The following is a 72089-nucleotide window of genomic DNA, read 5'->3' as shown; positions in this document are numbered from 1 at the left end:
GAGGAATCTGAGGATGATACAATGAATAGATTTTTTGGTGGTTTGAACCATGATATTCAGGCAAGATTTCGGTATATTCCTCGTTGCATTACTGGTATATATGTCCGTGCTTGTACCTTTGAGAGACAGATACAGGAGGATGCATTGGGTGACTACAACAACTACTATTCCAGTTCATGCTCACCATCGCCGGTTGGTTACTCCACTATTGCACCTACTAGAGCAGCCCCACCTCGGATTGTGAGCGCAATATCATCTCAAGAGTATGGTACATTGTCAACGTCCGTACCTACATCAGCTACATCTTTGCGAGGTAACAGTAAAGGTATTGATGATATAACTTCACATGAGAATGAAGCATGCCTAGTTAACTTGAATGCATCATGTGTTGAGTTACCTGTTGATTTGAGCACACCACCTATTTTAGAGACTCTTGTTACTGTCATGAATGCGTCATGTGATCAAACAACTGAAATATCAACAATTTTGAGTGCACCCATTGAATTAACTGTTGATGCAAAAGAACCAATGTTTAATCATTTTGATATGACCTCTAATCTTGATGATGAATCTGTGTCCAATGACTTATTGCATGTTTGCTTATTTAAGCATGTTGTAGCATGTAAATTTGATGCAAGTAAGGTTTATTCATCGAAGTTAGGATGGTTTAATGATGAACATTGCCAATCTTTTGAAGAGAATAAGAGCTTCACTTATATGTGCAAACTGAGTTCCAATATTTTCATGCCTTCTACTTCCTGTGATAATTTTTTGGCTTTAGATTTTATGAATAATGAAAGTTACTCATGTATACATGTGACATATGTGCAAAAATCAAGGGAAGTTAAAATGGATAACATATACATATACAACATGTACACCTTGTCTCTTTTGTTAGCCACATTTCAGATTAAGCAATGCCGAGGACGGCTTTATTTTCAAAAAGGGGAGGATGATGAGGACATGACTACCTTGGATACGACCAAAAATATTGCATACATGCATATTTGTAAGGTGATTTCTAATGCAAACTATTCAATAATCTATTTATGTTATCCAGAACAAAAATACTTCACACACTTTTGTGTTTTGTCCAATTGCAGGTGTATGGGACATTTGTACAATCCACATATGAAGATAAGGGAAAAGGAGAAGTTTAGGTTGTGTTCAAAAAGTCCTCTCACGTCACTTTTGGGCCAAGAGAAGATAGAGTCCAAGTCTCTCACGTTTTGGATTCAGATTCGGACTGCACAGACATACCTGACTCAAAACGCCAACAACTTTTTCATACGGACTCCGAATTGGGTGATTCTTTTTTTGTTGGAAACTAGATTTCGTGCTCTTTCCAACCCAATTGGATTCACCTTCAAATTCATCCGGAGCGTTGAGTTACGGACGAAACAATCTGACGTTGCAGCAGAATCCGAGTCAAACTACAAGCCCAAAGGTGTTGCATCACCTCCACTTGGGCCCATGAGCCTTGTACGACCTAGGGTTAGTTTTAGGCTGCCTTGGGACGTCCTCCCACCTCCTTGGCCGCCACCCCTTGCTCCTATATAAATAGATCCATCTAGTAGCTTTTTCCTTGGGATTTGTTTAGTTAAAAGTTAGCCATTGCAACTTCGTGTACTTCGTTTGTGTCCAACGACCAGACCAAGACCGCTTACGGATCCCCACCATTATCAATACCTCATATATATTTGCAATATTCAGATTGCTTTATCATATTCTTGCTCGTTCTTCGATTGCTTGCAGGAATAGACCTTCGTGGTCAGGCTGACCGTGCTTCCGGCATCGTCAGTAACCTCAAGAGATTGGTTTAGCGATTGCTAAGGCGCAACGTTGTGCACGTTTGTAGTCGGATCGTCAAAGTCGTCTCCACCAAATCGATAGTTATCATCTCATCGAAACATCGGGACACCCTCGTCTCTATCAGAGCGATTGCCAGGGAGAGTCAAACGCACGACGTAGAGGTATGTGGAGCTGGGAAGGCTTATAGTATGGTAGCAAAAAGGGTCAGCAATAATCAATTCAGAGATGCAAAGTTGAATAAACGCTCAACGACGGTACTGTGCTGGTCCTAGGCTAGACCGTGCTAGAGACGCGAGCCTAGAACACTAACAAAATCACGGCGCTGCACGTAAATAAGGGAAAAGCACACTCTGGAACTTTTTTTTTCGCTTTTTTTTGCGCTCCTCTTTTTTTTTGCGAAAAATTACTATAGTGGCGAGTGTCTCAAAACTCTTCCCTCGTCAAACTGATAGGATGGGCACGAAAATTTTTTTTTCCACTTTTTTTTCGGAAATCAGGGCAGCAACGACGAAAAAGTGCAACAAAAAATCACTATGATGGCACGTGGCTCAAAAGACTCAGAAAAGCCTAAAAATAGGATAGGGAAAAAATATTTTTTCCCGTGAAAATTTTGGCCTAAAAACTGCCCGGGGGTCTCCAGACTCTTTTTTTTTCCGAGACCTACGCAGGCAAGGAAAAACGAATCGGAATTTAGATTGATCTCAAGAACAAACCTAATATGAGAAGAACTCGGATTGGTGGTGGATATATGGTTGTGGTATATGGCAGCGGTGGTGGTATATGGTAGCGGTGGTGGTATATGGATACAGATTGGTGGTGGTATATGGATACGGATTGGTGGTGGTATATGGATATGGATTAAGAGCGGTGGCGAATAAGCAAAAGTGGTAGATGAGCGATGATGATGGTGCGGCGGCGGCGTGACAACTTGTGACCAGAACTCGAAACTCTAAAAGACTAGACTCTAAGACCAGCAACTTGACACGGCGATGCAACCGCAAATTCAACAAAGCAAAAACCCTAAAAAGATTATGCAAAGGCTCAGATTGGTTCGGATATGATGAACTAACCCTAATTTTTTTTTGTGTGGCTTTTTCGTGGACTGTAGGTATGAAGAACAGACTCGATCTAATCTACGAAAAATTGTAAAATCTCACCGAGCAACCTGGAAATCTGATACCACTTGATAGAGGCAAAGGTGTCCCGATGTTTCGATGAGATGGTGGCTATCGTTTTCTGTGGGAGTCGACCTTGACGATCCGACTACGAACGTGCGAGACGTCGCGCCTTAGCAATCGCTAAACCAACTTCCGAGGGGTTATTGACCACGCCGGAGCACGATCAACCTGACCACGAGGGCCTGTTTCCTGCGAGCAAACGAAGAACAAGCAAGAAACTGAGATTGCAATCTGGATATTGCGAATATAAGATGAAAGCTTTATTGATCAAGGTGGGGTTCTGTGACGTCTTAGTCTGGTCATTGGACACAAACGAAGTATGCGAAGTTGCAGCTATGGCGAACTTTTAATCTAAACAAAACCCAAAGTCTAAACGACGCCCTAAGGGCTGTATATATGGAGGAAGAGAGGGGAATTTCGTGGCCCTTGAGGGTGGGGTCCGAAACCAACCCTAACTCTTGTTTCCCCACACATACGGACTCTAAAAATAGCCTATACTTAAGTATTTCGAAATTACATGGGCCTGGCCCATTAATAAGGTGACACAGCACCTAGAATAGCCTATGGACGAATATTATGAAGTGGCATCTTGTATATTTCGTCCATGGCTTCATGCACTCCTTATGGCGGCTTCAAAGTCCTGAAATCATCACTTGTAACTCCGTTCTTGATCCCCTTGCGCATGCCATCAACTTCATGCGTGTTCTTGCTCCAATGTTCATCCTTCTCCAAGCTAGGCCCTTCATTTGAAAGCAAAACAAATGTATCCAATTTAGGCAGCATCATAATCTCATGAACATTAGAATCATTACCAAGAAACGAAAGTACCTGGTAATTTAATTGGCGTGCGCGAGCTCTAGTAATTGGTCCAGTATATGTAACAGTAGGGGCTGTGGGTGTAACAATGGTATTGATGTCCTCATCAAAGATGATATCCTTCGTCAGTTCACCTTGGTTGCGTTGGATACTGTGACGCCCGGGTAATTAAGCTACAGTAATCCCACGCTAATGGAGCCATGTTACCTACGTTACTATTGCTAATCGATCGTTAGATCAAAACCGGTCCCAAATTCAAATTCAAAGTTTGGTAAATAATAAAAGTTTTCAAACATTGAAATAAAAATGTTCGGTTTGTACTAAATATTACATGGATAATTGTGGTGTAGAAGACACAGTTTTATAAAATGCATAAATATTTTAAATTGAATTAAAACAGAAGAGAAAATAAATAAAAGAAAGAAAATACAAAAAAGAAAAAACAATAACAAAAAAAGAGAAACCCCCCTGCCCCATGGGCTTCGGCCTGGCAGGCCGCAAGCCCCCCCCCCCTCCTTGGGCCTCAGCCCACCTGGCCCAGCCGGCCTCCCCCACTCCTCCTTATCCACTCCCCCGCACTTCGCAGAAACCCTAACCCCCTCCCCCACTTCACACGACGCCCCCACTCATCCCCCTCGCTCCTCCCACTCCCCCTCGATCTGGATCGGGGATCCGCCCCCGATGTGATGAGGACATCAATACCTTTTGGGCCTGCAAAGAGCTCTTCTTCATCCATGGCATCAACAGGGCAGACACATGATATTATTTGTCGACGTTGCAAGGGTGGAGGTCATTATGCGAGAGAATGCCCATCTAAGCGTGTGATGATTGTTACTGAGGATGGTGGGTATGAGTCCGCTAGTGACTATGATGAGGAGACTTTGGCTCTTATTACACGTGACGAACACGGTGGAGACGATTCTGATCATGAGACGCAATACATGGCTCCTGAAGATGCTGACAGGTATGAATGTTTAGTTGCTCAACGTGTTTTGAGTGTGCAGGTTACACAAGCTGAGCAAAATCAGAGGCATAATTTGTTCCATACAAAGGGAGTTGTGAAGGAACGTTTTGTTCGCGTGATCATAGATGGAGGGAGTTGCAACAACTTGGCTAGCATCGAGATGGTGGAGAAGCTATCTCTCACCACAAGACCACATCCACATCCTTACTACATCCAATGGTTCAACAACAGCGGCAAGGTTAAGGTAACACGTACTGTTCGTGTGCATTTTAGTATCTCTACATATGCTGATTATGTTGATTGTGATGTGGTACCTATGCAAGCATGTTCCTTATTACTTGGTAGACCATGGCAATTTGATAAAAATTCTATTCACCATGGTAGAAACAATCAGTATACTCTTGTTCATAAGGATAAAAATATTACTTTGCTGCCTATGACTCCTGATTCCATTTTGAAAGATGATATTAATAGAGCTAATAAAGCAAAACAGGAGAAAACTAAGAGTGAAAATCAGATTGTGGCAAAAGAATTTGAGCAACAAATGCAGCCTCATAATAATAAACAATCTAGTGTTGCTTCTGAAATTAAATTGAAAAGTGCATGTTTACTTGCCACCAAATCTGATATTGATGATCTAGATTTTAGCAAATCTGTTTGCTATGCTTTTGTGTGCAAAGAGGCATTATTTTCATTCGAGGACGCGCCTTCCTCTTTGCCTCCTGCTGTCACTAACATTTTGCAGGAGTTCGCCGACGTCTTTCCACAAGACGTGCCACCGGGATTACCACCTATTCGCGGGATTGAGCATCAAATTGACTTAATTCCCGGTGCATCATTACCCAACCGTGCACCATACCGTACCAATCCAGAGGAGACGAAGGAGATTATGCGTCAAGTACAAGAACTGCTCGACAAAGGTTATATACGCGAATCCCTTAGTCCTTGTGCTGTTCCTATCATTTTAGTGCCGAAAAAGGATGGTACGTCGCGTATGTGCGTTGATTGTAGAGGCATTAATAATATTACTATTCGTTATCGTCATCCTATTCCTAGGCTAGATGATATGCTTGATGAATTGAGTGGCTCTACAATATTCTCCAAAGTTGATTTGCGTAGTGGTTACCATCAAATTCGTATGAAATTGGGAGATGAATGGAAAACAGCATTTAAAACTAAGTTTGGATTATATGAGTGGTTAGTCATGCCTTTTGGGTTAACTAATGCACCTAGTACTTTCATGAGGTTAATGAACGAAGTTTTACGTGCCTTCATTGGACGATTTGTGGTAGTTTACTTTGATGACATATTGATTTATAGCAAATCTTTGGAGGACCATTTGGAACATTTACGTGCTGTTTTTATTGCTCTATGTGATGCACGTTTGTTTGGTAACCTTGGAAAGTGCACCTTTTGCACCGACCGAGTATCTTTTCTTGGCTATGTTGTTACTCCACAGGGAATTGAAGTTGATAAAGCCAAGATTGAAGCTATTGAGAGTTGGCCGCAGCCCAAAACGGTCACACAAGTGAGGAGTTTCCTTGGCCTCGCTGGTTTCTATAGGCGTTTTGTGAGAGATTTCAGCACCATTGCTGCACCTCTCAACGAGCTTACAAAGAAGGATGTACCTTTTGTTTGGGGTACCGCACAGGAAGAAGCCTTCACGGTATTGAAAGATAAGTTAACACATGCTCCTTTACTCCAACTTCCTAATTTCAATAAGACTTTTGAGCTTGAATGTGATGCTAGTGGAATTGGATTAGGAGGTGTGTTATTACAAGATGGAAAACCTGTTGCATACTTTTCTGAAAAATTGAGTGGGCCTAGTCTGAACTATTCTACTTATGATAAAGAATTATATGCTCTTGTTCGGACCTTAGAAACATGGCAACATTATTTATGGCCCAAGGAATTTGTTATACATTCTGATCATGAATCTTTGAAACACATTAAAAGTCAAGCAAAACTGAACCGTAGACATGCTAAATGGGTTGAATTCATTGAGACTTTCCCTTATGTCATTAAACACAAGAAGGGTAAAGAAAATGTTATTGCTGATGCCTTGTCTCGTCGTTATACTATGCTTTCACAACTTGACTTTAAAATATTTGGTTTGGAGACCATCAAGGATCAATATGTTAATGATGCTGAATTTAAAGATGTATTGCAGAATTGTAAGGAAGGGAGAACTTGGAACAAGTTCGTTCTTAACGATGGATTTGTGTTTCGTGCTAACAAGCTATGCATTCCAGCTAGCTCCGTTCGTCTTTTGTTATTGCAGGAGGCGCATGGAGGAGGATTAATGGGACACTTTGGCGTCAAGAAGACGGAGGATATACTTGCTACACATTTCTTTTGGCCAAAGATGAGACGGGATGTTGAGCGTTTTGTTGCTCGCTGCACTACATGTCAAAGAGCTAAGTCACGACTCAATCCTCATGGTTTATATATGCCTTTGCCTGTACCTAGTGTTCCTTGGGAGGATATATCTATGGACTTTGTTTTAGGTTTACCTCGAACAAAGAAGGGGAGGGATAGCATATTTGTTGTCGTGGATAGGTTCTCGAAAATGGCACACTTTATACCATGTCATAAAAGCGATGATGCTGTTAATGTTGCTGATTTGTTCTTTCGTGAAATTATTCGCTTACATGGTGTGCCAAATACTATTGTTTCAGATCGTGATACTAAATTTCTTAGCCACTTTTGGAGATGTTTATGGGCTAAGTTGGGGACTAAGCTGCTTTTTAGTACTACTTGTCACCCCCAAACTGATGGACAAACTGAAGTAGTCAATAGAACATTGTCTACTATGCTTAGGGCTGTTTTGAAGAATAACAAGAAAATGTGGGAAGAATGCTTGCCTCATATTGAATTTGCTTATAATCGTTCATTGCATTCTACTACTAAGATGTGCCCTTTTGAAATTGTGTATGGTTTCCTACCTCGTGCACCTATTGATTTGTTGCCTCTTCCATCTTCGGAGAAGGTTAATTTTGATGCTAAAGAACGTTCTGAATTGATTTTAAAAATGCATGAGTTAACTAAGGAAAACATTGAGCGTATGAATGCTAAATATAAACTTGCTGGAGATAAGGGTAGAAAACATGTTGTGTTTGCACCTGGAGATCTTGTTTGGTTACATTTGCGTAAAGATAGATTTCCTAATCTGCGCAAATCAAAGCTAATGCCACGTGCTGATGGTCCTTTTAAGGTTTTAGAGAAAATAAATGATAATGCATATAAACTTGAGCTACCTGCAGATTTTGGGGTTAGTCCCACTTTTAACATTGCAGATTTGAAGCCTTATTTGGGTGAGGAAGATGAGCTTCCGTCGAGGACGACTTCATTTCAAGAAGGGGAGGATGATGAGGACATCAATACCATTGTTACACCCACAGCCCCTACTGTTACATATACTGGACCAATTACTAGAGCTCGCGCACGCCAATTAAATTACCAGGTACTTTCGTTTCTTGGTAATGATTCTAATGTTCATGAGATTATGATGCTGCCTAAATTGGATACATTTGTTTTGCTTACAAATGAAGGTCCTAGCTTGGAGAAGGATGAACATTGGAGCAAGAACACGAATGGAGTTGATGGCATGCGCAAGGGGATCAGGAACGGAGTTACAAGTGATGATTTCAGGACTTTGAAGCCGCCATAAGGAGTGCATGAAGCCTTGGACGAAATATACAAGATGCCACTTCATAATATTCGTCCATAGGCTATTCTAGGTGCTGCGTCACCTTATTAATGGGCCAGGCCCATGTAATTTCGAAATACTTAAGTATAGGCTATTTTTAGAGTCCGTATGTGTGGGGAAACAAGAGTTAGGGTTGGTTTCGGACCCCACCCTCAAGGGCCACGAAATTCCCCTCTCTTCCTCCATATATACAGCCCTTAGGGCGTCGTTTAGACTTGGGTTTTGTTTAGATTAAAAGTTCGCCATAGCTGCAACTTCGCGTACTTCGTTTGTGTCCAACGACCAGACCAAGACGTCACAGAACCCCACCTTGATCAATAAAGCTTTCATCTTATATTCGCAATATCCAGATTGCAATCTCAGTTTCTTGCTTGTTCTTCGTTTGCTCGCAGGAAACAGGCCCTCGTGGTCAGGTTGATCGTGCTCTGGCGTGGTCAATAACCCCTCGGAAGTTGGTTTAGCGATTGCTAAGGCGCGACGTCTCGCACGTTCGTAGTCGGATCGTCAAGGTCGACTCCCACAGAAAACGATAGCCACCATCTCATCGAAACATCGGGACACCTTTGCCTCTATCACGATGACTGCGCCTGGCGCCCCGACATCGGCGCCCGTCCCCGATGCCGCCTCGCTCCGTCACCGGCCTCCTTCTCGCCGTGATGCCAATGCCGCGTTGCCGCCGACCCAGGCGACCCCGACGCCCGCCTCGCCGACCCATCGCCGAACGCCATCGCCGCCGTCCGCTTCGTCGCCGGTGCCGCGTCGTCGAGCCCTCCCCGAGCCCACTTAGCACCTCTACAGGCTCGTGGTGAGCCCCTCTGCCGATTCCCCGCCTCTCCCCTTCGAGTTCCTCGCCGTAGGAGCCCCGCCCGAGTTAGGCCGCCATGGCTGGAGCTTCGCTTCGTGCGTGCCTTGGCCGCGCTCCCGCGCGCCTCTAGCCCCTCCCCGCGCCCGCTCACCGCACTCCCGCACCGACACCTAGCGACGCCCCGGTTCCCCTTGTACACACGCACGCCCGCACCCGTCGCGAGCCACTGCTCGCTCGCGCTAGTCGCGCCGTCCCGCTGCTTCCTCGTCCAGCCTGCGTCGCACCCCCTGCTTCAGCTGCTCTGCTTCACCTGCGCCACGCTCGCTCCCCCTGTCCCCGTGCTGCCGCGCCCGCCTCTTCCTGCCTCCCCGCGACGCCCCCGCTCCCTCCCGGTCGCGCGCCGGCCACCCCAGCTCCGTCCCCTGCGCCACCGACGCCGCAGCGCTGTTGGCCACCGCGGCCGCCCTGGCCTCTGGCCTCTGGCCTCGCCCCGCCGCTCCCTGCGGGCGAGCGCTCGCACAGGCGCCCGATAGCGCCCAGTGCCCGATCCAGTGGCATATGGGCCAATGACAAAGGGCCCCGCCCCAGAACAGTTTTTTTAAAAAATGAGACAAAATAATAATTAAATTAATTAATTAATTAACTAATGAATTAATTAAGTTAATTTAATCCTATTTAATTAATCTAATTAACTAGATAGTTTAATTAAACACTAGTTAGATTAGTTAAACCCTAGTTAGACTAAAAAGTCAATGACGACTCGGACCCGCGTGTCTGGTTGACAGGTCAATGGTCAACTTTGACCACTGACATCAGGATGACATCATGGTGGCGTAATAAATGAATTTTTGAATTAAATTAAATCTGCTAAGTCTAAAATGTTTTAAAAACTTTAAAAATCATTATAAAATAATCCGTAACTCGGATGAAAATACTTTGTGCATGAAAGTTGCTCAGAACGACGAGACAAATCCGGATACGCAGCCTGTTCGTCCGCCACACATCCCTAACCTATCGAACTCGCAACTTTTCCCCTCCGGATCCTTTGCCCGAAAACGCGAAACACCGGGGATACTTTCCCGGATGTTTCCCCCCTTCCCCGGTATCACCTCATACCGCGTTAGAACACGTCTAGCTTTGCCTGTTGTCCCGTTAAGCACTTGCTTGCTATGTATTTACTGTTTCTCCCCCCTCTTCTCTCCGGTAGACCCCGTGACGATGCTGATGCCCCTGTGGTCGACTACGTCACCGACGACCCCTCCTTGTCTGAGCAACCAGGCAAGCCCCCCCTTTGATCACCAGATATCGCCTACTCTTCTCTATACTGCTTGCATTAGAGTAGTGTAGCATGTTACTGCTTTCCGTTATTCCTATCCTGATGCATAGCCTGTCCTTGCTACTATTGTTGTTACCATTACCTACTATCCTACTGCTTAGTATAGGATGCTAGTGTTCCATCAGTGGCCCTACACTCTTGTCCGTCTGCCATGCTATACTACTGGGCCGTGATCACTTCGGGAGGTGATCACGGGCATATACTATATACTTTACACAGTTACATTATTTATGATACTGTTCGGAGATGGGGGCTGAAGGGGCAGGTGGCTCCATCCCGGTAGAGGTGGGCCTGGGTTCCCGACGGCCCCCGACTGTTACTTTGTGGCTGAGCGACAGGGCAGGTTGAGACCACCTAGGAGAGAGGTGGGCCTGGCCCTGGTCGGCGTTCGCAGATACTTAACATGTTTAACGAGATCTTGGTATTTGATCTGAGTCTGGCTACTGGCCTATACGCACTAACCATCTACGCGGGGACAGTTATGGGCACTCGACATCGTGGTATCAGCCGTAGCCTTCGTGACGTCAGCGACTGAGCGGCGCGTGCCGGATTGGACTGGAACGCTTGCTAGGCTAGTCTGCTTCCGGCCGCCCTCGCAACATGCAGGTGTGCAATGGGCGATGGGCCCAGACCCCTGCGCCATAAGATTTAGACCGACGTGCTGACCTCTCTGTTGTGCCTAGGTAGGGCTGCGACGTGTTGATCTTCCGAGGCCGGGCATGACCCAGGAAAGTGTGTCCGGCCAAATGGGATCGAGTGTGTTGGGTTATGTGGTGCACCCCTGCAGGGAAGTTAATCTATTCGAATAGCCGTGATCTTCGGTAACAGGACGACTTGGAGTTGTACCTTGACCTTATGACTACTAGAACCGGATACTTAATAAAACACACCCTTCCAAGTGCCAGATACAACCGGTGATCGCTCTCCCACAGGGCAACGAGGGGAGGATCATCGGTTAGGATTATGCTATACGATGCTACTTGGAGGTCTTCAGTCTACTCTCTTCTACATGCTGCAAGACGGAGGCTGCCAGTAGCGTAGTCTTCAAAAGGATTAGCTATCCCCCTCTTATTCTGGCTTTCCGCAGTTCAGTCCACCGATATAGTCCTTTACACATTTACCCATGCATATGTAGTGTAGCTCCTTGCTTGCGAGTACTTTGGATGAGTACTCACGGTTGCTTTCTCCCTCTTTTCCCCTATCCCTTCTACCTGGTTGTCGCAACCAGATGTTGGAGCCCAGGATCCAGACGCCACCGTCGACGACGACTCCTACTACATCGGAGGTGCCTACTACTACGTGCTGCCCGCTGACGACGACCAGGAGTAGTTAGGAGGATCCCAGGCAGGAGGCCTGCGCCTCTTTCGATCTGTATCCCAGTTTGTGCTAGCCTTCTTAAGGCAAACTTGTTTAACTTATGTCTGTACTCAGATATTGTTGCTTTCGCTGACTCGTCTATGATCGAGCTCTTGTATTCGAGCCCTCGAGGCCCCTGGCTTGTAATATGATGCGTGTATGACTTATTTTATTTGTAGAGTTGTGTTGTGATATCTACTCGTGAGTCCTTGATCTTGATCGTACACATTTGCGTGCATGGTTAGTATATGGTCAAATCGGGGGTGTCACAAGTTGGTATCAGAGCCGACTGCCTGTAGGAATCCCCTTTCCAACTCCTTGGCCGAAGTTGAGTCTAGTCATTGCAAAACCTTTACTAACATGGCTGTGTGGCCTATGGGCCCACGTCGCCATTGGGTGGTATTAGGATCTTTTACTCCTCGTCTATGCTCTGGGACTCTGAACTCTCTCCTATTCGGGTTTAATGAATTTACTAAAAATCTAACTTAGGTTCTCAAAAATACTTTCTCCCGGAGAGCCCCTTCAGTCCAGATGATCGCCGGCTGCACTAGAAGATTTCGAAGATACTCTCCGATATTCTGTCGAGACCTTGTGCGTGTTGCTTTTGCAATTCCCTTCTATCGATAAACCTCTATGGATAACCACGTACACGTGCCATTCATATAATCATTCCTCATTGATCTTGTTATTACAAGATGCCCCAAAATTCTCTCTATTATTTTGAGAATACTTTGTGCCTACTGCCTTGCATTTCTTTGCCACATGAATACCACTATGGGTAATTTCTAGAACTCACTGGATATTTGCTCATCCCCAGTTGGTTCATGTATTTCACAAAAGTCTTCAAAATACTATTTGAACTTCCGAAAATCCTGAGTAGCCTATTACTCTTGAAGTTCTTACTTGCTTGCATTATGGTTAATCCCATAAGTCTATAATTTTATTGGCATCCCTTGTCATTATCATTTTGAGTCTGTTGATTCAAAATGTTGTGAATGCTCGCCATCCTTAATCGGATCCAATGATTCATCCTTCCGGCTCACACGTCATTTTAAACATGAGCTGGTTATCGACCAATCAAATTGTCGTCGATTGTACCCCTAAGTCTATTCGACTGATCCATTCTTAATGAGAGCGTTGGCTTTTGATCCCTTGATTTGGAAATGCTAATATGATGCCCTTTCATTCCATCTTCCTCAGATAGAGTACCGATACTCGCATCAGCTCCATTGTAGACCATAGGACCCCTTGATGGATTATTATCCGGCAGTGTCCTTCCTATTCAATAACCTTGTGAGCCTTTCCATGGGTATGTGATACCTTTGGTAAATTGTATCCTCTGTTTTGCTAACCATGCTCTACTTTCGAGCTTGTGATATTTACTCTTGAAACTTGTGGTATATGTTTCTAAGAAACCCCGATGGGTTGAACCTATACAACCTTCTCTAAAACCGTGTGAACTCGAAAGTTTTCATGGGTCATACACTTCTGGTATTTTGCCAGATGAAATTTCAACACTACAACTTCTTCGAAAGTGAGAAGTGAATGAAAGGTTATGCATTGGAGAAGTGGGAGTCGACCTTGAACTTTGTGTTCATGCCCATGGACACGATGTAGATCTTATCGTTAAAGCTTCTCTTAAATTAAATTATTCCTTTGGTATAAGTTCATCTTATATCTGGGATCTGACCTTTTGCAATCGTGGTTCCGACCATGTTCTCCTTTAAATACTGTTTCGCGTGCAAGTTTAAGTGCTTGTCTTCTGTAGAGAAATACCCCAGTCCAACCTCTACTTTGATCTGTCATCAAGTATTACCCCCTTTGGTATCTCGAGATTATCACGGAACTGCATAACTTCTTATGAGTTCTTCTTCAAGTATTATTTGACTTCCGCTGCATCATCATTTGACTTGATGTCATCGCCAACCGATTACATCTTCATGAAATCTCTCGACAAATGTGTCGTGGCCATCATCAACATCCTGAGCTCTTCCAAGATATATATATATCGAATTCTTGATGAGAAATACCATCCTCGCCCCTCAATGGTTTGTGTTATCACCGACCACTTTATTGCCTTCCGTTCAACACAAACTTATTCGTGTTTTGTGTTATACCTTGAGATCCTTGCTATCCAGCATTTGTTCTTCTTTACCTTGGAATATTACCACCTTTTATGTCAAGAATGTCGTGGTAATTTTACCACCTCTTGAGAATTCTTGATATAGTAATATCTCTCGCCTTTTGCGTTCATTTCTTGGTCCCCGTGTTGGTTCTAACCGGGATACCAACAGGTGAACGGTGCTGTTTGGATTCTGTCCTTCTAGCAACCCTATTGCTTTGAAGTTAATGGTCGAACGTTCATTCTTAGACTATTGATCACTGAATCACCATTCTAACATTTGATCATGCTACCTAAGGCCATACTTTGGGCACACTTTTCAACTAATGTTTAATTGTGTATGTTTTTCCTTGAGCATACACCATTATATCATTTGATCCGACAAATGTTATCTCCTTGTTCACATAACTGTGGAAATCCATCTTTTGGATACCCCGTTGAATTATCGCTGAGTCCATCAGCCACCCCCTCATCCTCTCCTTGGCTTAATGATGAATCCCTTCGTATATCCAGAGTCTGACCTTTGCTTGAAGACCATGTCAATGCTATCTCGAAGCATGTCTGTGGTACTCTGATCATCGATAAGAACATTTGAAGCGCCATGCTAAATTTCCTTTATCAATTATTCAAACACCGTTGTTTGGATAATGTCATGAACTTCCTTTCCCCTTACCTAAATGGTTTTCTACTTTCTATCCTGTCATGGATATCATGCTCTGCTTGTCCTTGGGAAGGATATATCCCTAAAATATGTGTTTAAACACATTTCCCTTACCATTGTTCTGTTTAACCTGATGATCACATTTTTCTTTTCATTGGGTTGTTTGACCTTTCTTGTGATCTATATAATCTAAGCAGTAAAGATTCACTGCTTATGTAAACACCTCGGTGTACAATTCCGTCAGCAAGACCCTGTTACTATTGTTGATGACATTCCGGTAGCCGCCGATGGACGAGAACTTTGCCTATTGGTCCGCCTCGTTCAACGAGCAAGAAAATGGTTCTCTTCGTCCCTCGCCCTTGGTATCGATGTTGTTGCCAACATAACTGACGGACTATCCTCTGACATGCCCCGCTTACATGATCGTGTAAGACGTCATCACCTTCCTACTTTTAACCCACATGGTGGGCCCATAACCCACAGTTCCACAGGATCAAGACCTGACTCTCTGGTAGACCCCCTGTTTCCAAAGTTATTCCTCGCGCGTGGCCTCGTATGTAGTTTACGGGCCACCTTCCTAGTGATCTACTCTAGTATCAGACGCAATACTTATTCTCGTGCCCTGAAACCCTTTCACCTTCTAATTGGGCATCGAACAATTGCCTATCCGCTTGATACTTCTTACTATACCCTCTTGCTTGGCTCTCGATGTGTTTCATTTGACCAACTCGAGAGATACCCTTGTGTTCATTCATGGGTAACCCCCAATGGTTAACCCTTATAGCATTCTATCATTGTCGAACTGCCCCTTACCTATTCGTAAGTACGAGACCGACCCCGAAGAAAGGATGCGACTTCGTCAAGATGACCTGAAGTAGAGAAATGGAGACATCAACGTAAAGGATCAACTACTTCGGGGAGTACAACAAAGACCGAGAAGACCCATTAGAATTTCGCAACCTAGTCTTTCCCCCTTACTCCCCTCCTAAATCTCGGGACGAGATTTCTTGTAGTGGAGGAGAATTGTGACGCCCGGGTAATTAAGCTACAGTAATCCCACGCTAATGGAGCCATGTTACCTACATTACTATTGCTAATCGATCGTTAGATCAAAACCGGTCCCAAATTCAAATTCAAAGTTTGGTAAATAATAAAAGTTTTCAAACATTGAAATAAAAATGTTCAGTTTGTACTAAATATTACATAGATAATTTGGTGTAGAAGACACACTTTTATAAAATGCATAAATATTTTAAATTGAATTAAAACAGAAGAGAAAATAAATAAAAGAAAGAAAATACAAAAAAGACAAAACAATAACAAAAAAAGAGAAACCCCCCTGCCCCATGGGCTTCGGCCCGGCAGGCCGCAAGCCACCCCCCCCCCTCCTTGGGCCTCAGCCCACCTGGCCCAGACGGCCTCCCCCACTCCTCCTTATCCACTCCCCCGCACTTCGCAGAAACCCTAACCACCTCCCCCACTTCACACGACGCCCCCACTCATCCCCCTCGCTCCACCCACTCCCCCTCGATCTGGATCGGGGATCCGCCCCCGACGACTGCGCCTCCCGCCCCGACATCGGCGCCCGTCCCCGATGCCGCCTCGCTCCGTCACCAGCCTCCTTCTCGCCGTGATGCCAACGCCGCGTTGTCGCCGACCCAGGCGACCCCGACGCCCGCCTCGTCGACCCATCGCCGAACGCCATCGCCGCCGTCCTCTTCGTCACCGGTGTCGCGTCGTCGAGCCCTCCCCGAGCCCACTTAGCACCTCTACAGGCTCGTGGTGAGCCCCTCTGCCGATTCCCCGCCTCTCCCCTTCGAGTTCCTCGCCATATGAGCCCCGCCCGAGTTAGGCCGCCATGGCCGGAGCTTCGCTTCGTGCGTGCCTTGGCCGCGCTCCCGTGCGCCTCTGGCCCCTCCCCGCGCCCGCTCACCGCACTCCCGCACCGCCGCCTAGCGACGCCCCGGTTCCCCTCGTACCCACGCATGCCCGCACCCGTCACGAGCCACTGCTCGCTCGCGCTTGTCGCGCCGTCCCGCTGCTTCCTCGTCCAGCCTGCGTCGCACCCCCTGCTTCAGCTGCTCTGCTTCGCCTGCGCCACGCTCGCTCCCCCTGTCCTTGTGCTGCCGCGCCCGCCTCTTCCTGCCTCCCCGCGACGCCCCCACTCCCTACCGGTCGCGCGCCGGCCACCCCAGCTCCGTCCCCTGCGCCACCGACGCCGCAGCGCCGTCGGCCACCGCGGCCGCCCTGGCCTCTGGCCTCTGGCCTCGCCCCGCCGCTCCCTGCGGGCGAGCGCTTGCACAGGCGCCCGATAGCGCCCAGTGCCCGATCCAGTGGCATATGGGCCACTGACAAAGGGCCCCGCCCCAAAACAGTTTTTTAAAAAAATGAGACAAAATAATAATAATAATTAATAATTAAATTAATTAATTAATTAATTAACTAATGAATTAATTAAGTTAAATTAATCCTATTTAATTAATCTAATTAACTAGATAGTTTAATTAAACACTAATTAGATTAGTTAAACCCTAGTTAGACTAAACAGTCAATGACGACTGGGACCCGCGTGTCTGGTTGACTGGTCAATGGTCAACTTTGACCAGTGACATCACGATGACATCATGGTGGCGTAATAAATTAATTTCTGAATTAAATTAAATCTGCTAAGTCTAAATGTTTTAAAAACTTTAAAAATCATTATAAAATAATCCGTAACTCGGATGAAAATACTTTGTACATGAAAGTTGCTTAGAACGATGAGACGAATCCGGATACGCAGCCCGTTCGTCCGCCACACATCCCTAACCTATCGAACTCGCAACTTTCCCCCTCCGGCTCCTTTGCCCGAAAACGCGAAACACCGGGGATACTTTCCCGGATGTTTCCCCCCTTCCCCGGTATCACCTCATACCGCGTTAGAACACGTCTAGCTTTGCCTGTTGTCCTGTTAAGCACTTGCTTGCTATGTATTTACTGTTTCTCCCCCCTCTTCTCTCCGGTAGACCCCGTGACGATGCTGATGCCCCTGTGGTCGACTACGTCACCGACGACCCCTCCTTGTCTGAGCAACCAGGCAAGCCCCCCCCTTTGATCACCAGATATCGCCTACTCTTCTCTATACTGCTTGCATTAGAGTAGTGTAGCATGTTACTGCTTTCCGTTATTCCTATCCTGATGCATAGCCTGTCCTTGCTACTATTGTTGTTACCATTACCTACTATCCTACTGCTTAGTATAGGATGCTAGTGTTCCATCAGTGGCCCTACACTCTTGTCCGTCTGCCATGCTATACTACTGGGCCGTGATCACTTCGGGAGGTGATCACGGGCATATACTATATACTTTACACAGTTACATTATTTATGATACTGTTCGGAGATGGGGGCTGAAGGGGCAGGTGGCTCCATCCCGGTAGTGGTGGGCCTGGGTTCTCGACGGCCCCCGACTGTTACTTTGTGGCGGAGCGACAGGGCAGGTTGAGACCACCTAGGAGAGAGGTGGGCCTGGCCCTGGTCGGCATTCGCAGATACTTAACACGTTTAACGAGATCTTGGTATTTGATCTGAGTCTGGCTACTGGCCTATATGCACTAACCATCTACGCGGGGACAGTTATGGGCACTCGACATCGTGGTATCAGCCGAAGCTTTCGTGACATCAGCGACTGAGCGGCGCGCGCCGGATTGGACTAGAACGCCTGCTAGGCTAGGTCTGCTTCCGGCCGCCCTCGCAACGTGCAGGTGTGCAATGGGCGATGGGCCCAGACCCCTGCGCCATAGGATTTAGACCGGCGTGCTGACCTCTCTGTTGTGCCTAGGTAGGGCTGCGACGTGTTGATCTTCCGAGGCTGGGCATGACCCAGGAAAGTGTGTCCGGCCAAATGGGATCGAGCGTGTTGGGTTATGTGGTGCACCCCTGCAGGGAAGTTAATCTATTCGAATAGCCGTGATCTTCGATAACAGGACGACTTGAGTTGTACCTTGACCTTATGACAACTAGAACCGGATACTTAATAAAACACACCCTTCCAAGTGCCAGATACAACCGGTGATCGCTCTCTCACAGGGCGACGAGGGGAGGATCATCGGTTAGGATTATGCTGTACGATGCTACTTGGAGGTCTTCAGTCTACTCTCTTCTACATGCTGCAAGACGGAGGCTGCTAGAAGCGTAGTCTTCGAAAGGATTAGCTATCCCCCTCTTATTCTGGCTCCAGGTGCAGGTCCAGGTGTTTTCGCTCCAGGTGACGAGTACGAGCTGAAGTGGGAGTTCGACGAGGACTCTCAGCGTTACTACGTGTCTTTTCCGCATGATCAGTAGTGGTGCCTAGTTGGGGATCGATTCAGGGCCTTGTCGCATGTTGGGTTCTTTTCCATTTTGGCGCCGTAGTCGGGCCATGAGTGTCTGTTTGATGGATGTTATTTATGTACTTTGATGTGATGTGGTGAGTGTAAGCCAACTATGTATCTCCCCTTTATTATTTATTACATGGGATGTTTGTGATGATTTCCTAACTTGCGACATTGCTTTCAATGCGGTTATGTCTCTAAGTCGTGCCTCGACACGTGGGAGCTATAGCCGCATCGAGGGCGTTGCAGTATTGGATACCGACGATCGAATCTCGGGCAAGTAACATACCGATGACAAAGAGAACAACGTATGTTGTTATGCGGTCTGACCGATAAAGATCTTCGTAGAATATGTAGGAGCCAATATGGGCATCCAGGTCCCGCTATTGGTTATTGACCAGAGATTTGTCTCAGTCATGTCTACATTGTTCTCGAACCGTAGGGTCCGCACGCTTAATGTTACGATGATAGTTATTATGAGTTTATACATTTTGATGTACCGAAGTTAGTTCGGAGTCCCGGATGTGATCATGGACATGACGAGGAGTCTCGAAATGGTCGAGACATAAAGATTGATATATTGGAAGCCTATGTTTGGATATCGAAAGTGTTCCGGGTGAAATCGGGAATTTTATCGGAGTACCGGGAGGTTACCGGAACCCCCCGGGAGCTATATGGGCCTTAGTGGGCTTTAGTGGAAACGAGAAAGGGGAAGCCCAAGGTGGCCGCGCGCCTCCCCCTCCCCTAGTCCTATTAGGACTAGGAGAGGTGGCCGCCCCCCCCCTCTCTCTCTTTCCCCCCTCAAGGAGTCCTATTCCAACTAGGATTGGGGGGGGGGGGGAATCCTACTCCCAGAGGGAGTAGGACTCTCCTGGCGCGCCCTCCTTGGCCGGCCAGCCCCCTCCCCTTGGCTCCTTTATATACGGAGGCAGAGGGCACCCTAGAACACATAAGTTGATCCTTGAGATCGTTCCTTAGCCGTGTGCGGTGCCCCTTGCCACCATATTCCACCTCGATCATATCGTTGTAGTGCTTAGGCGAAGCCCTGCGTCAGTAGTACATCAAGATCGTCACCACGCCGTCGTGCTGACGGAACTCTTCCCCGGCGCTTTGCTGGATCGGAGCCCGGGGATCGTCATCGAGCTGAACGTGTGCTAAGAACTCGGAGGTGCTGGAGTAACGGTGCTTGGATCGGTCGGATCGGGAAGACGTACGACTACTTCCTCTACGTTGCGTCAACGCTTCCGCAGTCGGTCTGCGTGGGTACGTAGACAACACTCTCCCCTCTCGTTGCTATGCATCACCATGATCTTGCGTGTGCGTAGGAAAATTTTGAAATTACTACGTTCCCCAACAGTGGCATCCGAGCCTAGATTTTATGGTTTGATGTTATATGCACGAGTAGAACACAAGTGAGTTGTGGGCGATATAAGTCATACTGCCTACCAGCATGTCATACTTTGGTTCGGCGGCATTGTTGGACGAGACGACCCGGACCGACATTACGCGTACGCTTACGCGAGACCGGTTCTCCCGACGTGCTTTGCACATAGGTGGCTTGCGGGCGACTGTCTCTCCAACTTTAGTTGAACCGAGTGTGGCTACGCCCGGTCCTTGCGAAGGTTAAAATGGAGTCAAATTGACAAACTATCGTTGTGGTTTTGATGCGTAGGTGAGATTGGTTCTTGCTTAAGCCCGTAGCAGCCACGTAAAACATGCAACATCAAAGTAGAAGACGTCTAACTTGTTTTTGCAGGGCATGTTGTGATGTGATATGGTCAAGACATGATGCTGAATTTTATTGTATGAGATGATCATGTTTTGTAACCGAGTTATCGGCAACTGGCAGGAGCCATATGGTTGTCGCTTTATTGTATGCAATGCAATCGCAATGTAATGCTTTACTTTATCACTAAGCGGTAGCGATAGTCGTGGAAGCATAAGATTGGCGAGACGACAACGACGCTACGATGGAGATCAAGGTGTCGCGCCGGTGACGATGGTGATCACGACGGTGCTTCGGAGATGGAGATCACAAGCACAAGATGATGATGGCCATATCATATCACTTATATTGATTGCATGTGATGTTTATCTTTTATGCATCTTATCTTGCTTTGATTGACGGTAGCATTATAAGATGATCTCTCACTAAATTATCAAGAAGTGTTCTCCCTGAGTATGCACCGTTGCGAAAGTTCTTCGTGCTGAGACACCACGTGATGATCGGGTGTGATAGGCTCTACGTTCAAATACAGCGGGTGCAAAACAGTTGCACACGCGGAATACTCAGGTTATACTTGACGAGCCAAGCATATACAGATATGACCTCGGAACACGGAGACCGAAAGGTCGAGCGTGAATCATATAGAAGATATGATCAACATAGTGATGTTCACCAATGAAACTACTCCATCTCACGTGATGATCGGACATGGTTTAGTTGATTTGGATCACGTAATCACTTAGAGGATTAGAGGGATGTCTATCTAAGTGGGAGTTCTTAAGTAATTTGATTAATTGAACGTAAACTTATCATGAACTTAGTACCTGATAGTATCTTGCTTGTTTATGTTTGATTGTAGATAGATGGCTCGTGCTGTTGTTCCGTTGAATTTGAATGCGTTCCTTGAGAAAGCAAAGTTGAAAGATGATGGTAGCAATTACACGGACTGGGTCCGTAACTTGAGGATTATCCTCATTGCTGCACAGAAGAATTACGTCCTGGAAGCACCGCTGGGTGCCAGGCCTGCTGCTGGAGCAACACCAGATGTTATGAACGTCTGGCAGAGCAAAGCTGATGACTACTCTATAGTTCAGTGTGCCATGCTTTAAGGCTTAGAATCGGGACTTCAACGACGTTTTGAACGTCATGGAGCATATGAGATGTTCCAGGAGTTGAAGTTAATATTTCAAGCAAATGCCTGGATTGAGAGATATGAAGTCTCCAATAAGTTCTATAGCTGCAAGATGGAGGAGAACAGTTCTTTCAGTGAGCATATACTCAAAATGTCTGGGTATAATAATCACTTGATTCAGATGGGAGTTAATCTTCCAGATGATTGCGTCATTGACAGAATTCTCCAATCACTGCCACCAAGCTACAAGAGCTTCGTGATGAACTATAATATGCAAGGGATGAACAAGACTATTCCCGAGCTCTTCGCAATGCTGAAAGCTGCGGAGGTAGAAATCAAAAAGGAGCATCAAGTGTTGATGGTCAACAAGACCACTAGTTTCAAGAAAAAGGGCAAAGGGAAGAAGAAGGGGAACTTCAAGAAGAACGGCAAGCAAGTTGCTACTCAAGAGAAGAAACCCAAGTCTGGACCTAAGCCTGAAACTGAGCGCTTCTACTGCAAGCAGACTGGTCACTGGAAGCGGAACTGCCCCAAGTATTTGGCGGATAAGAAAGATGGCAAGGTGAACAAAGGTATATGTGATATACATGTTATTGATGTGTACCTTACTAATGCTCGCAGTAGCACCTGGGTATTTGATACTAGTTTTGTTGCTAATATTTGCAACTCGAAACAGGGACTACGGATCAAGCGAAGATTGGCTAAGGACGAGGTGACGATGTGCGTGGGAAACGGTTCCAAAGTCGATGTGATCGCGGTCGGCATGCTACCTCTACATCTACCTTCGGGATTAGTATTAGACCTAAATAATTGTTATTTGGTGCCAGCGTTGAGCATGAACATTATATCTGGATCTTGTTTAATGCGAGACGGTTATTCATTTGAATCAGAGAATAATGGTTGTTCTATTTATATGAGTAATATCTTTTATGGTCATGCACCCTTGAAGAGTGGTCTATTCTTATTGAATCTCGATAGTAGTGATACACATATTCATAATGTAGAAGCCAAAAGATGCAGAGTTGATAATGATAGTGCAACTTATTTGTGGCACTGCCGTTTAGGTCATATCGGTGTAAAGCGCATGAAGAAACTCCATACTGATGGACTTTTGGAACCACTTGATTATGAATCACTTGGTACTTGCGAACCGTGCCTCTTGGGCAAGATGACTAAAACACCGTTCTCCGGTACCATGGAGAGAGTAACAGATTTGCTGGAAATCATACATACAGATGTATGTGGTCCGATGAATGTTGAGGCTCGTGGCGGATATCGTTATTTTCTCACCCTCACAGATGACTTAAGCAGATATGGGTATATCTACTTAATGAAACATAAGTCTGAAACATTTGAAAAGTTCAAAGAATTTCAGAGTGAAGTTGAAAATCATTGTAACAAGAAAATAAAGTTTCTACGATCTGCTCGTGGAGGAGAGTATTTGAGTTACGAGTTTGGTGTATATTTGAAAAATTGTGGAATAGTTTCGCAACTCACGCCACCCGGAACACCACAGCGTAATGGTGTGTCCGAACGTCGTAATCGTACTTTACTAGATATGGTGCGATCTATGATGTCTCTTACTGATTTACCGCTATCGTTTTGGGGATACGCTCTAGAGACGGCCGCATTCACGTTAAATAGGGCACCATCAAAAAACGTTGAGACGACGCCTTATGAACTGTGGTTTGGCAAGAAACCAAAGTTGTCGTTTCTGAAAGTTTGGGGCTGCGATGCTTATGTGAAAAAGCTTCAACCTGATAAGCTCAAACCCAAATCGGAGAAATGTGTCTTCATAGGATATCCAAAGGAAACTATTGGATACACCTTCTATCACAGATCCGAAAGCAAGACTTTTGTTGCTAAATTCGGAAACTTTCTAGAGAAGGAGTTTCTCTCGAAAGAAGTGAGTGGGAGGAAAGTAGAACTTGACGAGGTAACTGTACCTGCTCCCTTATTGGAAAGTAGTACATCACAGAAAACTGTTTCTGCGACACCTACACCAACAAGTGAGGAAGTTGATGATAATGATCATGAAACTTCAGTAGAAGATACTGCTGAACCTCGTAGATCAACCAGAGTGAGATCCGCACCAGAGTGGTACAGTAATCCAGTTCTGGAAGTCATGCTACTAGATCATGATGAACCTACGAACTATGAAGAAGCGATGGTGAGCCCAGATTCCGCAAAGTGGCTTGAAGCCATGAAATCTGAGATGGGATCCATGTATGAGAACAAAGTATGGACTTTGGTTGACTTGCCCGATGATCGGCAAGCGATTGAGAATAAATGGATCTTCAAGAAGAAGACTGACGCTGACGGTAATATTACTGTCTACAAAGCTCGACTTGTCACAAAAGGTTTTCGACAAGTTCAAGGGGTTGACTATGATGAGACCTTCTCACCTGTAGCGATGCTTAAGTCTGTCCGAATCATGTTAGCAATTGCCGCATTTTATGATTATGAAATTTGGCAGATGGATGTCAAAACTGCATTCCTGAATGGATTTCTGGAAGAAGAGTTGTATATGATGCAACCGGAAGGTTTTGTCGATCCAAAGGGAGCTAACAAAGTATGCAAGCTCCAGCGATCCATTTATGGACTGGTGCAAGCCTCTCGGAGTTGGAATAAACGCTTTGATAGTGTAATCAAAGCATTTGGTTTTATACAGACTTTCGGAGAAGCCTGTATTTACAAGAAAGTCAGTGGGAGCTCTGTAGCATTTCTGATATTATATGTGGATGACACATTACTGATTGGAAATGACATAGAATTTCTGGATAGCATAAAGGGATACTTGAATAAGAGTTTTTCAATGAAAGACCTCGGTGAAGCTGCTTACATATTAGGCATAAAGATCTATAAAGATAGATCAAGACGCTTAATTGGACTTTCACAAAGCACATACCTTGACAAGATTTTGAAAAAGTTCAAAATGGATCAAGCAAAGAAAGGGTTCTTGCCTGTGTTACAAGGTGTGAAGTTGAGTCAGACTCAATGCCCGACCACTGCAGAAGATAGAGAGAAAATGAAAGATGTTCCCTATGCTTCGGCCATAGGCTCTATCATGTATGCAATGCTGTGTACCAGACCTGATGTGTGCCTTGCTATAAGCTTAGCAGGGAGGTACCAAAGTAATCTAGGAGTGGATCACTGGACAGCGGTCAAGAACATCCTGAAATACCTGAAAAGGACTAAGGATATGTTTCTCGTATATGGAGGTGACAAAGAGCTCACCGTAAGAGGTTACGTTGATGCAAGCTTTGACACTGATCCGAACGATTCTAAATCGCAAACCGGATATGTGTTTACATTAAATGGTGGAGCTGTAAGTTGGTGCAGTTCTAAACAAAGCGTCGTAGCGGGATCTACATGTGAAGCGGAGTACATAGCTGCTTCGGAAGCAGCGAACGAAGGAGTCTGGATGAAGGAGTTCATATCCGATCTAGGTGTCATACCTAGTGCATCGGGTCCAATGAAAATCTTTTGTGACAATACTGGTGCAATTGCCTTGGCAAAGGAATCCAGATTTCACAAGAGGACCAAGCACATCAAGAGACGCTTCAATTCCATCCGGGATCTAGTCCAGGTGGGAGACATAGAGATTTGCAAGATACATACGGATCTGAATGTTGCAGACCCGTTGACTAAGCCTCTTCCACGAGCAAAACATGATCGGCACCAAGGCTCCATGGGTGTTAGAATCATTACTGTGTAATCTAGATTATTGACTCTAGTGCAAGTGGGATACTGAAGGAAATATGCCCTAGAGGCAATAATAAAGTTATTATTTATTTCCTTATATCATGATAAATGTTTATTATTCATGCTAGAATTGTATTAACCAGAAACATAATACATGTGTGAATACATAGACAAACTTAGTGTCACTAGTATGCCTCTACTTGACTAGCTCATTGATCAAAGATGGTTATGTTTCCTAACCATAAACAAAGTGTTGTTATTTGATTAACGAGGTCACATCATTAGTTGAATGATATGATTGACATGACCCATTCCATTAGCTTAGCACCCGATCGTTTAGTATGTTGCTATTGCTTTCTTCATGACTTATACATGTTCCTATGACTATGAGATTATGCAACTCCCGTTTACCGGAGGAACACTTTGTGTGCTACCAAACGTCACAACGTAACTGGGTGATTATAAAGGAGCTCTACAGGTGTCTCCAATGGTAGATGTTGGGTTGGCGTATTTCGAGAATAGGATTTGTCACTCCGAGTGTCGGAGAGGTATCTCTGGGCCCTCTCGGTAATGCACATCACATAAGCATTGCAAGCATTACAACTAATGAGTTAGTTGCAAGATGATGTATTACGGAACGAGTAAAGAGACTTGCCGGTAACGAGATTGAACTAGGTATTGGATACCGACGATCGAACCTCGGGCAAGTAACATATCGATGACAAAGAGAACAACGTATGTTGTTATGCGGTCTGACCGATAAAGATCTTCGTAGAATATGTAGGAGCCAATATGGGCATCCAGGTCCCGCTATTGGTTATTGACCGGAGATTTGTCTCAGTCATGTCTACATTGTTCTCGAACCGTAGGGTCCGCACGCTTAACGTTACGATGATAGTTATTATGAGTTTATACATTTTGATGTACCGAAGTTAGTTCGGAGTCCCGGATGTGATCATGGACATGATGAGGTGATAGGGGCAAAGGTGTCCCGATGTTTCGATGAGATGGTGGCTATCGTTTTCTGTGGGAGTCGACCTTGACGATCCGACTACGAACGTGCGAGACGTCGCGCCTTAGCAATCGCTAAACCAACTTCCGAGGGGTTATTGACCACGCCGGAGCACGATCAACCTGACCACGAGGGCCTGTTTCCTGCGAGCAAACGAAGAACAAGCAAGAAACTGAGATTGCAATCTGGATATTGCGAATATAAGATGAAAGCTTTATTGATCAAGGTGGGGTTCTGTGACGTCTTGGTCTGGTCGTTGGACACAAACGAAGTACGCGAAGTTGCAGCTATGGCGAACTTTTAATCTAAACAAAACCCAAGTCTAAACGACGCCCTAAGGGCTGTATATATGGAGGAAGAGAGGGGAATTTCGTGGCCCTTGAGGGTGGGGTCCGAAACCAACCCTAACTCTTGTTTCCCCACACATACGGACTCTAAAAATAGCCTATACTTAAGTATTTCGAAATTACATGGGCCTGGCCCATTAATAAGGTGACGCAGCACCTAGAATAGCCTATGGACGAATATTATGAAGTGGCATCTTGTATATTTCGTCCAAGGCTTCATGCACTCCTTATGGCGGCTTCAAAGTCCTGAAATCATCACTTGTAACTCCGTTCTTGATCCCCTTGCGCATGCCATCAACTCCATTCGTGTTCTTGCTCCAATGTTCATCCTTCTCCAAGCTAGGACCTTCATTTGTAAGCAAAACAAATGTATCCAATTTAGGCAGCATCATAATCTCATGAACATTAGAATCATTACCAAGAAACGAAAGTACCTGGTAATTTAATTGGCGTGCGCGAGCTCTAGTAATTGGTCCAGTATATGTAACAGTAGGGGCTGTGGGTGTAACAATGGTATTGATGTCCTCATCATGAGGAGTCTCGAAATGGTCGAGACATAAAGATTGATATATTGGAAGCCTATGTTTGGATATCGGAAGTGTTCCGGGTGAAATCGGGAATTTTACCGGAGTACCGGGAGGTTACCGGAACCCCTCGGGAGCTATATGGGCCTTAGTGGGCTTTAGTGGAAAGGAGAAAGGGGAAGCCCAAGGTGGCCGCGCGCTGCCCCCCTCCCCTAGTCCTATTAGGACTAGGAGAGGTGGCCGGCCCCCCTCTCTCTCTCTTTCCCCCCTCAAGGAGTCCTATTCCAACTAGGATTGGGGGGGGGGGGAATCCTACTCCCAGAGGGAGTAGGACTCTCCTGGCGCGCCCTCCTTGGCCGGCCAGCCCCCTCCCCTTGGCTCCTTTATATACGGAGGCAGAGGGCACCCTAGAACACATAAGTTGATCCTTGAGATCGTTCCTTAGCCGTGTGCGGTGCCCCTTGCCACCATATTCCACCTCGATCATATCGTTGTAGTGCTTAGGTGAAGCCCTGCATCGGTAGTACATCAAGATCGTCACCACGCCGTCGTGCTGACGGAACTCTTCCCCGACGCTTTGCTGGATCGGAGCCCGGGGATCGTCATCGAGCTGAACGTGTGCTAAGAACTCGGAGGTGCCGGAGTAACGGTGCTTGGATCGGTCGGATCGGGAAGACGTACGACTACTTCCTCTACATTGCGTCAACGCTTCCGCAGTCGGTCTGCGTGGGTACGTAGACAACACTCTCCCCTCTCGTTGCTATGCATCACCATGATCTTGCGTGTGCGTAGGAAAATTTTGAAATTACTACGTTCCCCAACAATCCACCCATCGGCGGAGTTCCTCGTCGGACCCACGCCCGCCGACCTCCACCGAAGTTCTACACCGCCGCTCCTCTGCTTTCTGTCGGGCAGAGGAACGTGCCCTGCTTTTCCCTGCCTCGCTCGAGCTCCTGGAGGAGACGACGTGTGCTTTGACCGCGCCAATATCCATGACCGCACGCACATGGGCCGCATCCTGCGTGAGGCCCAGAGCTCCAGCCGGCTTGCTGCATTCCACCAACCGGGCCAAGGCCCATTATGTGAGGCAACCCCCAGCACCCATGTCATGTTTCGGCCTATAGCTCCAATTCGGCCCGATGCCTATTTTTTTCCTGGGCGATTTAGCTAATTATTCCAGAGAGTGAAGTTTTACAGAAAAGACCCTAGTCATCATGCATTTAATAACTCACCAACCGTGCATCACATGTAAAAACTTCATATATGTAAAATGCTTAGAATTTCATCTAGTTTCATATTTTACAACTTTCACCCATGTTGAAAATGTTTAAATTGCTATTTGTTTAGATTTTCTCAAATGCCATGTTAAAATGATTTATTTCAAAACTAATTAACCGTAGCTCCGAATTTAATAAACTTTATATGTAAATGGGGTAGAAAAATGCATAGATTAACATGGTGGCAGTACTTTGCATGTTTAACAACTCTAAAATTGTATATAGGGCAGATTAGTACCAACTTTAAAATAGGCACATGAGGATTTTTCTGGACTTGTTGCTTGTTGTTCCGGCCTCATTTAAACTTGCCTAGATAGGTAGTTTTCATATGCTTCACCCCTTGCCATGTTTAACAACATTTAATATTGTTGGGTACATAAAGCAGAGAGAACTAAATAATTGATGTGGTGTTTTGTCAATACACAACTCGTTGCATATTGAGCTCCACTTAATTTGTCGTTTTGTTTGTGCAATTTGCCATGCCATGTTTCATTAAACCGGACATGCATCATACTTGGTTGTGCATCATACCATGTTTATGTGATGGTTGTTCACTATGTTGCTTGCTTCTTTCCGGGTTGCTTAGCTTCGGTTTCGTTTCGGAGTTGTGAGGATTCGTTCGACTCCGTCCATTTGTCTTCTTCATGGACTCATTCTTCTTCCTTGCGGGATCTCAGGCAAGATGAACATACCCTCGAAATCACTTATATCTTTGCTTGCTAGTTGTTCGCTCTATCGCTATGTCGCACTACCTACCACTTGTTATATCATGCCTCCCATATTGCCATGTCAAGCCTCTAACACACCTTCCTAGCAAACCGTTGTTTGGCTATGTTACCGCATTTCCTCAACCCCTCTTATAGCGTTGCTAGTTGCAGGTGAAGTTGAAGTTTGTTCCAAGTTGGGACATGGATATTTTGGGATATCACAATATCTCTTATTTAATTAATGCATCTATATACTTGGTAAAGGGTGGAAGGCTCGGCCTTATGCCTGGTGTTTTGTTCCAGTCTTGCCGCCCTAGTTTCCATCATACCGATGTTATGTTCCTTGATTTTGCGTTCCTTACACGTTTGTGGAGTTATGGGCCCCTCTTGACAGTTCGCTCTGAATAAAACTCCTCCAGCAAGGCCTAACCTTGGTTTTACATTTGCCTAACAACCTATACCTTTCCCTTGGGAGTAATTAACCGGAGGGTCATCTTTATTTTAACCCCCCCGGGCCAGTGCTTCTCTAAGTGTTGGTCCGAATAGGGCGATGTCCGGCGCCCCCTGGGCAACCAGGGTCTATGCCAACCCGACGTCTTTCCCATCCGGTGTGCCCTAAGCACGAGATATGTGCAGCTCCTATCGGGATTTATCGGCACATTCGGGCGGCTTTGTTGGGCTTGCTTTACCATTGTCGAAATTTCTTGTAACCGGGATTCCGAGACTGATCGGGTCTTTCTGGGAGAAGGAATATCCTTCGTTGACCGTGAGAGCTTGTGATGGGCTAAGTTGGGACACCCCTGCAGGGTATAAACTTTTGAGAGCCGTGCCCGTGGTTATGATAGAGGCAAAGGTGTCCCGATGTTTTGATGAGATGGTGGCTATCGTTTTCTGTGGGAGTCGACCTTGACGATCCGACTACGAACGTGCGAGACGTCGCGCCTTAGCAATCGCTAAACCAACTTCCGAGGGGTTATTGACCACGCCGGAGCACGATCAACCTGACCACGAGGGCCTGTTTCCTGCGAGCAAACGAAGAACAAGCAAGAAGCTGAGATTGCAATCTGGATATTGCGAATATAAGATGAAAGCTTTATTGATCAAGGTGGGGTTCTGTGACGTCTTGGTCTGGTCGTTGGACACAAACGAAGTACGCGAAGTTGCAGCTATGGCGAACTTTTAATCTAAACAAAACCCAAGTCTAAACGACGCCCTAAGGGCTGTATATATGGAGGAAGAGAGGGGAATTTCGTGGCCCTTGAGGGTGGGGTCCGAAACCAACCCTAACTCTTGTTTCCCCACACATACGGACTCTAAAAATAGCCTATACTTAAGTATTTCGAAATTACATGGGCCTGGCCCATTAATAAGGTGACGCAGCACCTAGAATAGCCTATGGACGAATATTATGAAGTGGCATCTTGTATATTTCGTCCAAGGCTTCATGCACTCCTTATGGCGGCTTCAAAGTCCTGAAATCATCACTTGTAACTCCGTTCTTGATCCCCTTGCGCATGCCATCAACTCCATTCGTGTTCTTGCTCCAATGTTCATCCTTCTCCAAGCTAGGACCTTCATTTGTAAGCAAAACAAATGTATCCAATTTAGGCAGCATCATAATCTCATGAACATTAGAATCATTACCAAGAAACGAAAGTACCTGGTAATTTAATTGGCGTGCGCGAGCTCTAGTAATTGGTCCAGTATATGTAACAGTAGGGGCTGTGGGTGTAACAATGGTATTGATGTCCTCATCAGGTTATGTGGCAGATCGGAATTTGTTAATGTCCGGTTGTAGAGAACTTGACACTTGACTTAATTAAAATGCATCAACCGCATGTGTAACCGTGATGGTCTCTTTTCGGCGGAGTCCAGGAAGTGAACACGGTTCTTGTGTTATGGTTGTGCGTAAGTAGTTTCAGGATCACTTCTTGATCACTTCTAGCTTCACGGCCGTTGTGTTACTTCTCTTCTCGCTCTTATTTTCGTATGTTAGCCACCATATTTGCTTAGTGGTTGATGCAGCTCCACCTCACTACCTTATCCTACCCATAAGCTTAAATAGTCTTGATCTCGCGGGTGTGAGATTGTTGAGTCCTCATGGCTCACAGATACTTCCAAACAGTTGCAGGTGTCGATGATACCAGTGCAGGTGACGCAACCGAGCTCAAGTGGTAGCTCGCTGAAGATCTAGGTCGTTGCTATGTTTCGTTTCCTGATGATTAGTAGTGGTGCCCAGTTGGGCGATCGGGGATCTAGCATTTGGGGTTGTCTTCTTTTATTCTGGTTTCGTAGTCGGACCTTGATTGTACTCTGGATGATGTATGTTTAACTTGTAATTGTGTGAAGTGGCGATTGTAAGCCAACTCTTTATCCCTTTCTTATTCAATACATGGGATTATGTGAAGATTACCCCACTTGCGACTAAACCACCATGCGGTTATGCCTCTAAGTCGTGCCTCGACACGTGGGAGATATAGCTGCATCGTGGGTGTTACATCCTCGACGGAAGTTCATCTTCCTCACCCAAGTAAGGCTTGAAATCTACAATGTTAAAAGTGGAATAACCCCGAAATCTGCAGGTAGCTCAAGTTTACATGTATTATCATTTATCTTCTCTAACACCTCAAAAGGACCATCAGCACGTGGCATTATCTTTGACTTACGCATATCAACAATGCGGACTCCCGCGGTGATCTCGCCCTCTATGGCTGGAGTCCAGGTAGGCTTGTGCTCTCTATGGCCATCGCGGCCTCGGTACCTATCTCTCATATAGCATTTGGACCCAACCCCATGTCAGGCGCAAACCTTGAGTGTAGATCTGACCGCCGACCTATCGGAACTTGGCTCTGAGTCGAACCCTACTCCGAATTCGGCCTGAAGCTGGGATCCGATCACTTCGCTTGCGGACAAGGGATCAGCCTCGGCTGACCAGTGCTCCGAGGTTGTGTCTAGCAATCCATTAAGCACACTGAAGGTTAACCCTTCCTATGGTCAAGCCATGGACCCGGCATAATGCTCGCACTTAAATGAGCTGCTAGGCTGAATCCATAAAATTGTGGTCTCAAACATGACCTATGACCAGATCAGATGTAAAGCTGACGATAGGGAAATTTATGTCCCTCCAACCACCCACCTAATCGCTATATTCGAAGATTTAACCAATGTATTGAACTATGGTTCTGATGAGGCATCCGACATGGATGAAGATGTCGATGGCACATCAGGAGTGGTGTCACTATGACACCCCTTTTGAATGTAGTGGATGACCACTATATTCATTAGGAGGACACATACACTAGCCCAGGATATCCACCTGACGCATGCTTTTAGAATCCTTGAGTAACAGTGTGTGAGCCATTAGATAAAAGGGGTGCTTTATTGCTATATACACTATTAATTACAATGCTAGCGTTCCAAGCTTCAACATTCTGTTGAGGTCAAAATTGTATTGGTACTCGGGGTGGCTATCTCAAAGAAGACTGCAGCGGAAACTTCTACAATCGTAGCGACATGGTCCTAGCGCGGCTCCATTCGACAGGGACCTGACCAGGTTCTCTCTCACCTAGTGTCGTATCAACTGGGTCTCCTTAATTAAAGGCTTCCTACCTGGCCATGTTAAAAGCCATGAGTACATTGATTGTAGTCGCAAGCCAAAAGTATCTCGCAGTCGCACCAAAGAAACACAACGAGTTACTCAGGTATGAGATTGCTCTCATACCAACAACTATAATAACATCTAGCAAGCACATTTATCATTTCATATCTACTTATAACTACAAATGGGGTTAGGCTTGATTAGGTGGCTTGCAAGTAAAATAGTAACATGACTGCCAAGTTTAACTAGCAATAAGACTGGTACTACTAAGAGGATCACTACTAGACTAAAGTGCGTCCACTGATGTGATCCTTCTAGCACTAAGCAACAACATAAGATGATCACTGCTAGACTAAAGTCTTTCCCACAGAGTGATCATTTAGTCTAAAGTTATTCCTCCGAAAACAAGTGATACTACTCTTAGCAAAAGCTTGAAAAAATAATGGTATAACAACAGTAAGTACAACATAAATAGTAAAAAATTGTAGTCAATATCTCGCGGTCTTACAACTGTATTTCTCATTGGTCAAGTCATGGCATCCACGATGCTGGCCGCTTGCACCGATTCCTTACCTTACCAGCTCTAATTATTAGAGTTCATACCTCCAACTAGATGCTCCCAATGTGACTTTGCCAAACAACGTCCATTGTCGAGGACGCGGCTAGTTAACTAGTTTCTAAACACACTCTATACAGAGGTTGTACACTTTACCCACACCATTGACTCTAAGCCAAACAAATTCTACTTATAGCATGGCACTCTAACCATGTTTCTGACCTCCCACGGGCTAGCCCTATGAGAGAGGATCTGGGTCCCTGCCACCTCGTGTCATAACTTAACTTATTCCCATTGAGAATCTTTTGTGATCACTCAACCTGACCCAGGCTCTCTTGACTAGATGGCAACATCCCGGCCCGAGTAAGTCTACATATCTCAGTTTCCATCTTTGGAACCACATGAAGGACACACAACTACAAATAAAACAAGGCCTTCCCATGCAGGCAAATGTGGTCGTACGGGTTAGTTCGGTCATGTGGCACCATTGTGTCATCTGTCTGGAGGAGGTTGTTAACCAATTTATTACTATACCGGAGTTTGCCCGCAACATTAAACTTGTAAGAGGTAAATAAGCCACAGTAATAAATAAGAACCTATCTCCAACACGGTTTCAACTGGCATGTAGGAACTAGAAGGAAATTGTTTTGAATCTAAAAGTGATTGATCGATGGTTACAGAGAGTATATATATCCCCTGGAGAGATGCGACGATCCCGAAGAGATGCATCGGTTCCAGGAGGACGGGAGAGAGGTGACGGTTGCGATGGACACATGCATCCGTGCGGGCGCAACCGCTCGTTCAATGGGCAAGGGGAGATTTCCCTTAATTACATATTATAGTTTAATCTTAACACCCCCCCTAATCTACACTTGACCATGTAGAATCATCTTCACGATTGTCCGGGAAGCTCTATCATCTCAAAAGATTCTCCTTCAAAAAGTTCTTCATAAAATCTTTGATGAGATCCTAAAACATATACTCACAAAGAAAGACAGCATAATGTGATGTCATTAAAATAAGGATATCTCAAGAAGAGACTCCCCCTGACACCTGTAAGTCCCTAAGTCTTCGCATACCAATTGTAACGCCCTCCATGCGGCTATATCTCCCACGTGTCGAAGCACGACTTAGAGGCATAACCACATTGAAAGCAATGTCGCAAGTGAGGTAATCTTCACACAACCCATGTAATACATAAGGGAAAGAGATACATAGTTGGCTTACAATCGCCACTTCACACAATTACATAAATAAAGCATTACATCATCCAAATACAGTCAAGGTCCGACTACGGAACCAAAATAAAAGAAGAACCCCAAATGCGACGAAGGTCCCCGATCGACCCCAACTGGGCACCACTACTGATCGACTAGAACGAAACAACACAAAGGACAAGATCTTCATCGAGCTCCTCCTGAGCTTGGTTGCGTCATCTGTACGGACTCATCGGCACCTGCAAACTGGTTTTGGAAGTATCTGTGAGCCACTGGGACTCAGCAATCTCGCACCCTCGCGATCAAGACTATTTAAGTTTATGGGTAAGGTAAAAAGGTATGAGGTGGAGCTGCAGCAAGCGACTAGCATATATGGTGGCTAACATACGCAAATGAGAGCGAGAAGAGAAGGCAAAGCACGGTCGAGAAAGTATGATCAAGAAGTGATCCTAAAACAACCTACGTCAAGCATAACTCCAACACCGTGTTCACTTCCCGGACTCCGCCGGAAAGAGACCATCACAGTTACACACGCGGTTGATTCATTTTAATTAAGGTCAAGTTCAGGTTTTCTACAACCGGGCGTTAACAAATTCCCATCTGCCCATAACCGCGGGCACAGCTTTCGAAAGTTCAAATCCCTGCAGGGGTGTCCCAACTTAGCCCATCACAAGCTCTCACGGTCAACGAAGGAATAGACCTCCTCCCGAGACATTTCGATCAGACTCGGTATCCCGGTACAACAAGACATTTCGACAGGGTAAAACTAAACCAGCAACACCGCCCGAATGTGCCGACAAATCCCGATAGGAGCTGCACATATCTCTTTCTCAGGGCACACCGGATTGTCTAAACTTCCGGTAGGCCAGCCCAGAGTTGCCCCTGGTGGCCACCGGCGGCTGACAAGTTGGACCAACACTCAGAGGAGCACTGGCCTTGGGGGGGGGGGGTAAAATAATGATGACCCTTGGGCGCGCGACCCCCAAGGGAAAAGAAAAGGCTAGGTGGCAAATGGTAAAACCAATGTTGGGCATTGCTGGAAAAGCTTTACTTAAGGCGAACTGTCAAGGGGTTCCCATAATAGCCCAACCGCGTGAGGAACGCAAAATCCGGGAACATAACACCGATATGACGGAAACTAGGGCGGCAAGAGTGGAGCAAAACACCAGGCATAAGGCCGAGCCTTCCACCCTTTACCAAGTATATAGATGCATTAATTAAATAAGATATATTGTGATATCCCAACAAGTAAACATGTTCCAGCAAGGAACAACATCACCATGTTCCAACAAGGAACAAACTTCAATCTTCACCTGCAACTAACAACGCTATAAGAGGGGCTGAGCAAAGCGGTAACATAGCCAAACAACGGTTTGCTAGGACAAGGTGGGTTAGAGGCTTGGTTCAACGATATGGGAGGCATGATAAGCAAGTGGTAGGTATCGTAGCATAGGCATAGCAAAAGAGCGAGCAACTACAGCAAGCAAAGATAGAAGTGATTTCGAGGGTATGATCATCTTGCCTGATATCCTGCAAGGAAGAAGAACGAGTCCATGAAGAAGACAAATGGACGTAGTCGAACGGATCCTCACAAACGCGACGTTATCGGAACCAACCCGAAGAAGAAACATCGGAAAAGAGCAAACAACCTAGTAAACAACCACCACATAGACATGGCATGATGCACAATCGAGTATGATGCATGTCCAGTTTAATGATAGATGGCATATCCAAGTGCACAAGTAATCCTACAAATTAAGTGGAGCTCAATATGCATCGGGATGCATATTGACAAAACACCACATCAATATTTAGTTCTCTCCCGTTTAAGTACTCAACAATATTAAATGTTGGTTAAGATGGCAAGAGGTGAAACATAACAAAACTATACCATTTAAACAATTTAAATGGGGCCGGATATAACAAACAACAAATCTGGTAAATCCCCATATGCCTTAGTAATTTAATGCAATAACAATTTAAATATTTTAATAGTTGTTATCATGATGCAGATGACATGAACAAGCTTGTGCAATTTTTATTAAAACTTGACAAGAGCATTATTATGAAGCATTTGACATCGTGGTGGAAAGGAAAAGGGTGCCACGACGACGAATCCGAAAATGAGGCCAGACAACATATCGGTTCTCCGGTAGCCCACGGGGATACCGGTGCAAAAGGAAGTGACAGGAGCGTGTCATGCAAGGATGGTGGGGTGCTCCCAATTACCGGGTTCCCACATGTCGGTGGCAAGGAGAAAGAGGGGCAACGTGCACCAAACAACTCCGACACGGAGCAAACACGAGCATTTCATACAACATATGCATTCGGTCCACGGGTCATCGTCTCGGCGGTTATACCTTCGAAGGGGTGCATACTCGGAGCGGTTCGAGTTCGTCGAAGGAAGTAGTGGTACACGGGTCGTAGTGGAAGTAGAGGCTCACGACGTCTTGTCAAAAATCACGGCGGCGGTAGTCGTACACATGTCGTAGAGGAACTTGGTCTTGCGAAGAGGTACTTGACGGTAGTGGTACTTGACGCGTTCGAGGATCGTCATGTCATTGTACTTGGCAAAATCCTCGGAGAAGGTGCTTGACGGTTCGGGTACGTACGGTTCTTCGGAGACGGTAGTTTGTTCACGTTGTAGTCGGACTTGACGCAAAGCGCACTAGATGTAGAGGTACACGACTCGCAGCCATCCAGGGTTGTGGTACTGGTACTTGACGTCCACGGAAAATTAGCAGCGAAGGCAACGGGTGTCAGGTCCTAGGTCGTGAACTCGAGGAGGTCAGCGGGAGCTGGGCCGGAGGAGCTGGCGAAGCTGGGCCTGGGCGAGGCCGGCATCGGACCGCTTGGTCCCTGGGTAAGCAGCAAGGGCGAGAACGCAGCCCAGGCGCGGTCGAGGCGGGCGTCCTCGTGGCGCTCCTGATCCTGCTCGATGGAGAGGGCTGCGGGGGCGGCGCCTAGAGGTGTAGGGAAGCGACGGCGAGGACGAGGAAGCAGGGCAGCGCTGTGACTTGATGCGGCTCCGGTTAAGGAAGAACACAGTAGGAGGCGGCGGTGGCTTGAGGCGCGATGCAAGGGCGACGACCACGGGACTTGCAGCGGCATCGGCGGGAACTTGGCGCGGCGGCATGGGCACGATGCAGAAGGGGCCCGAGCGAAGCTGCTCCATGGCGAGGCGACGGCGTAGGAGGAGGTCGGGCAGGGCTTGGCGCGCAGAGCTTGGAGGCGACCATGGCGCCATGGGGATCAGGCTGTGAGGCCATGGCGAAGGAGAGGCGAGCTCCTGGCGCTGGCTGCGGGGTGCTATGCGGGTGTGTGTGTGTGTGCGCGGCGGTGGTAGGAAACAGAGGAGGAGAGGGATCGAGGGAGGAGCGAGACGAGGGAGAGATCGATGTGCGGGGCTTCTCCCTGTCGGCGGTGGACGAACGAGGGAGTGAGGGGAGATGCGAGGGGATCGGGCTAGGTTAGAGGGTTAGGTGGGCCGGGGGAGTGGGCCTTGGAGCCGGCTAGGTTAGATGCAGCTGGGCCCAAATGGCCTGCTGGGCTCCCTTCTCTCCCTCTCTTGATTCTACTCTTAACAAAAACAGAGACAAAAAATAGGAGAAAGGAAAAGAGAGAAGAGAAGCACGGGGATAATTTTCACAGACTCAGAAAAATGTGCACGGTCCGGGAAAATAGAAAAAGGTCAAGTTGAAAGATTAAATTCAAATTCCTTTGAATTTAATTCAAAAGGTTTGAACTAGGATAGGTTTTTCGAAGTGCCCAAAAATGTTGAGAAATTAGGTGGAGCTCCGGAAAATGATGAAAGGACAAGTGGCAAAGTTAGAGGCCAAGAGTTGAAATAATAAAAGGCATTGGGATTTTTGCAAGTGTGTTAAGGTAATTCCACATAATTGGAATAATTACTATAGCTCTCTAAATATCGAGAGGATAAGTTGTAAAGAGAATCACCATGTGAAATCCCTCGATTTAAATGGACCGAAGATCCATGCAATTTATTTAGTTGAGTTTTAAAATGGGTTGCAAGATGACATGATGCAATGCACAAGATGCAAGGATGAAATGCAACGAACCAAAACAAATCACACGACGAAACCCGGTAACCCTGAAAGGCATCTGAAGCTCCGGTCTTGGGGCGTTACACCAATTCCATGAACACATTTCTGGAACGTGGAATTTGGTAGAGACTTGGTAAATAAATCAGCAAGGTTGTTGCATGATTTGACTTGCAGAATGCTTATTTCCGCGCTTTTCTGAAGATTATGGGGGGAAAACCATTTAGGAGAAATATGCTTGGTGATATTACTCTTGATGTATCCTGTTTGCATCTGCGCAACACAGGCCACATTATCTTCATAGATAATGGTAGGTGATTTTATCGAACCCATTCCACATGACTGTTGTATGTGGTTTATCATTCTGCGAAGCCATACACATTCGCATGTTGCTTCAAATATTGAAATTATTTCAGAATGATTGGTGGATGTTGCCACCAGAGTCTGTTTCGAAGACTTCCATGATATAGCAGTGCCACCATGTAGGAACACAAAGCCGGTCTGAGATCTGGCATTATGGGGATCAGACAAATAGCCGGCATCTGCATATCCAATCACATCAGAGTCCTGATTTTTCTGGAACTGGAAAAATAGGCCAAGATCCTTTGTGCCTTGGAGATATCGAAAGATATTCTTCACTCCAGACCAATGACGTTTGGTGGGAGCTGCGCTATGTCTAGCAAGTAGATTCACTGCAAATGCAATATCAGGTCTTGTGCAATTTGCAAGATACATAAGCGCTCCAACAGCACTAAGGTATGGAACTTCAGGTCCCAACACCTCTTCTCCATCATCCCTTGGTCTGAACGGATCTTTCTCTACGTCTAGAGATCGAACCACCATGGGAGTTTTAGATGGATAGGATTTGTCCATATTGAATTTCTCCAATATTTTCTGGATATAGGCAGATTGATGTACCATGATTCCTAAGGGAAGATGCTCAAGTTGAATACCTAAGCAAAATTTGGTTTTACCCAAATACTTCATCTCAAATTCCATCTTTAGGTGATTGCGTGCTTCATCATTGTCTGGTGTGCTGCCGATGATGTTGAGATCATCAACATACACAGAAATGATGCAAAATCATGTAGAGGACTTCTTGATGAAAACACATGGGCAATCAGCACTATTGGAGTAATGATGAGGACATCAATACCATTGTTACACCCACAGCCCCTACTGTTACATATACTGGACCAATTACTAGAGCTCGCGCACGCCAATTAAATTACCAGGTACTTTCGTTTCTTGGTAATGATTCTAATGTTCATGAGATTATGATGCTGCCTAAATTGGATACATTTGTTTTGCTTTCAAATGAAGGGCCTAGCTTGGAGAAGGATGAACATTGGAGCAAGAACACGCATGAAGTTGATGGCATGCGCAAGGGGATCAAGAACGGAGTTACAACTGATGATTTCAGGACTTTGAAGCCGCCATAAGGAGTGCATGAAGCCATGGACGAAATATACAAGATGCTACTTCATAATATTCGTCCATAGGCTATTCTAGGTGCTGCGTCACCTTATTAATGGGCCAGGCCCATGTAATTTCGAAATACTTAAGTATAGGCTATTTTTAGAGTCCGTATGTGTGGGGAAACAAGAGTTAGGGTTGGATTCGGACCCCACCCTCAAGGGCCACGAAATTCCCCTCTCTTCCTCCATATATACAGCCCTTAGGGCGTCGTTTAGATTTTGGGTTTTGTTTAGATTAAAAGTTCGCCATAGCTGCAACTTCGCGTACTTCGTTTGTGTCCAACGACCAGACCAAGACGTCACAGAACCCCACCTTGATCAATAAAGCTTTCATCTTATATTCGCAATATCCAGATTGCAATCTCAGTTTCTTGCTTGTTCTTCGTTTGCTCGCAGGAAACAGGCCCTCGTGGTCAGGTTGATCGTGCTCCGGCGTGGTCAATAACCCCTCGGAAGTTGGTTTAGCGATTGCTAAGGCGCGACGTCTCGCACGTTCGTAGTCAGATCGTCAAGGTCGACTCCCACAGAAAACGATAGCCACCATCTCATCGAAACATCGGGACACCTTTGCCTCTATCAAGTGGTATCAGATTTCCAGGTTGCTCGGTGAGATTTTACAGTTTTTCGTAGATTAGATCGAGTCTGTTCTTCATACCTACAGTCCACGAAACAGCCACACAAAAAAAAATTAGGGTTAGTTCATCATATCCGAACCAATCTGAGCCTTTGCATAATCTTTTTAGGGTTTTTGCTTTGTTGAATTTGCGGTTGCATCGTCGTGTCAAGTTGCTGGTCTTAGAGTCTAGTCTTTTAGAGTTTCGAGTTCTGGTCATAAGTTGTCACGCCGCCGCCGCACCATCATCATCGCCCATCTACCACTTTTTCTTATCCGCCACCGCTCTGAATCCATATCCATATACCACCACCAATCCGTATCCATATACCACCACCAATCTGTATCCATATACCACCACCGCTACCATATACCACCACCGCTGCCATATACCACAACCATATATCCACCACCAATCCGAGTTCTTCTCATATTAGGTTTGTTCTTGAGATCAATCTAAATTCCGATTCGTTTTTCCTTGCCTGCGTAGGTCTCGGAAAAAAAAAGAGTCTGGAGACCCCCGGGCAGTTTTTAGGCCAAAATTTTCACGGGCAAAAATATTTTTTCCCTATCCTATTTTTAGGCTTTTCTGAGTCTTTTGAGCCACGTGCCATCATAGTGATTTTTTGTCGCACTTTTTCGTCATCGCTGCCCTGATTTCCGAAAAAAAAAAGTGAAAAAAAAAATTTTTGTGCCCATCCTATCAGTTTGACGAGGGAAGAGTTTTGAGACACTCGCCATTATAGTAATTTTTCGCAAAAAAAAAGAGGAGCGCAAAAAAAAGAGGAGCGCAAAAAAAAAAAACAAGCGAAAAAAAAGTTCCAGAGTGTGCTTTTCCCTTATTTACGTGCAGCGCCGTGATTTTGTTAGTGTTCTAGGCTCGCGTCTCTAGCACGGTCTAGCCTAGGACCAGCACAGTACCGTCGTTGAGCGTTTATTCAACTTTGCATCTCTGAATTGATTATTGCTGACCCTTTTTGCTACCATACTATAAGCCTTCCCAGCTCCACATACCTCTACGTCGTGCGTTTGACTCTCCCTGGCAATCGCTCTATCCAAGCTTTTGAGAGTTTTGACTACAACGGTTGCCGATCACCGCCTGCTGCTGGGTAAGAACTGGTAAGAATTTGAGATTTGCTTGACGGATTTGTGACACCCGCCACCACCACCTCTTGTTAGTATTCTGTAGGATCATATTCTTGTGTGTTTTCTATTGTTGCTAACCATGGCAGGATCACAAGCCGACGAGACTGACTGGGAGAACATGACGAATCAGGAGTTGCATGATAAATTTCAGCAAATGATGAATGGACAGGTGCAGGATGTGCTAAACAGATTTGAAGAGGCCATGGAGAAGATAGATGACATGGAGAAGACGTTCGAAACAAAGCTCGATAACAGGTTTAATGAATTGCTCGCGCGTCTTCCACCACCACCACCGGCTGCACCTAACGCACCTCTACAACAACAACAACGACGACTACCTACACATCGTGAAACAGCCCTCCGCCGAGCGAGCCGTCTCCCTCTTGCACCTGGCCAAACTGTTGGTGCTGCTGTTGCTACTTCTGTGGCTCCTGCTGCTGATGCGGAGGAGGATGATTTTGCTGGCGATTACGAGGATGAGGTTGATCAAAATCAGAACTACGTGCCACCACCAGCACAACAACCATCAGGTCGTCCACATGCAAATAATGGCAATGGTAGGGCTCACCCTCAGGTACGAGATCATGACCATCTCCCTAAACTAAAATTGAATATTCCACCATTTGAGGGTAGATATGTTCCTGATATATATCTTACTTGGGAGTTAGAAACTGAACAACGATTTACATGTTTACAATATCCCGAGGAGAGACGTGTTCCTGCTGCTGTTTGTGCATTCACTAGTTTTGCATGTGTTTGGTGGTCTGAGCATTGTAGATTATATCCCATTCCTGCTACTTGGGCTGCTTTGAAAACTGCTATGCGTACTCGTTGGGTTCCACCATATTATCAACGTGAATTACTTCAAAAATTGCAGCGCTTAAGACAGGGAAAAAATTCTGTAGAAGAATATTATCAGGAATTACAAACTGGCATGATTAGATGTGGTATTGTTGAGGAGAATGAAGCTATGCTTGCACGTTTTATGGGTGGATTAAATAGAGAGATTCAGACGATTCTAGAGTATAAGGAGTATACTAATATCACTCGTTTATTCCATCTTGCTTGTAAAGCTGAACGTGAAGTGCAGGATCGACAGGCATTGGCGCGGACTAACTTTTCTGCAGGTCGACCTTCTTCATGGACACCACGTGCATCATCTACTTCCACACGTTCTGCTTCACCGGCGCCTCCGTCGGCTACCACCTCCAACCGTGATACAATAAAGCAGGCACAATCACCACTATCTGCCAAGAGCACACCTTCTGGGCCTGCAAAGAGCTCTTCTTCATACATGGCATCAACAGGGCAAACACATGATATTATTTGTCGACGTTGCAAGGGTGGAGGTCATTATGCAAGAGAATGCCCATCTAAGCGTGTGATGATTGTTACTGAGGATGGTGGGTATGAGTCCGCTAGTGACTATGATGAGGAGACATTGGCTCTTATTACACGTGACGAACACGGTGGAGACGATTCTGATCATGAGACGCAATACATGGCTCCTGAAGATGCTGACAGGTATGAATGTTTAGTTGCTCAACGTGTTTTGAGTGTGCAGGTTACACAAGCTGAGCAAAATCAGAGGCATAATTTGTTCCATACAAAGGGAGTTGTGAAGGAACGTTCTGTTCGCGTGATCATAGATGGAGGGAGTTGCAACAACTTGGCTAGCATCGAGATGGTGGAGAAGCTATCTCTCACCACAAGACCACATCCACATCCTTACTACATCCAATGGTTCAACAACAGCGGCAAGGTTAAGGTAACACGTACTGTTCATGTGCATTTTAGTATCTCTACATATGCTGATTATGTTGATTGTGATGTGGTACCGATGCAAGCATGTTCCTTATTACTTGGTAGACCATGGCAATTTGATAAAAATTCTATTCACCATGGTAGAAACAATCAGTATACTCTTGTTCATAAGGATAAAAATATTACTTTGCTTCCTATGACTCCTGATTCCATTTTGAAAGATGATATTAATAGAGCTAATAAAGCAAAACAGGAGAAAACTAAGAGTGAAAATCAGATTGTGGCAAAAGAATTTGAGCAACAAATGCAGCCTAATAATAATAAACAATCTAGTGTTGCTTCTGAAATTAAATTGAAAAGTGCATGTTTACTTGCCACCAAATCTGATATTGATGATCTAGATTTTAGCAAATCTGTTTGCTATGCTTTTGTGTGCAAAGAGGCATTATTTTCATACGAGGACGTGCCTTCCTCTTTGCCTCCTGCTGTCACTAACATTTTGCAGGAGTTCGCCGACGTCTTTCCACAAGACGTGCCACCGGGATTACCACCTATTCGCGGGATTGAGCATCAAATTGACTTAATTCCCGGTGCATCATTACCCAACCGGGCACCATACCGTACCAATCCAGAGGAGACGAAGGAGATTATGCGTCAAGTACAAGAACTGCTCGACAAAGGTTATATACGCGAATCCCTTAGTCCTTGTGCTGTTCCTATCATTTTAGTGCCGAAAAAGGATGGTACGTCGCGTATGTGCGTTGATTGTAGAGGCATTAATAATATTACTATTCGTTATCGTCATCCTATTCCTAGGCTAGATGATATGCTTGATGAATTGAGTGGCTCTACAATATTCTCCAAAGTTGATTTGCGTAGTGGTTACCATCAAATTCGTATGAAATTGGGAGATGAATGGAAAACAGCATTTAAAACTAAGTTTGGATTATATGAGTGGTTAGTCATGCCTTTTGGGTTAACTAATGCACCTAGTACTTTCATGAGGTTAATGAACGAAGTTTTACGTGCTTTCATTGGACGATTTGTGGTAGTTTACTTTGATGACATATTGATTTATAGCAAATCTTTGGAGGAACATTTGGAACATTTACGTGCTGTTTTTATTGCTCTACGTGATGCACGTTTGTTTGGTAACCTTGGAAAGTGCACCTTTTGCACCGACCGAGTATCTTTTCTTGGCTATGTTGTTACTCCACAGGGAATTGAAGTTGATAAAGCCAAGATTGAAGCTACTGAGAGTTGGCCGCAGCCCAAAACGGTCACACAAGTGAGGAGTTTCCTTGGCCTCGCTGGTTTTTATAGGCGTTTTGTGAGAGATTTCAGCACCATTGCTGCACCTCTCAACGAGCTTACAAAGAAGGATGTACCTTTTGTTTGGGGTAACGCACAGGAAGAAGCCTTCACGGTATTGAAAGATAAGTTGACACATGCTCCTTTACTCCAACTTCCTAATTTCAATAAGACTTTTGAGCTTGAATGTGATGCTAGTGGAATTGGATTAGGAGGTGTGTTATTACAAGATGGAAAACCTGTTGCATACTTTTCTGAAAAATTGAGTGGGCCTAGTCTGAACTATTCTACTTATGATAAAGAATTATATGCTCTTGTTCGGACCTTAGAAACATGGCAACATTATTTATGGCCCAAGGAATTTGTTATACATTCTGATCATGAATCTTTGAAACACATTAAAAGTCAAGCAAAACTGAACCGTCGACATGCTAAATGGGTTGAATTCATTGAGACTTTCCCTTATGTGATTAAACACAAGAAGGGTAAAGAAAATGTTATTGCTGATGCCTTGTCTCGTCGTTATACTATGCTTTCACAACTTGACTTTAAAATATTTGGTTTGGAGACCATCAAGGATCAATATGTTAATGATGCTGAATTTAAAGATGTGTTGCAGAATTGTAAGGAAGGGAGAACTTGGAACAAGTTCGTTCTTAATGATGGATTTGTGTTTCGTGCTAACAAGCTATGCATTCCAGCTAGCTCCGTTCGTCTTTTGTTGTTGCAGGAGGCGCATGGAGGAGGATTAATGGGACACTTTGGCGTCAAGAAGACGGAAGATATACTTGCTACACATTTCTTTTGGCCAAAGATGAGACGGGATGTTGAGCGTTTTGTTGCTCGATGCACTACATGTCAAAGAGCTAAGTCACGACTCAATCCTCATGGTTTATATATGCCTTTGCCTGTACCTAGTGTTCCTTGGGAGGATATATCTATGGACTTTGTTTTAGGTTTACCTAGAACAAAGAAGGGGAGGGATAGCATATTTGTTGTCGTGGATAGGTTCTCGAAAATGGCACACTTTATACCATGTCATAAAAGCGATGATGCTGTTAATGTTGCTGATTTGTTCTTTCGTGAAATTATTCGCTTACATGGTGTGCCAAATACTATTGTTTCAGATCGTGATACTAAATTTCTTAGCCACTTTTGGAGATGTTTATGGGCTAAGTTGGGGACTAAGCTGCTTTTTAGTACTACTTGTCACCCCCAAACTGATGGACAAACTGAAGTAGTCAATAGAACATTGTCTACTATGCTTAGGGCTGTTTTGAAGAATAACAAGAAAATGTGGGAAGAATGCTTGCCTCATATTGAATTTCCTTATAATCGTTCATTGCATTCTACTACTAAGATGTGCCCTTTTGAAATTGTGTATGGTTTCCTACCTCGTGCACCTATTGATTTGTTGCCTCTTCCATCTTCGGAGAAGGTTAATTTTGATGCTAAAGAACGTTCTGAATTGATTTTAAAAATGCATGAGTTAACTAAGGAAAACATTGAGCGTATGAATGCTAAATATAAACTTGCTGGAGATAAGGGTAGAAAACATGTTGTGTTTGCACCTGGAGATCTTGTTTGGTTACATTTGCGTAAAGATAGATTTCCTAATCTGCGCAAATCAAAGCTAATGCCACGTGCTGATGGTCCTTTTAAGGTTTTAGAGAAAATAAATGATAATGCATATAAACTTGAGCTACCTGCAGATTTTGGGGTTAGTCCCACTTTTAATATTGCAGATTTGAAGCCCTATTTGGGTGAGGAAGATGAGCTTCCGTCGAGGACGACTTCATTTCAAGAAGGGGAGGATGATGAGGACATCAATACCATTGTTACACCCACAGCCCCTACTGTTACATATACTGGACCAATTACTAGAGCTCGCGCACGCCAATTAAATTACCAGGTACTTTCGTTTCTTGGTAATGATTCTAATGTTCATGAGATTATGATGCTGCCTAAATTGGATACATTTGTTTTGCTTTCAAATGAAGGGCCTAGCTTGGAGAAGGATGAACATTGGAGCAAGAACACGCATGAAGTTGATGGCATGCGCAAGGGGATCAAGAACGGAGTTACAACTGATGATTTCAGGACTTTGAAGCCGCCATAAGGAGTGCATGAAGCCATGGACGAAATATACAAGATGCTACTTCATAATATTCGTCCATAGGCTATTCTAGGTGCTGCGTCACCTTATTAATGGGCCAGGCCCATGTAATTTCGAAATACTTAAGTATAGGCTATTTTTAGAGTCCGTATGTGTGGGGAAACAAGAGTTAGGGTTGGATTCGGACCCCACCCTCAAGGGCCACGAAATTCCCCTCTCTTCCTCCATATATACAGCCCTTAGGGCGTCGTTTAGATTTTGGGTTTTGTTTAGATTAAAAGTTCGCCATAGCTGCAACTTCGCGTACTTCGTTTGTGTCCAACGACCAGACCAAGACGTCACAGAACCCCACCTTGATCAATAAAGCTTTCATCTTATATTCGCAATATCCAGATTGCAATCTCAGTTTCTTGCTTGTTCTTCGTTTGCTCGCAGGAAACAGGCCCTCGTGGTCAGGTTGATCGTGCTCCGGCGTGGTCAATAACCCCTCGGAAGTTGGTTTAGCGATTGCTAAGGCGCAACGTCTCGCACGTTCGTAGTCAGATCGTCAAGGTCGACTCCCACAGAAAACGATAGCCACCATCTCATCGAAACATCGGGACACCTTTGCCTCTATCAAGTAACCTTTCTGAAGAAGGAACTCACTGAGTCGGTTGTACCACATCTGTCCCGACTACCTTAAGCCATATAGTGACTTATTCAGCTTTACACAATACATGTTGCGTTTTGCATTTTTATTCGGGACAGAGATTCCATCAGGAACCTTCATATATATGTCCGAATCTAGTGACCCGTAAAGATATGCGGTCACGACGTCCATCAACTGCATAGATAGATGATTTTGCTCTGCCAAAGATATAATATATCGGAAAGTGGTTGCACTCATTACTGGAGAATATGTTTCAGTGAAATCAATGCCGGGTTTCTGCGTGAAACCTTGTGCTACGAGCCTTGCTTTATATCTCACCACCTCATTGTTCTCATTCTGTTTCCGGAGAAAAACCCATTTGAATCCCATAGGGAAAACACTGGGAGGTGTAGGTATTGCTTCAGTGAATACCTTTCTTTTGTTAAGCGAGGCAATTTCTGCTTGGATTGCATCCTTCCATTTAAGCCGGTCGGAGCGCTTTTGGCACTCAACGATAGACCTTGGATCATGATCAGTGAGAAGGGTATCTGCAATCTTTTCAGCAAAATATATGATGACAGTCGTAGTCTTACGGTCAAATAATTCTCCAGAATCAACATAGTTGATGGAAATTTCCTGCACCCCTAGTGACTCTTCGTGATTTCCCAATATGATCGAGTCTGGGTGTTCCGATGTCCCAGTCAGTTTGTGCATACTGGAACTGGGTTGTGGAGGTTGCCCTTCCACTGGGTGTATACTACCCATCAGGTGTTTGTCAATGTTGAGTTGACCTGCATTTACTGACTCCGAGGTTTTTCTCCTCGATTTCCTTTGCTTCTTGCTAGAAGCATGCTCCAGGTCAGAGGCCGTACTACTCCCCCTCTTTTTAGGAATAGGGAGTTGAGTGGTTTTTATTGGTACATGCACTCTTTCTGGCACGTTTCTGGCCGGGTTTAAGGATTTTGTAACACCTTTCAAATCAGTAAATGAATCTGGCAGATTATTTGCAAGATGTTGCAAATTAATGATCTTCCGAACTTGAAGTTCGGTCTCATGGGTACGTGGATCAGAGGATGAAATGAATTGAGCATTCCAATCAATTTCCGGGCATTCTTTCTGGTACTTGAAATCTCCCCCTAATACCGGAAAATGTTCCTCATTAAATATGCAATCAGCGTGACGGGCTGTGAACAGATCCCCAGTCAGGGGTTCCAGGTACTTAATAATCGACGACGATTTGTACTCCACATAGATCCCCAACTTCCTGTGTGGGCCCATAGATGTCCGCTGTGGTGGTGAGATCGGGATGTATGCAGCACATCCGAACTTACGCAGATGGGAAATGCTTGGACGATTTCCACGTACCAATTCCAGAGGGGAAGAACTATGATATGCAGTTGGCCTCAATTGTATCAAGTCAGCAGCGTGTAAAATAGCGTGACCCCAACAAGAGGTTGGCAAGTTGCAATTCGTCAACAAAGGTCTTGCAATGAGTTTGATCCTCTTAATCAATGCTTCAGCCAAACCATTTTGTGTATGGACATATGGAACAGAGTGATGAACTTCAATCCCCAAAGCCATGCAATAATCATTGAAAGCACGTGAGGAGAATTCTGCAGCATTGTCCATTCGAATTGACTTAATTCGACTTTCAGGATAATGGGCTTGCAACTTAATGACTTGCCTCATTATCTTGGCAAATGCATGGTTTCGTGTGGATAGAATACACACATGTGACCATCGTGTAGATGCGTCAATCAGAACCATGAAATACCGGAAAGGTCCAGATAATGGTTGAATGGGACCACAAATGTCTCCTTGAATACGTTCGAGGAACTGAAGTGGTTCATCTTGTATTTTGAGGTGTGAGGGCCTCAAAATTAGCTTTCCCGTGGCACAAAATGTGCACACAAAATCAGAGGATTGAGGAAATTTTGACTCAAGCAAATTATGACAAATGGAAATGCTAGTAATTTTTCTCATCATCCCTATTCCAGGATGGCCCAGGCGATCATGCCAGGTTTGGAATGCATTAACATTCTGAAAAATTACTTTGTATGCAACATGTTCCACGGGTTTGATGTACGTATAGTACAAACCAGACGATAGAGAAGGAATTTTCTCATGTACCTTTTTGCCATATCCGTCATCTTTAATAAAGAGTAGATACTCCTCTTTGTTGTCTTCATGGGTTTCAATATGAAAACCATTTTTACGGATATCTCGATAACTGATCAGGGTACGTGCAGAATCGGAATACAGTAAAGCATCCTCAATTATCACATATGTACCACTTGGGAGGGTGAATATGGCACGTCCAGTACCAACAATCACAGTATCGCGTCCAGCGATAGTTAGAATATCTCCATTTGTCTTTTTCAGAGTTTGGAAATATTTCATCTCCCTCAGTATGGAGTTTGTGGCACCACTGTCCACAAGGCATAATTCCTCTTCCATCGGATTGTCCCCGTAGAAAACTATATAAAACAAAGAATTTTCAATAAGAAAACCTCATAGTAATATATAGAATACAATCTTTATTATATCAAATGTGCTAATACAATACAATATAAAGACAACAACAAACTTATGTTCTTATTACAATCATCACAAATGGACATAATTAAGTAGATCACTAGGAGATTGAGGGACTAGTCGAAGTCGCCAAACACGTTGTTTGCTGTGTACTCAATCAACGTGTTCTCCATTTCAGCAGTAGCCTCAGGCAGATAAGGAATCACGGCGTCGCTCGGTCCAGGAGGAACATCGTGCGAACCACCAGCTCCTTTTGCGCTATCCGGATGAAGGTTGAAGTTGGCTTCAAACCTTTTCCCTTGAGGTGCTTTGCGTCCCTGAGATTGCTGGTACAGCATAACCAGATGCTTGGGCATTGTGCACTTTTCAGTAGAATGCGTGGAGCATCCACACTTGTTGCAAAGCTTAGATTTATCAAACCTGAGCTTTGAAGTGCCTTTTCCCTTGCCTGGGTATCTAGATCTCCTATTCCCATTGCGCTTTCGCTTATACTCAAAATTGGATTGTTTACCCCGAGGGGTACCATTAAACTTCTGTCTATTTGCAACATTCAGATGGACTTCAGGTAAAGGTTGTGCCCCAACTGGGCGCTGAGAGCCATTCTTAGCGAGTAGCTCATCATGCTTTTCAGCCTGAAGTAACATGTGAATAAGCTCGGAATAGACAGTGTAGTTACGAGCACGGTATTGCTGTTGGAGGATCCTATCTGAAGGGAGCATAGTAGACAAAGTTTTCTCTATCTTCTCCCCCTCAGTAGGTTCCTTCTCACAAAAACGCAATTTGGAACATATCTTATGAACAGCATGATTGTACTCACTGATGGACTTGAAATCCTGAAGACGGAGATGAGTCCAATCATGGAGTGCTTCTAGCAGGACTACTGCCTTCTGCTGTTCATACCTCGTTTTGAGGGCCAGAAACAGAGTACTAGGAGATTCCTCTTGTAAATACTCAGACTTGAGATCTGGATGAATATGGTGCCTTATGATGAATAAAGCAGCATAATTTTGCTGTTTTGTCAGCGGCGTGGCCCCATCCGGGAGAGGAGTCTCCAGGGGTTGTATTGCACGCGCTATCCCATGGGACGCAAGACTGATCTTGATGTCCATAGCCCATGTAGGGTAATTGTGGCCATTGAGGGCAAGCTCCTCAAACTCTTTGGTAGTCATCTTCGCCTACATGGGAGAACCAGAGATAATTAATTTACGGGTGGTAAATTAAAAACCATCATGGTTGTGTAATAAGAATGCAAAAATTTGATACTCAAGTGTAAACTTGAAAAATTCTCAACCTCAATTGTGTGAACATAACACTTTGAAGATCACTTAGATCACACAGTAATAGGCTACATCGCCATTACCTTGTGTATGCTACAGTTCAAATATAAGGAATACACGTTGGAGGTAATCGTTTGTCGAGAACGACAAAGCGTAGACCTCACAGTAAGAGAGGACAGTCTGCAAATAAGCAGTAGATCACAGCTCATTACCTTGTGATTCCAAATAAAATGAGGGAGAAACATTCAAAAATTTGCAAGTTTGATATGCGAGAGAAGATCTCAATCGCAAAGACATGTTCGGTAAAAATGAGATGTGGTAAACACATGGAACATGTCGTTCTTCCCAGATGAAATCCGGTACTTTATTTATATTATCAATCCATTACATAATATAAACACGCCTACTAATAATTACACAAGTCCTAACATAGAATAAATCCAGAACAGGACTAAAATGTAAGTAGTAGTCAACCTAAATACTAAACAGTACTAAACATAGACTGAAATTGCACAAATACAATAATTAGTACTAATGTTAAGAAAACAGAGAAAGAAAAAATCCACACTTTCTGGCCGGCCCACCCGCCATAGCATTGAACAGGGGGGGAGGCCGCGGGCGCCTGGGCCTGGGCCTGCCCGGCCTTTGGCCGGCCCACACGCCGCCGCACCGCATAAGACAGGGGGGAGCGGGCGGATTGGATAAGGGTCAGAGTATCCGAACCCCGCACCACCACCTCTGCTCGATCCCCACTGTCACACGGCGGCGCCGGCGGGAGGAGGGGCCGCCGCAGGCCCTCGCGATTCCGGTGGTCACCGGCGTAGCACCGACGACCCCTCCTCGTCCGAAGAAGAATCGACGACGACGTGATCCGGGCGAGCAGTCCCTGGTGCGGCACTGGCGAGTCCGAGGCTCGCCGGAGCCCACGAGCCGGCGTGGCGGGCGGGACGGCGGCCGAGGGTTGCGACGGCGCGCCTGAAAAGGCGGTCGAAGCGCTGCTCAGTGCGGCTGCTCGAGCCCGCGGCCGTCTCCTGTTGAGGCGTGGCGGTGGCGGCACTGTCCTCCATGCCTGCTCCAAGGCGGACGACTCCGGAGGCACCGGTCGGCGTGGAGACAAAGGCGAGCACCTCCTCCTCGTTCACGACGGCGTGCATCGGCACGGGGCAGTATCCGGGCGGGCTGGCGGCCTCGGCGGCGGGCGTTGGCGTCGATGGCGCGAGCCACGCGGCCGGTGGAGGAGGTGGTGGAGGCGGAGATCCAGGGGGCGGTGCAGGCGCGGCTGCAGCCCTGTGCACCATGGAGGCGCTCGGGCCGGCCACTAGCCAGGGGTCGAACCCCATGGGCGCCTGGCCACGGGCGCACGGGGCACCATCGTGGGCGCGTCCAGTGGCACGGTGCGTCCAGGAGCACCACGTCCAGCGGCGCGGTGGCGGCCAGGAGCGCCACGTCCAGCGGCGCTGCGGCCGAATCGATGGATGGCTTGCATCCGGCGACGGAAACGGCGGTGGCCACCAACTCCATGGCGGCGAAGGGCAATGAGGCGGTAGCGGCGACCGTCCTCGCGGATCAGACGGAGGAAGAAGGAGACGAGGCCTGTCATCTCACCGGCGGCGAGTGCTTCGTCTCTTCTCCTTCCTCTGTTGCCTTTTGCTCTCGCTGGTTGTTCTACGGGCTAATAACGTGTTCTGAATCGGAAAGTGATTGATCGATGGTTACAGAGAGTATATATATCCCCTGGAGAGATGCGACGATCCCGAAGAGATGCATCGGTTCCAGGAGGACGGGAGAGAGGCGACGGTTGCGACGGACACAGGCGTCCGTGCGGGCGCAACCGCTCGTTCGATGGGCAAGGGGAGATTTCCCTTAATTACAGATTATAGTTTAATCTTAACAGAAATAATAAACAATAATGAAGGTACAATCCTCACACCAGTATGTGTTTTATCACTGGCATGTAGGAACAAACATAAGTAAGCATTTACACTACAACAGAAGTAAACAACTGAAAGTAAAATAAACATTAGGTAAACCAATCAAGCAAATGCGTCGGCAGAAACCGACAAAACAGAACCAAAATATGCAAGAATAACGAGTGAAAACTCAAGGTCTGCATTAGAGATATTGACTTGACTTCGTACCTGGGGCCTATCAGGGGGTTACAGATAGTGCCTGATAGCAACGGGAAGGGTTCCGATGCTTCGAAATGGCCTATACAGGACCAAGGGTAAAATGGTGATTTAACTATGTGAAATGTTCGTGAGATGATCCCAGCATGTGGTGCTCGACGAGCAGAGAACGTGGGCATCTGAATCATCGAAAATTGAGTTACGGTGAAGGAGATATGAAGGATGGAAGATCAGGGACCTATTTGTGAATAAATTTCTCAACCGGGTACTTGGCAGAATCTAATGGCCACGACTTCCCTGGAATACGCTTTCCACTGGATTCAAGCGTATTCTGGTATCTGTTTGGCGCTATGTACACTTTCTCCAAATAAAGCGTACTCTCACGAATGCGTTTTACTTATCCAGTGTGGCAGCTCTGCCTCGCCGACAGGTGGGTCTAGACTAAATCTGGACGTTCAGCTCGAGCTTTTGGGCTCGGCTCGCGCTCGCTGCAACTCGGCCCGAGCTAGGCTCGGCCTGACAAGTAAAGAGGCCGAGCTGAGCTGTGCTTTTGGGTTTGTTTCTACCTCAAGCCGAGCCTGACTCGGCTCGGTCCAACTCGCGAGCTAAACACTCGCAGCCCAGCGAAGCCCAGATGAACAACACGCACCCCAATTGAGCCCATCTAGCCCAGCGAAATGACTACAGAGAGACAGACGGGGGAATCAATCGCTACGGTTGCTCACTTGCTCGTCGCCGCCGCACTCCGCCTGCCTGGGCGTCGTTGACAGCACGCCACCGCTCCCCTCTGCTCCTCCCTTCCCTCCTCTCCTTCCTCCCCAAGCCCCTGCGTCGGCGCGAGCTTTGCATCCCGGCCTCCAGCGCGGCTGCGTACACGCAGACGAACCACCAGGCTGAGGCCACGCTCGCCGGCGTTCTCTTCCTGCTCGCCGCTGCGGCCGTTGTAGTTGACGACTTGCTCGCTCCCCTCGTCCTGCTGGCAAGTTCCTCACGCCCCGCGGCCGCCGGAAACGGAGATGACCACGTCAAGCTCCCGTGGCCGTCCTGCTGGCAAGTTCCTCACGCCCCTGCAGCACCATCCCGACGCCCGCATGCTGCCGGGTGCCATCCTCCACTGCCGTTCCCGGGCGCTCCAGATGGTGGCCCTACGTGGCAGTGACCAGTTGTTGTTAGGCTTGCCGAGCCTCCCGAGCTGCACCGAGCAAGAGGCAAGCTTGGGCCGAGCCCCAATCTCTAGCTCGTCTGACCACTAGGCTCGGTTCGGCTCGGCTCGAGAAGAGGCGAGCTAAGGCAGGCTCGGGGCGAGCCCGGCTCGGCTCGGCTCGCGTCCAGGTATGCGGCCTTGGCAAAGGGCAGCAGCTCCGAATGATTCCGGCATTTCCATGGGGGGAAACGGTCGGGCGCAGGCACTTGCGTGCTCGCTGGAGTGAGGGGCATCCTTTGGGCAGCCCTTCGGGGGCGAGGGAGGGATGTGTTGCTCGAAATCAACCGAGGTCATGTGGTGGCCATGGTGGCAGTGGGGAGAACGGGATGGTGCTATAGGATGAGGGCATCATCTTGTAATGGTACGAGAGAAGAGAGGAACGGTGCGAGTTGGAAGTGAAGCCTTGGGGTCTTGTTTATAGACGGAGAGGAGGTGATGCGCTCGGCCGGGAATGGCCGTCGTCGGGACCATGGACGGGGCTCGGCGGCTCTAGCAGGCCAGAGAGTAGGCCTGCAGAGGCTACACCGTCGTGGGATGGCTAGGAGGTAGGCTGGTGCAGCGGAAAAGAAGGAGAAGAGGGGGGCGTGGGCTCACGGGAAAGTAGTACGCCAGCGAGGTTGGATTCTTCCGGCGAGTCCTACTGGCGAGGAGCTGGCCGCCCGGGGACAGGCGAGGCCTTCTACAAGATCATGGGGGACTGGGCTGTACCTTTGACACGCTGGGAGGGGTTGGGACGTAGCGTGGCCGAGGGGGCGAGCGCGGGAAGTGCACTGTCCTGCGTAGAGTGCATGATTTTGCCTGCCAGGGTTGTGGTCACCACTGGTGTGGCATGCTCTGGTCTGTTCTAGCATGCACGAGCATGTCCAGTATATCAGGCATGGTTATTAGGGAGTTTGAGTGTGCTGGTTGGAGTCTAGGAAAGTTTAATTGTAAGTTGGTATTCCATCTGAGTTTTTATCAACAAGTGTTTGATGCTTGACGTTTGAATTTTGCTCTGCCAAACATTACAAAATTTGTTGGAGTGGTGTTTGATAGGAGGAACTATGTGTATACAAAATTTAGTGGCTAATGTATCAGTGTAGCTATTACTTCCTTTGTAAATTAGCTTGCTAAACAGTAGGCTTTGGGAGTATTATTTTGTGCTGCACATGCATGTAAATTTTGGTGGCAAGGGTGTGAACATAAAGGGTACTTCATGTACAACTGGACATTAGGTACATAAAGTTGTAGAGCTAGCTATGCTCAAATGGTGAAGCTAATGAGGCTAATATTTGGTGTGGTGGGGTCCTATAGTATGTATAACATCCACGCAAAATTGGGATCAAGTGGGTGGATGCAAAATATACTTCCTTCACAACATGGCTAGGTGGGTGAATCATTGGAATAACTAGATGATACCCGGCACATTGTTGGGGGAATGCTTTGCAACATATTATTGTGGGATTTGGTTGTAAGGAGCATGAATGTTTGATGATAATATAATAAATAACACTAATAATAAATATGATTTATTGTATTTTATTATTGTATAATTGTAAAAAATATTGAATATAAATATTAGTCACCTAGATGTGGAGTATGTATGGCTGAACGGTTAATCAACCCGTGCAACATCACGGGCTAGCTATTTCTCGTTCCATATTAACATATCAATGCATTTATTTAAAATATCATTGCTATTAGAAAATCCATCAGATTTATTGTTTATGTTTTTCCTCATGAGACTACTTTTAGGTTTGCCAACATAATTTTTTTAGTAAGACAGAGGGAAATGCTTGAAAAATAGTTAAGTTCCGTGCGAAGAACAATTTGACTATTCGTTGGGCATGGTGATGACGTGGATATGCTGCATGTTTAGATAAATAGGTTAGTGGGGATGAATCTCCTACGTGTATAGGATTTTGAAATAGTAGCAGCAAGCAGTGTTTTCTATCTAAAAAATGTAGCAATATGGTTGACCTAAGGATCTATTCATAACAGAGAGGGAAACATCAACAAATAATAAAGGATCCAAAACCCTCAATGCACCAAAAGCTTTTCATTCTCTATAAAGAATAACATCTCTGAAAGGTATGGAAAATATAATAAGCACATTCCATATTGCACTCTATAGTTACCACAATATGAAAATCAGTTAAGACTAAAGAAACATGCTCTAGTTCAATGTAAATACGACATATGCATTGCAATAATGTTCTGTCTAATCAAGTAACTTTGCAGTAATCATAGCATACAGAGAAGCTCTTTAACAATCTGAAAAAGGAAATAACATGCAAAAGTAAACAAAGAAATTTGACCTTCTTAGAAATATTGGAAGATATTTAGAAAGAAAATCTTCACACATGGCTTGTTTCTTGATTAGAATGTCAATCCCCCAACAGCATATATTCTTCTGCTTTACAGTACCTTGAGAAAATCTAAACTCAACATGCATATCAGAAGTAATGAGTGCATGATATATGAATTAGAAGGCTACATGTAGTACATTTTAGAGCAACCATGATGGACATCGTTTTACCATTTATAAACTTCTAGATGCACATAGATGATATATCTAAGATACATGGCCAAGCATGTGTGCATATCATAGATACAAATTTTCAATTGCATAACGATAAAAGGTACAAACTTAATAAGAAGCCCTCTGGAGCTTTCAGTGTGTTCTACTGGTGATTTCCAAATCTCAGCCAAAAACTTTAATATAACGTACACAACATTTAGTCACCGGATAAATTATTAGATCGAAACAATGAACATGATCATAAAACACAGAAAAAGCAGATGCCTGAGTAAGGACCAGAGACTGGATGCACAATCTCAATTATTAGAAAGCATAACCAAGGATCCTTGCCAACAATTACACGACTGAGAGCAAGGTTGCAAACATACAAATCATAGATAATACTTCTAAAAAAAATCCTACTATTCTTCAATACACTAGATGGCTTGATAGAGCGACCATACTACTAACTTGTAGAGTGCACTCCACCTGTATCAATCTCTAGCAAGGAGATGGCTATTTCTGTTCATATGCAAACATATGAAAAGGCTACCACGTAATTTGAATTCGTTAAATGAGTACTAACAAAGATATATAATTTGAAATATGATAATAAGGGGCAAGCATATAAACTTAATGCTTAAATGTTAAGTGAGGGTACTCATGAAATTGCAATTATGCCGCTGCTCAATACCGGAAGATGCTACTTTTGGACAGATCACACATCGCTGGTCTCTAAACATCCTCTCTTCCTTGATGTGATGCATAGCACTACATAGATTGGAGGATGGCAAGTGGGGTGGGCAGATGGGAGGACTCAACCGTAGTTTTCCACTGACGGAAGCCATCAAAATAGCTGCTCCTGCGCTGGAACAACAACCATGTGAGTTGTCCGACCCAAGAAAAGAATCAAGATTGCAGTGTGGCCAAGAATTTGAGACTAAGGAGAATAAAAGGTTAGAGACGAAGGGGGTCGGCAAGAGGCTGAACTGAATCGTGGATTATACTATAGATTGATTGCAGCTTCAGTATAGCTTTGATGCAGAGGACATCACGGAGAGAGCTGGGATACAACGAGGCAGAGGATAAGGAAGAGCTGTAGTCGACAGTAAGGGTTGGTCGGCGACGAACCTGTGCTGCTGCAGGTATGACTTGAGGAGGCTGCCGGAGAAACAAATGAGCCTACTGGGGAGTTAGGATGTGCGCGGACACACAGTTAGCCAGGGCCACCGGAGCAGCATAGCACACAGGTGTTCGCGGGGTGGCTCGCCGCATGTGGCGTCGCCGATGGGGAAGCAGGTTACCGGGGTCAGGGCCAGGTCGCGGGGATTATGGGGCAGCTCACTGTGGTCATACCGGATGGCGTGCTTGGATCACTGGGGTCGCTCAGACTTCGGCAGCCTAACTGCGCCTCGCCGGGTCACTCTCGAGGAGGGTTCGAATACTGGATGCACATGGGTGGCGTCTAGTGTGGATATTATATTGACTCACCAGTTATGAAAGGTGGAAGAGGAAGCGAATAGACTTTTTGCAGTGGAACAAGACGTGGCGTTAATCATTATTCTCTGCATGTTTTGCTGATATGGCAGAGCTGGGAAGAATCTTTGTTGAGATGGCATGGTGGTTACGTGGATAGGGTGCATGTTTAGATAATTACATTAGTGGGGATGAATCTCTTAGGTCTTCAGGATGTGGAGGAAGCTATGGGTGTTGGATGTGGCCCAAATTTGATGGTCACTCATTATATGATGGTATGGTGGTCTATGCAAAATATGAGTTTCATAGTATGGTGGAGTACTTGCTATGTAACTTGGCAGATCTGGCAGAAATTTAGGAGGGATGCTCTGGTCAAAACTTGACATGGGTGTAGGTGGTTTAGAATGAAAATGGTGAATATATTTGTAGGATAAGCTCCACAAATATTTTTGGGGATTTTATGTGCAAGGAATGAGGGTGTTGTAGTTCAACTATAGTTCTATGGTTTCTGTTAGTAGGAAGGGCTATTAGGATTTTGGGAGCAAAATCCTAATCCTAGGTAACCAGGCAAGTCACTACTCCAATTCAAACACAAGAGCGCCAAAAAAGCAAGAACACGAAAAGCAAAAGACAGGAGGCAAAACAAGAATGGAAATTTCCAGAAGGGAAAATCCAGGGTGTTACAGTCACCTATGGACATATCCCATACTGGCAGCTGTGCTGCGACCTCCACTTACGATGTTTACATGGTCAACACTCCTAAGGAAGATGAGGAGAAGAAAAAAGATCCCTCCAAACATCGATGCCCTCAGAGGTGACCCAAGGGTACTACTAGAGGCAAGGAGAGCCAGACTAATAATATGGATGCAACTAATAATGGCGTCACTCCAGATGACGTCGAGGATCAAAGTAATGGACATACAACCACGCATGGCCAGGTTAACGGCCCTACAGGGATGTCTGATAATGGGGACCCCAAAGATCCTAAGGATGGGGAGGATAGTAACTACCCCATGAGTCCGAGGAGGATGTCAGCCCTGGACGACTTGCTGTGACTACCGGAAGCATGAAAAAGAAATAGAAAAAACTCGAAGCCCAAGAAAACCCTCAACAACAAGTGGGTAGAGGTTCTCAAAACCGAGCAAGACCTTTAGTTGCAGCGTGAAGCTCATGCTAAATCCTACCCATTTCGGCACCTACTCCCCCAATTCGATGATGAAGTCACTGAAAACGTGATGTTAAAGCACGATGGGGCTGAGGAGCCCGACCGTCCTCCTCGGGGGCAGGACAGGCCAACGGGAGAATATAAAAATCCCACCACAAATCATCATCGTGAAGGCAAGGACCCAGTCCAATACCCAGAGTCGTACGATCTATGAAGAAATTAAACGCAAATCATGTCAAAACTTGATCCATATACAGATCATGAGGCCACGCGCCTGCTGGACATGACGGCTATGAAGCCTCGCTCTACATGCATGGGAGGGCTCGGGAGCACACGCACGCTCGGATGACAACAGATGTCCGGCATGACGTTGCCCTGTTCCGAGGACCCACTTATCCAATATGTTTTGTAGACAAGGTCATGAAACATTAGTTCCCTAAAGGGTTTAAACTCGCAAATATTGAGCAATATGACAAAATAACCGACCCGGGTGTTTGGATTGAAGATTTCCTACTCCACATTCATATGGCCCAAGGAGACGACCTCCATGCCATCAAGTATCTATTGTTGAAACTTAAAAGTACTGGCAAGGCATTGGCTGAATAGTAAGCCTGAGAACTCTATCGACATGTAGGAGGAGCTCGAAGATGCCTTGAGGGTGGACTTCCAGGGCACATATGTGCGGCCCCCAGATGCGGACGACTTTAGTCACATTATTCAGCAGCCTGGCGAGTCCGCCAGGAAGTTCTAGAATCGGTACTTAAATAAAATGAACCAAATAGTAAAATGCCCGGACACAAACAATCGCTGATTTTCTGCATAGTGTCCATGATGAGTGGTTAGCACGGCAACTCGGACAGGATATGCCGAGAACCATGGCAGCCCTTACCTCTTTTATGACCCAATTTTGCGCGGGCGAGGATAGCTGGTTGGTTCAGAGCACTTACAGCCTCGAGGCAAGCTCCTCGGAGGTGTGTGATGATAACAGAAGCCTAGGGCAACAAGAATAACAAGCGCCAGCATAAAAACAGTGGCAGTGACGCTAACGACATAGTTGTCAACACTAGATTTAGCAATCTGAGGGCTGCTCGGAAAAGAAGCCCTTTAAAGGGAACAGGGTTGCCCCTACCGCGCTTGACAAACTCCTTGACAAGCCTTGCTAGATTCATGGAAACACCTTCTGAGTCGTTTCCCCTACAATGCGAACTCTAAAAAAAGCCTATCAGTAGTATTTCGAAATTACATGGGCCTGGCCCAAAAATAAGGTGGCACAACATCTATATTAAGCTATGGATGAAATTTATGAAAGGGCATCTTATATATTTCGTCCATGTGCTTGTAAGTCATCATGGTGGCTCAAAAGAGCTGAAAACTCCACTAGAAACTCCATTCTTGTTCCCCTTGTGCATGACATCATCTCCATGCTTGATCATGCTCCAATGTTCATCCTCTTGTCCAAGCTAGGCCCTTCATTTGTACGCAAACAAATGTATCTAGTTTGGGAATCGTCATATTCTCATGAACATTAGAATCTTTACCAAGAAATGAAACTACCTGATAATTTAATTGGCATGCGTGAGCTCTAGTAATTGGTCCCATGTAAGTAATAGCAGGGGCTGTGGGTGTAACTATGGTAGTGATGTCCTCATCAATCACTGTCGAAGGCCAGGGCAAGAGCTAGTCTCCCGGCAAGGACGAGGATGAAGCTTGGAGCCCAAACAATGGAGGCCAAAAGCAATTCCCTCCTGACATAAAGGATGTGAATATGATTTACGTCACTCACATTCCAAAAAAAGAGGAAACATGTGCTTCGGGTCATCTACGACTTAGAGCTAGTACCCCGAAATATAATCCATGGTTGGCTTGCCTAACAACATTTGACAAACGAGAACATCCGACCAGTATCTTTCATGGTGGTTCGGCGGCCCCGGTCCTTGATCCCATTGTAGATGAGTTCACCTCACACGGGTCCTTATGGACGGAGGCAGCAGCCTCAACCTAATCAATGCTGACACGATCAGAAAAATGGATATCGATCTATAAAGGATTAAACCCAGCAACACCACTTTTAAGGGTGTCGTACCTGGCATTGAGGCACAATGCTCGGGAATGATCACATTGGACGTAGTCTTCGGCTCGCCCGAGAACTTCCGAACCGAGGTGATCTTCGATATCGTTCCTTTCTGAAGTGGTTATCACATGCTTCTGAGACGAACAATGTTCGCTCGATTTAACACCGTCCCACATTATGCATATCTTGTGACGCCTGGGTAATTAAGCTACAGTGAACCTCTACTAATGATGCCATGTCACCTCGGTTACTGTCGATAAACTCGCGTTAGTTTAAAACTGATTCAAATTTGAATTTGAATTAAAGTCAAACAATAAAACATTAAAGCTAAAATGTTCTGGATGTGACAAATAAATCATAGGCACGTATGGTTTTTTATCGTGAACAGTAGGAAAGGCTCCTACTGTGTAGTTATATTAATAAGATAAAGGTATCACTGTACAAAGTGGGGTATTTACATGGGGGAAAGGAGGGCTTGACCAGTTTGGGCCAAGCAGGGGGAGGGGGACCGAGTACAAGAGTGAGGGTTTAGTGTAAGGATCTAACAAAGTCTAGCACAAGAGGTTTATGGGCCTCTTTGACCCTATGTTGGAGGATTTCAAAATATTTCTTGAATCTATCAAGCCAGGAACGGTAGGAGGGGACAATCGCTCTGAAGTGTTTGTTATTCCGTTCCTTCCAAATGCTCCACGCCGCCACAATGAATTTTTCAAGCAACATCGGCGTGGGGTGGTTGTTTTTTCTAATCTAAAAGGGCTTGCATCCGTCCCGAGAAAGGTTCCAAATTTATGTCTAGAGTTGCCCAGCATTGTCGACTGAAAGAGCATGTGAATATCATGTGCTCAACCATTTCTTCAATATTCCTTCCACGGGGAAGGTAGTTGTGGTCGTCCTCGATGTTGTAGTGACGTCTCTTGAGCATATTCCGGGTATTGAGTCTGTCATTGAACAGTAGCCAAGCAAAAAACCTTCAGTTTCATCGTGCACTTGGATTTCCAGAGCCACCCAAAGATCTGATGGTATTGGATCTCTCTGAAGAAGAACTTGTAATAATATGTGCATTTGAAAATGGTTTTTCCCCAAATATAGTGTCAGACATCCAACGAGGCAGTCATTGGTTGGAAGGCTGATGCAATCACTTGCATGTCCCTGATCTCATCATGTGCCTGGGGGGATAGTGCTAGATGGAAGGCCGCTTGCAGTGACGTGATCCCCAAGAAATCCTTTACGTATATGTCCTCGTTAGTTGCATGTGAGAAGGCACGTGGGTGGGACTCCTGTAATAAATGATCAGCCCATAAATCCTTCCAGAAGAGTGTCGTCGTGCCACATACTATGTTGACGCGAGAGACCCCTCGGAAAATTAGGGTGAGTTTAAGCATGTCCCGCCACCAGAAGGACCCCACTGGATCCGTGGCGTGTGGAATTTTCTGAGCATAGTAAGTGTCCCAAGTAAGTTGCACCCAGGGGATATCCAACTTGTTACAGAATTTGTGTAGAAACTTCATGAGGAGGGCATCATTTTTGATCTTTAGGTTTATCACACCGAGTCTTCCATTGTTTTGGGGTTTACATACCATATCCCAAGCAGCTAAGGAGTTGCACTTGTCACCTTGGTCTGTCTTTTTGGTCTAGAGGCATCTTCTTCTGATTTTGTCCAGTATTTCAATGAGTTTCGGGGGAAACTTGAGCGTGCACATTGCATATATGAGTAAATACATGACTGTTGTGTTGAGTAAGATGAGCTTCCCGGCGTCGGACATAAGTGAGAGAGTGGAGGACAAGTTTCGTTCGACCGAGCTGACAAGTGGCATGAAATCTTGTAGCGTGGGGCGGGAGGTACCAAGGGGGAGGCCAAGATATGTAAAGGGCATATAGCTAATTGAACATCCAAAAATCATGGCAATGTTGGTGGCCAGCTCCGAATCCAAGTTGATAGGGATGAGTGTTGACTTGTGAAAGTTGATTTTCAGTCCGATGGACTTTGCATAGTCAGACAGTATGGTTTTGATGATTGTTGCTTGTCTAGGATAGGCAGGCAAGAGTAGGAGTGTGTCGTCTGCATATTGGATGATTGGATAGTCCATGTGTCCATTAGATGGAAAAGGCAATTCAATTAGACCTCTTCTATAGGCATCATTGATGGCTGATTGAAGAAGATCTGCAGACAAAACAAAGATTAGAGGGGATAGTGGATCGCCCTATCGTCGGCGATAGTGAAATTGTCGGCCCGGGACTCCATTGAGCAGAATAGATGATCGTCCAGAGGAAAAAATAGATTGAATACACGAGAGCCATTTGTCATTGAAACCCATGTGCTTCATCATGTTGATCATTGGATCATGTCCAATCGTGTCGAAGGCTTTTGCAAAATCCAATTTTAAGAGGATAATTTTTCGTTCGGAGGCTTGGCATTGATGGATGTATTGAAAAGTCCAGACAAGGCAATCTTGGATGGAGCACCCACAAATGAAATTGTACTGGTTACGATGTATCATTCTTAGGATAACCTTTTGTAGTCGGTTGGCAAGGAGCTTTGTAATGATTTTGAGGCAACAATTAAGTGATGTGATCGACCGGTAATCGTTTACCGTGGACGGGGACCCAATCTTCGGGATGAGGGTGATTAAACCATCATTTATGCTTTGGATGTAAGGTCGCCTGCATGAAATTGAGCACAAAGGGTATAGATGTCCTTTTTGATAATTGGCCAGCAAGCCTTGAGGAATAGGCCACTGAAACCATCTGGGCCCTGGTGCGCGGTCAGCAGGCATTTCCTTGATGACCGAGTCAATTTCCTCATTGGTAAATGGCAATGTGAGGTGTTCTAGGTTCTCTGTCGGTCGGATTAGTGATGGTAGATCAAACTTCATCGTTGTGGGATTGGAAGTGCCAAGTCTTTCAGTGTAAGCTTGGAACAGAAGTGATTCTTTGCCCGTATGATCTTCCACCATCAGGCCATCCGTAGTTTGAAGAGTAGTGATGTTGTTTTTCCTGTATCTTTCTGTTGCAATAGCTTGGAAGAACTTGGTATTCTCATCTACAAATTTAACCCAGCGTATGGTGCACCTCTTTTTCCAATATTGTTTCTGATAGTCCAGCAGTCTGAGTAGATGATTTTTGATGATCTTGCAAAAGTGACATTCAGGCATTGTGAGAGTTCTGAGATTCTCAAGCTCATCCAGGTCAGTAAAGGTTTTGTTGGTATTCTCAATAGCCACCAATAACTGAGAGATATTTCTGCTCCACGCTTTTAATTCTTGTCATAAAAGTTTAAACTTGTGGCAAAGGATCATGGCAGCATTTGTTGAGTTGATAGGCCCATACTTTTTTGACCAAGTCCATAAAGCCAGGATGAAGCAGCCAATATGACTCGAATATGAAAAGTTTGGCACGTGGAATCTTTGTTTCAATGTTTACCACACATGGAGTATGATCCGAGACTGGTTTGCAAAGTGGTTTAACTAGCGTGTTGGGGTACACGTGTGTCCAGTGGAGCGAGGTAAAGAACCAGTCCAGTTGCTCGAGTAATGGGTCTTGTTGCATGTTACTGCAGGTGTAGAGACATCCCTTAAGTGGTTGATCAATTAAGTTATGTTTGCGGATGATGTCATTAAAAGTGGACATGTCATGAGGATCCCCTCCAGGTTTATTACGATTGTCCGGGACCCGAATGTCATTAAAATCACCAAGGAGGAGACAATCATCATCTATTTGAATGTCCAGATCATACAACCATTGGGTGAAGTCATCACGAGCAGGACCCGTGCATGGGCCATAAATGTTATATAAAGTCTAGGTTTGAGCAGAGAGTGTACTGGTGAATTTGATGCCCAAAACAAAATCCTCGGAAACAGAAACCTCACGAGAAAAGACCGAACTATTCCAAATTGATGAGGACATCAATACCATTGTTACACCCACAGCCCCTACTGTTACATATACTGGACCAATTACTAGAGCTCGCGCACGCCAATTAAATTACCAGGTACTTTCGTTTCTTGGTAATGATTCTAATGTTCATGAGATTATGATGCTGCCTAAATTGGATACATTTGTTTTGCTTTCAAATGAAGGGCCTAGCTTGGAGAAGGATGAACATTGGAGCAAGAACACGCATGAAGTTGATGGCATGCGCAAGGGGATCAAGAACGGAGTTACAAGTGATGATTTCAGGACTTTGAAGCCGCCATAAGGAGTGCATGAAGCCATGGACGAAATATACAAGATGCCACTTCATAATATTCGTCCATAGGCTATTCTAGGTGCTGCGTCACCTTATTGATGGGCCAGGCCCATGTAATTTCGAAATACTTAAGTATAGGCTATTTTTAGAGTCCGTATGTGTGGGGAAACAAGAGTTAGGGTTGGTTTCGGACCCCACCCTCAAGGGCCACGAAATTCCCCTCTCTTCCTCCATATATACAGCCCTTAGGGCGTCGTTTAGACTTTGGGTTTTGTTTAGATTAAAAGTTCGCCATAGCTGCAACTTCGCGTACTTCGTTTGTGTCCAACGACCAGACCAAGACGTCACGGAACCCCACCTTGATCAATAAAGCTTTCATCTTATATTCGCAATATCCAGATTGCAATCTCAGTTTGTTGCTTGTTCTTCGTTTGCTCGCAGGAAACAGGCCCTCGTGGTCAGGTTGATCGTGCTCCGGCGTGGTCAATAACCCCTCGGAAGTTGGTTTAGCGATTGCTAAGGCGCGACGTCTCGCACGTTCGTAGTCGGATCGTCAAGGTCGACTCCCACAGAAAATGATAGCCACCATCTCATCGAAACATCGGGACACCTTTGCCTCTATCAAGTGGTATCAGATTTCCAGGTTGCTCGGTGAGATTTTACAGTTTTTCGTAGATTAGATCGAGTCTGTTCTTCATACCTACAGTCCACGAAAAAGCCACACAAAAAAAATTAGGGTTAGTTCATCATATCCGAACCAATCTGAGCCTTTGCATAATCTTTTTAGGGTTTTTGCTTTGTTGAATTTGCGGTTGCATCGTCGTGTCAAGTTGCTGGTCTTAGAGTCTAGTCTTTTAGAGTTTCGAGTTCTGGTCACAAGTTGTCACGCCGCCGCCGCACCATCATCATCACCCATCTACCACTTTTGCTTATCCGCCACCGCTCTGAATCCATATCCATATACCACCACCAATCCGTATCCATATACCACCATCAATCTCTATCCATATACCACCACCGCTACCATATACCACCACCGCTGCCATATACCACCACCATATATCCACCACCAATCCGAGTTCTTCTCATATTAGGTTTGTTCTTGAGATCAATCTCAATTCCGATTCGTGTTTCCTTGCCTGCGTAGGTCTCGGAAAAAAAAAAGTCTGGAGACCCCCGGGCAGTTTTTAGGCCAGAATTTTCACGGGCAAAAATATTTTTTCCCTATCCTATTTTTAGGCTTTTCTGAGTCTTTTGAGCCACGTGCCATCATAGTGATTTTTTGTCGCACTTTTTCGTCGTCGCTGCCCTGATTTCCGAAAAAAAAGTGGAAAAAAAATTTTCGTGCCCATCCTATCAGTTTGACGAGGGAAGAGTTTTGAGACACTCGCCATTATAGTGATTTTTCGCAAAAAAAAAAGAGGAGCGCAAAAAAAAAGAGGAGCGCAAAAAAAAAGCGAAAAAAAAAAGTTCCAGAGTGTGCTTTTCCCTTATTTACGTGCAGCGCCGTGATTTTGTTAGTGTTCTAGGCTCGCGTCTCTAGCACGGTCTAGCCTAGGACCAGCACAGTACCGTCGTTGAGCGTTTATTCAACTTTGCATCTCTGAATTGATTATTGCTGACCCTTTTTGCTACCATACTATAAGCCTTCCCAGCTCCACATACCTCTACGTCGTGCGTTTGACTCTCCCTGGCAATCGCTCTATCCAAGCTTTTGAGAGTTTTGACTACAACGGTTGCCGATCACCGCCTGCTGCTGGGTAAGAACTGGTAAGAATTTGAGATTTGCTTGACGGATTTGTGACACCCGCCACCACCACCTCTTGTTAGTATTCTGTAGGATCATATTCTTGTGTGTTTTCTATTGTTGCTAACCATGGCAGGATCACAAGCCGACGAGACTGACTGGGAGAACATGACGAATCAGGAGTTGCATGATAAATTTCAGCAAATGATGAATGGACAGGTGCAGGATGTGCTAAACAGATTTGAAGAGGCCATGGAGAAGATAGATGACATGGAGAAGACGTTCGAAACAAAACTCGATGACAGGTTTAATGAATTGCTCGCGCGTCTTCCACCACCACCACCGGCTGCACCTAACGCACCTCTACAACAACAACAACGACGACTACCTACACATCGTGAAACAGCCCTCCGCCGAGCGAGCCGTCTCCCTCTTGCACCTGGCCAAACTGTTGGTGCTGCTGTTGCTACTTCTGTGGCTCCTGCTGCTGATGCGGAGGAGGATGATTTTGCTGGCGATTACGAGGATGAGGTTGATCAAAATCAGAACTACGTGCCACCACCAGCACAACAACCATCAGGTCGTCCACATGCAAATAATGGCAATGGTAGGGCTCACCCTCAGGTACGAGATCATGACCATCTCCCTAAACTAAAATTGAATATTCCACCATTTGAGGGTAGATATGTTCCTGATATATATCTTACTTGGGAGTTAGAAACTGAACAACGATTTACATGTTTACAATATCCCGAGGAGAGACGTGTTCCTGCTGCTGTTTGTGCATTCACTAGTTTTGCATGTGTTTGGTGGTCTGAGCATTGTAGATTATATCCCATTCCTGCTACTTGGGCTGCTTTGAAAACTGCTATGCGTACTCGTTGGGTTCCACCATATTATCAACGTGAATCTTCAAAAATTGCAGCGCTTAAGACAGGGAAAAAATTCTGTAGAAGAATATTATCAGGAATTACAAACTGGCATGATTAGATGTGGTATTGTTGAGGAGAATGAAGCTATGCTTGCACGTTTTATGGGTGGATTAAATAGAGAGATTCAGACGATTCTAGAGTATAAGGAGTATACTAATATCACTCGTTTATTCCATCTTGCTTGTAAAGCTGAACGTGAAGTGCAGGATCGACAGGCATTGGCGCGGACTAACTTTTCTGCAGGTCGACCTTCTTCATGGACACCACGTGCATCATCTACTTCCACACGTTCTGCTACACCGGCGCCTCCGTCGGCTGCCACCTCCAACCGTGATACAATAAAGCAGGCACAATCACCACTATCTGCCAAGAGCACACCTTCTGGGCCTGCAAAGAGCTCTTCTTCATCCATGGCATCAACAGGGCAAACACATGATATTATTTGTCGACGTTGCAAGGGTGGAGGTCATTATGCGAGAGAATGCCCATCTAAGCGTGTGATGATTGTTACTGAGGATGGTGGGTATGAGTCCGCTAGTGACTATGATGAGGAGACTTTGGCTCTTATTACACGTGACGAACACGGTGGAGACGATTCTGATCATGAGACGCAATACATGGCTCCTGAAGATGCTGACAGGTATGAATGTTTAGTTGCTCAACGTGTTTTGAGTGTGCAGGTTACACAAGCTGAGCAAAATCAGAGGCATAATTTGTTCCATACAAAGGGAGTTGTGAAGGAACGTTCTGTTCGCGTGATCATAGATGGAGGGAGTTGCAACAACTTGGCTAGCATCGATATGGTGGAGAAGCTATCTCTCACCACCAGACCACATCCACATCCTTACTACATCCAATGGTTCAACAACAGCGGCAAGGTTAAGGTAACACGTACTGTTCGTGTGCATTTTAGTATCTCTACATATGCTGATTATGTTGATTGTGATGTGGTACCGATGCAAGCATGTTCCTTATTACTTGGTAGACCATGGCAATTTGATAAAAATTCTATTCACCATGGTAGAAACAATCAGTATACTCTTGTTCATAAGGATAAAAATATTACTTTGCTTCCTATGACTCCTGATTCCATTTTGAAAGATGATATTAATAGAGCTAATAAAGCAAAACAGGAGAAAACTAAGAGTGAAAATCAGATTGTGGCAAAAGAATTTGAGCAACAAATGCAGCCTAATAATAATAAACAATCTAGTGTTGCTTCTGAAATTAAATTGAAAAGTGCATGTTTACTTGCCACCAAATCTGATATTGATGATCTAGATTTTAGCAAATCTGTTTGATAGAGGCAAAGGTGTCCCGATGTTTCGATGAGATGGTGGCTATCGTTTTCTGTGGGAGTCGACCTTGACGATCCGACTACGAACGTGCGAGACGTCGCGCCTTAGCAATCGCTAAACCAACTTCCGAGGGGTTATTGACCACGCCGGAGCTCGATCAACCTGACCACGAGGGCCTGTTTCCTGCGAGCAAACGAAGAACAAGCAAGAAATTGAGATTGCAATCTGGATATTGCGAATATAAGATGAAAGCTTTATTGATCAAGGTGGGGTTCTGTGACGTCTTGGTCTGGTCGTTGGACACAAACGAAGTACGCGAAGTTGCAGCTATGGCGAACTTTTAATCTAAACAAAACCCAAAGTCTAAACGACGCCCTAAGGGCTGTATATATGGAGGAAGAGAGGGGAATTTCGTGGCCCTTGAGGGTGGGGTCCGAAACCAACCCTAACTCTTGTTTCCCCACACATACGGACTCTAAAAATAGCCTATACTTAAGTATTTCGAAATTACATGGGCCTGGCCCATTAATAAGGTGACGCAGCACCTAGAATAGCCTATGGACGAATATTATGAAGTGGCATCTTGTATATTTCGTCCATGGCTTCATGCACTCCTTATGGCGGCTTCAAAGTCCTGAAATCATCACTTGTAACTCCGTTCTTGATCCCCTTGCGCATGCCATCAACTTCATGCGTGTTCTTGCTCCAATGTTCATCCTTCTCCAAGCTAGGCCCTTCATTTGAAAGCAAAACAAATGTATCCAATTTAGGCAGCATCATAATCTCATGAACATTAGAATCATTACCAAGAAACGAAAGTACCTGGTAATTTAATTGGCGTGCGCGAGCTCTAGTAATTGGTCCAGTATATGTAACAGTAGGGGCTGTGGGTGTAACAATGGTATTGATGTCCTCATCACTGTTTGCTATGCTTTTGTGTGCAAAGAGGCATTATTTTCATTCGAGGACGTGCCTTCCTCTTTGCCTCCTGCTGTCACTAACATTTTGCAGGAGTTCGCCGACGTCTTTCCACAAGACATGCCACCGGGATTACCACCTATTCGCGGGATTGAGCATCAAATTGACTTAATTCCCGGTGCATCATTACCCAACCGTGCACCATACCGTACCAATCCAGAGGAGACGAAGGAGATTATGCGTCAAGTACAAGAACTGCTCGACAAATGTTATATACGCGAATCCCTTAGTCCTTGTGCTGTTCCTATCATTTTAGTGCCGAAAAAGGATGGTACGTCGCGTATGTGCGTTGATTGTAGAGGCATTAATAATATTACTATTCGTTATCGTCATCCTATTCCTAGGCTAGATGATATGCTTGATGAATTGAGTGGCTCTACAATATTCTCCAAAGTTGATTTGCGTAGTGGTTACCATCAAATTCGTATGAAATTGGGAGATGAATGGAAAACAGCATTTAAAACTAAGTTTGGATTATATGAGTGGTTAGTCATGCCTTTTGGGTTAACTAATGCACCTAGTACTTTCATGAGGTTAATGAACGAAGTTTTACGTGCTTTCATTGG

At 45.4% G+C, this 72089-nt stretch overlaps 1 protein-coding gene and 1 pseudogene across 1 annotated transcript; both read right to left on the bottom strand.

The window, feature by feature from the left end:
* Positions 1 to 50679: 50679 nt before the first annotated feature.
* Positions 50680 to 51732, bottom strand: LOC147979561 (uncharacterized). Its single transcript, XM_087516759.1, has one exon. The coding sequence runs from the start codon at positions 51730 to 51732 to the stop codon at positions 50680 to 50682; it is 1053 nt and encodes a 350-aa protein (XP_087372885.1).
* A 920-nt stretch (positions 51733 to 52652) lies between these two features.
* On the bottom strand, positions 52653 to 53440 carry LOC147979560 (uncharacterized; annotated as a pseudogene).
* Positions 53441 to 72089: the final 18649 nt, after the last annotated feature.

The sequence above is a fragment of the Triticum urartu genome, chromosome 3A (genome assembly GCF_056163025.1).
Source record: "Triticum urartu cultivar PI428250 chromosome 3A, HENAU_Tu73, whole genome shotgun sequence".
Lineage (NCBI taxonomy): Eukaryota > Viridiplantae > Streptophyta > Magnoliopsida > Poales > Poaceae > Triticum > Triticum urartu.
This window is presented reverse-complemented; position numbering and strand designations above follow the sequence as displayed.

Coding starts and splice junctions, on each gene's coding strand:
- LOC147979561 (XM_087516759.1), bottom strand. CDS start 51,732: ATGACTACCAAAGAGTTTGAGGAGCTTGCCCTCAATGGCCACAATTAC.